Source organism: Aegilops tauschii, chromosome 5 (assembly GCF_002575655.3).
Source record: "Aegilops tauschii subsp. strangulata cultivar AL8/78 chromosome 5, Aet v6.0, whole genome shotgun sequence".
Lineage (NCBI taxonomy): Eukaryota > Viridiplantae > Streptophyta > Magnoliopsida > Poales > Poaceae > Aegilops > Aegilops tauschii.
The window spans coordinates 457750619-457822560 of record NC_053039.3 but is presented as its reverse complement, the minus strand read 5'-3'; the positions used below and the strand labels follow the sequence as shown (position 1 = coordinate 457822560).

At 46.4% G+C, this 71942-nt stretch overlaps 4 protein-coding genes across 4 annotated transcripts; 2 read left to right on the top strand and 2 right to left on the bottom strand.

The window, feature by feature from the left end:
- Positions 1-33434: 33434 nt before the first annotated feature.
- LOC109736062 (uncharacterized protein At2g39795, mitochondrial) lies at positions 33435-34777 on the top strand. The gene is made up of 3 exons (XM_020295284.4): positions 33435-33734; positions 33818-34167; positions 34262-34777. Exons 1-3 carry the CDS (start codon positions 33450-33452, stop codon positions 34419-34421), a joined length of 795 nt encoding a protein of 264 aa, XP_020150873.2. The 5' UTR covers positions 33435-33449; the 3' UTR covers positions 34422-34777.
- A 3410-nt stretch (positions 34778-38187) lies between these two features.
- On the bottom strand, positions 38188-41501 carry LOC109736090 (uncharacterized). The gene is made up of 2 exons (XM_020295314.4): positions 41339-41501; positions 38188-40737 (listed from the first exon to the last, which is right to left on the bottom strand). The coding sequence occupies exon 2, from the start codon at positions 40716-40718 to the stop codon at positions 38535-38537; it is 2184 nt and encodes a 727-aa protein (XP_020150903.1). The 5' UTR covers positions 40719-40737; positions 41339-41501; the 3' UTR covers positions 38188-38534.
- A 4111-nt stretch (positions 41502-45612) lies between these two features.
- LOC109736054 (uncharacterized) lies at positions 45613-49934 on the top strand. Its single transcript, XM_020295276.4, has 5 exons — positions 45613-45889; positions 47218-47430; positions 47745-47893; positions 47965-48033; positions 48155-49934. Exons 1-5 carry the CDS (start codon positions 45653-45655, stop codon positions 49401-49403), a joined length of 1917 nt encoding a protein of 638 aa, XP_020150865.1. The 5' UTR covers positions 45613-45652; the 3' UTR covers positions 49404-49934.
- Positions 49935-51278: 1344 nt separating this feature from the next.
- Positions 51279-52649, bottom strand: LOC109736080 (putative F-box protein At4g22660). The gene has a single exon (XM_020295303.1). The coding sequence runs from the start codon at positions 52647-52649 to the stop codon at positions 51279-51281; it is 1371 nt and encodes a 456-aa protein (XP_020150892.1).
- Between the last annotated feature and the right edge of the window lie 19293 nt (positions 52650-71942).

Here is a 71942-nt window from a genome sequence, read left to right as displayed (position 1 = left end):
ATTAAGCATAGCAAAGTCATAGCAACATCAATCTCAGAACATAGTGGATACTGGGGATCAAACCCTAACAAAACTAACTCGATTACATGATAAATCTCATCCAACCCATCACCGTCCAGCAAGCCTACGATGGAATTACTCACGCACGGAGGTGAGCATCATGAAATTGGTGATGGAGGATGGTTGATGATGACGATGGCGACGGATTCCCCTCTCCGGAGCCCCGAACGGACTCCAGATCAGCCCTCCCGAGCGAGTTTAGGGCTTGGCGGCAGCTCCGTATCATAAAACGCGATGAATCCTTCTCTCTGATTTTTTTCTCCCCGAACACGAATATATAGAGTTGGAGTTGAGGTCGGTGGAGCTCCAGGGGGCCACGAGGCAGGGGGGCGCGCCCTAGGGGGGCAGGCGCGCCTCCCACCCTCGTGGACAGGGTGTGGGCCCCCTGGCCTTGATTCTTTTGCCAGTATTTTAATTATTTCCAAAAATAATCTCCGTGAAGTTTCAGGTCATTCCGAGAACTTTTGTTTCTGCACAAAGATAACACCATGGCAATTCTGCTGAAAACAGCGTCAGTCCGGGTTAGTTCCATTCAAATCATGCAAGTTAGAGTCCAAAACAAGGGCAAAAGTGTTTGGAAAAGTAGATACAACGAAGGCGTATCAACTCCCCCAAGCTTAAACCTTTGCTTGTCCTCAAGCAATTCAGTTGATAAACTGAAAGTGATAAAGAAAACTTTTACAAACTATGTTTGCTCTTGTTGTTGTAAATATGTAAAGCCAGCATTCAAGTTTTCAGCAAAGATTATGAACTAACCATATTCACAATAACACTTAGGTCTCATGTTTACTCATGTCAATGGCATAATCAACTAGCGAGCAATAATAATAAATCTCGGATGACAACACTTTCTCAAAACAATCATAATATGATATAACAAGATGGTATCTCGCTAGCCCTTTCTGAGACCGCAAAACATAAATGCAGAGCACCTTTAAAGATCAAGGACTGACTAAACATTGTAATTCATGGTAAAAGAGATCCAGTCATAGTCATACACAATATAAACTAATAGTAATGGATGCAAATGACAGCGGTGCTCTCCAACTGGTGCTTTTTAATAAGAGGGTGATGCCTCAACATAAAAGTAAATAGATAGGCCCTTCGCACAGGGAAGCAGGGATTTGTACAGGTGCCAGAGCTCGATTTTGAAATAGAGATAAATAATATTTTGAGCGGCATACTTTCATTGTCAACATAACAACCGAGAGATGGCGATATCTTCCATGCTACACACATTATAGGCGGTTCCTAAACAGAATGGTAAAGTTTATACTCCCCCTTCACCAACAAACATCAGTCCATGGCTTGTCCGAAACAACGGGTGCCTCCAACTAACAACAATCCTGGGGGAGTTTTGTTTACAATTATTTTGAATTGATTTGCATAAAGCATATGGGACTGGGCATCCCGGTGACCAGCCATTTTCTCGTGAGTGAGGAGCGGAGTCCACTCCTCTTGAGAATAACCCGCCTAGCACGGAAGATACAGACAACCCTAGTTGATACATGAGCTATTCGAGCATACAAAACAGAATTTCATTTGAAGGTTTAGAGTTTGGCACATACAAATTTACTTGGAACGGCAGGTAGATACCGCATATAGGAAGGTATAGTGGACTCATATGGAATAACTTTGGGGTTTAAGGGGTTGGATGCACAAGCAGTATTCCTGCTTAGTACAAGTGAAGGCTAGAAAAAGACTGGGAAGCGACCAACTAGAGAGCGACAACAGTCATGAACATGCACTAAAATTAATGAACATTGAGTGCAAGCATGAGTAGGATATAATCCACCATGAACATAAATATCGTGAAGGCTATGTTGATTTGTTTCAACTACATGTATGAACATGTGCCAAGTCAAGTCACTTGAATCATTCAAAGGAGGATACCACCCTATCATACCACATCACAACCATTTTAATAGCATGTTGGCACGCAAGGTAAACCATTATAAACTCCTTACTAATTAAGCATGATATAAGCAACTATAATCTCTAACTGTCATTGCAAACATGTTTATTCATAATAGGCTGAATCAGGAACGATGAACTAATCATATTTACAAAAACAAGAGAGGTCGAGTTCATACCAGCTTCTCTCATCTCAATCAATCCATCATATATCGTCATAATTGCCTTTCACTTGCACGACCGAACAATGTGAATAATAATAATAGTGCACGTGCATTGGACTAAGCTGGAATCTGCAGGCATTCAATACAAAGGAGAAGATAAGGCAATATGGGCTCTTGGTTAAATCAACAATAATGCATATAAGAGCCACTTCAACATTTTCATTATGGTCTTCTCCTCTCGACCCCCAAAGAAAAGAAAAGAAATAAAACTATTTACATGGGAAAGCTCCCAACAAGCAAAAGAAGAACAAGAATTCTTTTTGGGTTTTCTTTTAATTATTACTACTATTGCAAGAAAGTAAACTAGCTAAAAGCTACTACTAATTTTTTTTAGTTTTTCTTAAGGTTTTTCAAACACAAAAGAAGAAAGCATAAAAAGGAAAATAAACTAGCATGGATATTACAGTGAAAGAGCATGAGCACCGACAACTAGCAATGAGTGTGTGAACATAAATGTAATGTCGGTGAGAAATACGTACCCCCCAAGATTAGGCTTTTGGCCTAAGTTGGTCTATGGCCACGGTTGGTCTGGCGGATATCCGAAGTTGTAACTGGGGTCGTACTGAGATGAAGCCTCAGGTTTCCACTGGTTGGCAACCTCCTCCGGATCCCACCAGTCAACAGACTGGCGTGGGGGAACAAATTGTGGTTCCGGATCTAGCTCTGTAGCTGATGTGGGGTTCCGGTAGGCGTGAATGGCCTCCAACGGAACAAGGTACTCGCCTGCAGACAAATCAAACAAGGAAGGAGCAGGCAAGGTAATAGTCTTAGGGTGATTTTTAGCAAATAACAGCCTATAGTTAAGCTCCTTTTCCTGTTCTTAACAATGAAATCATGTGCAACCATACTCTTGTAATCTAGAAGAACAGTAGGCAACAATTTTTCTTACTTCTCATAATGCCTAATAGGTATATTAAAGTATGCATCGAGGCACGAGGCGAAGATGCCTCCCAAGATGGGGCCCTTAGTACGGTTAAGATTTAACCGCTTTGCAACAATAGCGCCCATACTGAACGACTCATCATGAAACAAAGCATGGCACAAAATAACAATGTCAGGGGCACTTAGGTTGCCACAGCTTCCGCGACCAATTAAGCATCTGCTAGCGAATAATGCAAAGTAACGTAAAACAGGAAAATGTATGCTAGTGATTCTTGCATCGGAAACTTTCCTAGTTTCCCCTACAGCAATTGTATCAATAAACCCCTCCACATAGTCACGATGTGGTTCCTCTACGCTGCCCGGAAAAGGCAACTTGCAAACCTCACAAAATTCAGAGAGCGGCATCTCCTTATACTCATCATATAAATAGAAATCCACCGAAGGTGGAGACCTCCTAGAATGGAAATGAAAATTTTGCACAAAGATATTAGTGAGTAAGAGATACTGTTCGCGTTGGTCGCGGAGGAAGTCGGTAAGGCCTGCATTCTCAGCCAATTCATAAAAATCATCATAAATCTCGGCTGCCCTCAAGAAATCATCACAAGGCCATTCACACGGCCGAACTTCCGCGGTGCGAGGGAGATTATACTTGGGCCTCTCTTCTTCTTCACTTTGCTTATGCTTCGAGCTTCGGCTCGAAGAGCCCCTCAAAAATCTCTTCATTATTTTCTAAAAATTTCTGAAATTTTTAGTAAATTCAAATAAAAGTGAACCAAACTCAACAAAATTGATAGCAACTACTCCCACAAGTGCCTAGAGACTATATCATGCATTAGAACTACTTGGAACCATATAAATTTGACATGCAAGCTCAAGAACATGGTCACCTAGGCAGCACAAATTTGCAATGGATAAAGCACTAGAACAAAAAATAATTGGACCATTGGAGGAGTCACATACCAAGGAACAATCCCCCAAAGCAGTTTTGTGAGTGGGGCTTTGAGCAAGGAGATCGAAAATCACAGCAAAATGAGCTAGAACTCGTGCTTGAGCTGGTTGGTGATTTTTTGCGAGGAAGAAGGAATGTGTGGTGGCTGGAATAAGTGGAGGGGAGCCACCATGGGGCCACGAGGCAGGGGCGCGCCCTGTAGGGGTGGGCGCGCCCTGGACCCTCGTGGCCAGGTGCCAGCTCCCCCTGCTGTGTTCTCAGTGCCAGATATTCTCAAATATTCCAGAAAAAATCATATTTCAATTTCGGGGCATTTGGAGAACTTTTATTTTCGGGGTATTTTTTATTGCACGGATAATTCAGAAAACTGACAGAAAATACTAATTTTACTTTATTTCAACTAAATAACAAAAAGTAAAAGGAGGGTACAGAAGGTTGTGCTTTCGAACTTCATCCATCTCATGCTCATCAAAAGGAATCCACTAACAAGGTTGATCAGGTTTTGTTAACAAACTCATTTCGAGTAACATGAAACCAGAGAAATTTCGAATAACACTATGTTACCTCAACGGGGATATGGATGTCCCCAATAATAAGAATATCATATTTCTTCTTGACAGTAGGAAGAGAAAATTCAAAACCTCCAAAAATAATCGATGGAATTTTTCCAATAGAATTGATACTGTGGACTTGAGGTTGTTTCCTCGGAAAGTGTACTGTATGCTCATTACCATTAACATGAAAAATGACATTGCCTTTGTTGCAATCAATAACAGCCCCTGTAGTATTCAAAAAGGTTCTTCCAAGAATAATAGACATACTATCGTCCTCGGGAATATCAAGAATAACAAAGTCCGTTAAAATAGTAACATTTGCAACCACAATAGGCACATCCTCACAAATACCGACAGGTATAGCAGTTGATTTATCGGCCATTTGCTAAGATATTTCAGTAGGTGTGAACTTATTCAAATCAAGTCTACGATATAAAGAGAGAGGCATAACACTAACACCGGCTCCAAGATCACATAAAGCAGTTCTAACATAATTTCTTTTAATGGAGCATGGTATAGTGGGTACTCCTGGATCTCCTAACTTCTTTGGTATTCCACCCTTAAAAGTATAATTAGCAAGCATGGTGGAAATTTCAGCTTCCGGTATCTTTTTTTTATTAGTAACAATTTCTTCATATACTTAGCATAAGGATTCATTTTGAGCATATCAGTCAAACGCATACGCAAGAAGATAGGTCTAATCATTTAAGCAAAGCGCTCAAAATCCTCATCATCCTTTTTCTTGGATGGTTTGGGAGGAAAAGGCATGGGTTTCCGAACCCATGGCTCTCTTTCCTTACCGTGCTTCCTAGCAACAAAGTCTCTCTTATCATAACGTCTATTCTTTGATTGTGGGTTATGAAGATCAACAGCAAGTTCAGTTTCCACATCATTGTCATTGCTAGGTTGAGCATCAACATGAACATTATCATTAACATTATGACTAGGTTCATGTTCATCACCAGATTGTGTTTCAGCATCAGAAATAGAAATATCATTAGGATTCTCGGGTGTGTCTACAACAGGTTCACTAGAAGCATGCATAGTCCTATCATTTTTCTTTTTCTTCTTCTTAGAAGGACTAGGTGCATCAATATTATTTCACTGAGAATCCTACTCAATTCTCTTAGGGTGACCTTCAGGATACAAAGGTTCCTGAGTCACTTTACCCCCTCTAGTTGCAACTCTAACAGCAAAGTCATTATTCTTACTATTCAATTCATTGAGCAAATCATTCTGAGCTTTAAGTACTTGTTCTACTTGAGTGGTAACCATAGAAGCATGTTTACTAATGAGTTTAAGTTCACCTTTAACTCTAGACATATAATCACTCAAGTGTTCAATCATATAAGAATTACGTTTTAATTCTCTTCCAAAATAAGCATTGAAGTCTTCTTTCTTAACCATAAAATTATCAAACTCATCTAAGCATTGGCTAGCAAACTTAGTAGGCGGGATTTCAGCTTTATCATATCTACAGAGAGAATTTACCTTTACTACCTGTGTCGGGTTATCAAGACCATGTGTTTCTTCAACAGGCGGTAAATTAAGACCATGTATTTCTTCAACATGAGGTAAATTCTTAACATCTTCAGCTCTTATACCTTTTTCTTTCATAGATTTCTTTACCTATTGCATATCTTCGGGACTGAGAAATAGAACACCCCTTTTCTTTGGAGTTGGTTTAGGAATTGGTTCAGGAAGTGTCCAATTATTTTCATTTGTCAACATATTATTCAATAGAATTTCAGCTTCATCAGCTGTTCTTTCCCTGAAAATACAACCAGCACAACTATCCAGGTGGTCTGTGGAAGCATCGGTTAGTCCATTATAAAAGATATCAAGTATTTCAGTTTTCTTAAGAGGATGATCAGGCAAAGCATTAAGTAATTGGAGAAGCCTCCCCCAAGCTTGTGGGAGACTCTCTTCTTCAATTTGCACAAAATTATATATTTCCCTTAAAGCAGCTTGTTCCTTATGAGAAGGGAAATATTTAGCAGAGAAGTAATAAATCATATCCTGGGGACTACGCACACAACCAGGATCAAGAGAATTAAACCATATCTTAGCATCACCCTTTAATGAGAACGGAAATATCTTAAGGATATAATAATAGCGAGTTTTCTCATCATTAGTGAACAGGGTGGCTATATCATTTAATTTAGTAAGATGTGCCACAACAGTTTCAGATTTCATAGCCATAAAAGGATCAGATTCAACCAAAGTAATTATATCAGGATCAATAGAGAATTCATAATCCTTATCAGTAACAAAGATAGGTGAAGTAGCATAAGCAGGATCATATTTCATTCTAGCATTCAAAGTTTTTTGTTTCAGCTTAGCTAATAATTTCTTAAGATCACTTCTATCATTGCAAGCAAGAAAGTCTCTAGCAGTTTCTTCATCCATAACATAACCCTCAGGCACAACAGGTAATTCATATCTAGGGGGAGAGTTTTCATCATCACTTTCATCAATATTATCAGTTTCAATAATTTCATTCTCTCTAGCCCTAGCAAGTTGTTCATCAAGAAATTCACCAAGTGGCACAGTAGTATCAAGCATAGAAGTAGTTTCATCATAAGTATCATGCATAGCAGAAGTGGCATCATCAATAACATGCGACATATCAGAATTAATAGCAGAAGCAGGTTTAGGTGTCGCAAGTTTACTCAAAACAGAAGGTGAATCAAGCACAGAGCTAGATGGCAGTTCCTTACCTCCCCTCGTAGTTGAGGGATAATTTTTGTTTTCTCGTCTTTCAATTCTTCATAGTGACCAGCAGATATAAATCCCAAGTATCTCAAAGAATAGAGCTATGCTCCCCGGCAACGGCGCCAGAAAATAGTCTTGATAACCCACAAGTATAGGGGATCGCAACAGTTTTCGAGGGTAGAGTATTCAACCCAAATTTATTGATTCGACACAAGGGGAGCCAAAGAATATTCTCAAGTATTAGAAGTTGAGTTTTCAATTCAACCACACCTGGATAACTTAGTATCTGCAGCAAAGTATTTAGTAGCAAAGTAGTATGGAAGTAACAGTAACGGTAGCAAAAGTAATATTTTTGGGTTTTGTAGTGATTGTAACAGTAGCAACGGAAAAGTAAATAAGCGGAGAACAATATGTGAAAAGCTCGTAGGCATTGGATCGGTGATGGAGAATTATGCCGGATGCGGTTCATCATGTAACAGTCATAACATAGGGTGACACAGAACTAGCTCCAATTCATCAATGTAATGTAGGCATGTATTCAGAATATAGTCATACGTGCTTACGGAAAAGAACTTGCATGCCATCTTTTGTCCTACCCTCCCGTGGCAGCGGGGTCCTAGCGGAAACTAAGGGATATTAAGGCCTCCTTTTAATAGAGTACCGGACCAAAGCATTAACACATAGTGAATACATGAACTCCTCAAACTATGGTCATCACCGGGAGTGATCCCGATTATTGTCACTTCGGGGATGCCGGATCATAACACATAGTAGGTGACTATAGACTTGCAAGATAGGATCAAGAACTCACATATATTCATGAAAACATAATAGGTTCAGATCTGAAATCATGGCACTCGGGCCCTAGTGACAAGCATTAAGCATAGCAAAGTCATAGCAACATCAATCTCAGAACATAGTGGATACTAGGGATCAAACCCTAACAAAACTAACTCGATTACATGATAAATCTCATCCAACCCATCACCGTCCAGCAAGCCTACAATGGAATTACTCACGCACGGAGGTGAGCATCATGAAATTGGTGATGGAGGATGGTTGATGATGACGATGTCGACGGATTCCCCTCTCCGGAGCCCCGAACAGACTCCAGATCGGCCCTCCCGAGAGAGTTTAGGGCTTGGTGGTGGCTCCATATCGTAAAACGCGATGAATCCTTCTCTCTGATTTTTTTCTCCCCGAACACGAATATATAGAGTTGGAGTTGAGGTCGGTGGAGCTCCAGGGGGCCCACGAGGCAGGGGGCGCGCCTCCCACCCTTGTGGACAGGGTGTGGGCCCCCTGGCCTTGATTCTTTTGCCAATATTTTTTATTATTTCCAAAAATAATCTCCGTGAAGTTTCAGGTCATTCCGAGAACTTTTGTTTCTGCACAAAGATAACACCATGGCAATTCTGCTGAAAATAGCATCAGTCCGGGTTATTTCCATTCAAATCATGCAAGTTAGAGTCCAAAACAAGGGCAAAAGTGTTTGGAAAAGTAGATACGACGGAGACGTATCACCGGGGAACCCAGCAAGGCTGCCGCCGAGGAGGCCGGCAAGGCCGCTGCCGAGGAGGAGGTGGTTGACGACCAACCCTCCTCCTCCGCTGCCTCTGGCTCCGGCAGGTATCTGAAGGTGAGCGATGACCTGTTCTTCCACCTCCCAGGGACGGCGAGCACCGGGGCGCCCGTCGAGGGGGAGGTGTTTGACGACGAAGTGCTCGCCGCCGCCGGGCTTCAGGTTGTTGACGAGCTGAGCGCCGGTGGCGATGGTTCCCAGGAAGAGCGGCTCCTCCGAGCCATGAGCACCAACTTCCAGAAGCTCCAGGCGCTTCACCGTGCCCGCCTGGACAAGGCCAAGTCCAGGATGGCGGTGGTGGACAAGGCGGAAGCGGACCTCGAGGGGCGTGTCGCCGAGGCGCAGGCTTGGTTCCGCCAGGCCCACAAGGACCTGAAGGCCGCCCAGGACACGCTGGCTGAGCGCGACCTGGCGCTCGTCATGAAGCAGGCCGACATCAAGAAGGCCCAGGAACTGGCGAAGCAGGAGGCCGCTCAGGCTGAGGCCGCTCCGCACCAGCAGCAGGCTGCGCTAAACTCCTAGGAGGAGGACCTTGCCGCGCGCGAGGAGAGGCTCGCCGCAACACTCCGTGGCAAGGACGAGGAGGTGGAGAAGCTTGTCATGCAGCGGACCCAGGAGCTGGAGCAGAGGCACAAGGAGGCACTCAATGCCCAGGCTTTGGCTCCCGTCGGCAAGGTAAAAGAGCTAGAGGTGGAGCGGGACGGGCTGAAGGGTCAGGCCCTGAAGCTGGCCAGAGAGAAGGGCACGCTCAACGGTGCCCTGGTGGAGGCGCAAGGCGCAGTCCTCGGCAAGGCTGAGCAGCTCTCCAAGGCCAACGACTCCATCAAAGATCTGAAGCTGAAGCTGGAGGGTCTTGAGAGGACGCTCTCGGAGGGCAAGGCCCGGGAGGGGACCCTGGCCAAGGATCTGGAGGCCGCGAAGCAGCTGCGGAAGAACGAAGCCGCCAACCACAAGGATTTTGTGGAGGGCGAGAACCGCTGGATCGGCCGCCTCGAAGATGTCGCCGGCAGGATCACCACGCAGCTTGCCACCATGGGGATGCCAAATGTGAAGTACACCCCGGGGCGCAACGCAAGCCCCAACACCAAGCTAACCCTGTTCTTCGAGGGTGTTCTTGGGGCCCTGGAGCAGTTCCGCTCCACCAGGACGACTTTCCTGGCCAATGAGGCCCGGAGGCTTTGCCGGGGCGCCATGACCAAGGTTCTCACCAAGGTGGCGTACTGGAACCCCTCCCTCGACTTCGACGCCGCGCTGGAGAGCTTGCCGGAGGATGTGGACCTCACGCCGCTCAAGGAGCATATCGAGCCCGTCATCAGCCGCATCGATGGAGTCCAAAGGGTAGAGGGCCAGCGCCAGGACTAGGCACCCCATTCCTTTTCGTTGCTGCAGGTTCACAACCAAGACAATCTTTATCTTTAGTTAGAACTGCGGCACCAAGTGATGTAATATAACTCTGCAGTACTTTTAAATTGACGCATATTATTTTCCTGTTCAATCTCTCCCTGTATCTCCACCCTACGTTTCTTTGGGTAGGCTGGCCGGCGCGTAAACCCAAGCCGCGGTGCCTCGAGGACAGATCCTCGATAGCCTGCCGGGTGTGCTTGCTGCCAGGCAAACCACCTTACCGCTCTCAACGCGGCCGCTCGAACTGTCGAGCTTGACTCGAGTCAGAATCGAGAGCGTTGCCAATTGCGGAAGGCTACCCTGCCGTTCTCGACGCGGCCGCTTAAGCTATTGAGCAGACTCGAAACAGAGTAAGGGCGTTGCCAATAGCGGAATGGCCCCATTGCGTGCATGTTTTCCATACAAAGAACGAGATCTCCGAGGGGAATAACATTATATAAAAAGGAAATATTTAAAGTTCGGCATGACTTAGCTTTCCTGGAGCCGCACTGGCGCCCTTCGCGCTTGCAGGCGGCGCCGTTCTCTTGGCCATCTTCTTCTTTAGAAGCCATGGCCACGAGGAACTGCTAAGCTGGCTGCTAAACCAGATTATCACAACTGCGCCCCTACTTGGCGCAACAAAGATGTCGCGGAAACGACACCTATGGGATCACTGGAATCCCTTTTACGGTTGGCGGGCGCGGGGTTGTGAGAAGAGCAGGTTTAGGTGAAGGAAATATGCCCTAGAGGCAATAATAAAGTTATTATTTATTTCCTTATATCATGATAAATGTTTATTATTCATGCTAGAATTGTATTAACCGGAAACATAATACATGTGTGAATATATAGACAAACAGAGTGTCACTAGTATGCCTCTACTTGACTAGCTCGTTAATCAAAGATGGTTATGTTTCCTAGCCATAGACATAAGTTGTCATTTGATTAATGAGATCACCTCATTAGGAGAATGATGTGATTGACTTGACCCATTCCGTTAGCTTAGCACTCGATCGTTTAGTATGTTGCTATTGCTTTCTTCATGACTTATACATGTTCCTATGACTATGAGATTATGCAACTCCCGTTTACCGGAGGAACACTTTGTGTGCTACCAAACGTCACAACGTAAATGGGTGATTATAAAGGTGCTCTACAGGTGTCTCCAAAGGTACTTGTTGGGTTGGCGTATTTCGAGATTAGGATTTGTCACTCCAATTGTCGGAGAGGTATCTCTGGGCCCACTCGGTAATGCACATCACTATAAGCCTTGCAAGCATTGTGACTAATAAGTTAGTTGCGGGATGATGTGTTACGGAACGAGTAAAGAGACTTGCCGGTAACGAGATTGAACTAGGTATCGAGATACCGACGATCAAATCTCGGGCAAGTAACATACCGGTGACAAAGGGAACAACGTATGTTTTTATGCGGTCTGACCGATAAAGATCTTCATAGAATATGTGGGAGCCAATATGGGCATCCAGGTCCCGCTATTGGTTATTGACCGGAGACGTGTCTCGGTCATGTCTACATAGTTCTCGAACCCGTAGGGTCCGCACGCTTAAAGTTATGATGACAGTTTTATTATGAGTTTATGTATGTTGATGTACCGAAGGAGTTCGGAGTCCCGGATGAGATCGGGGACATGATGAGGAGTCTCGAAATGGTCAAGACGTAAAGATCGATATATTGGACGACTATATTCGGACTTCGGAAAGGTTCTGAGTGATTCGGGTATTTTTTGGAGTACCGGAGAGTTACGGGAATACGTATTGGGCCTTATTGGGCCATACGGGAAAGAAGGAAAAGGGCCTCAAGGGTGGCCGCACCCCTCCCCTTGGTCTGGTCCGAATTGGACTAGGGAAGGGGGGCGCCCCCTTCCTTCCTTCTCTTTTTCCCTTCCTCTTTTCCTATTCCATATGGGAGGTGGAATCCTACTAGGACTAGGGAGTCCTAGTAGGACTCCACACTTGGTGCGCCCCCTCCTAGGGCCGGCCTCCTCCTCCCTTGCTCCTTTATATACGGGGGCAGGGGGCACCCCATAGACACAACAATTGATCCTTGAGATCTCTTAGCCGTGTGCGGTGCCCCCCTCCACCATATTACACCTCGAGAATACCGTTGCGGAGCTTAGGCGAAGCCCTGCGTCGATGGAACATCATCATCGTCACCACGCCGTCGCGCTGACGAAACTCTCCCTCAACAGTCGGCTGGTCGAGGGACGTCATCGAGCTGAACGTGTGCTGAACTCGGAGGTGCCGTGCGTTCGGTACTTGATCGGTCGGATCGTGAAGACGTACGACTACATCAACCGCGTTGTGTTAACGCTTCCGCTTTCGGTCTACGAGGGTACGTGGACAACACTCTCCCCTCTCGTTGCTATGCATCACCATGATCTTGCGTGTGCGTAGGAATAGTTTTGAAATTACTACGTTCCCCAACAGTGGCATCCGAGCCTGATTTTATGCGTTGATGCTATGCACGAATAGAACACAAGTGAGTTGTGGGCGATATAAGTCATACTGCTTACCAGCATGTCATACTTTGGTTCAACGGTATTGTGAGATGAAGCGGCCCGGACCGACATTACGCGTACGCTTACGCGAGATTGGTTTCACCGTTGCGAGCACTCGTTGCTTAAAGGTGACTGGCGGGTGTCTGTCTCTCTCACTTTAGTTGAACCGAGTGTGGCTACGCCCGGTCCTTGCGAAGGTTAAAACAGCATCAACTTGACAAACTATCGTTGTGGTTTTGATGCGTAGGTAAGAACGGTTCTTGCTAAGCCCGTAGCAGCCACGTAAAACTTGCAACAACAAAGTAGAGGACGTCTAACTTGTTTTTGCAGGGCATGTTGTGATGTGATATGGTCAAGACATGATGTGATATAATTTGTTGTATGAGATGATCATGTTTTGTAACCGAGTTATCGGCAACTGGCAGGAGCCATATGGTTGTCGTTTTATTGTAAGCAATGCAATCGCCATGTAATGCTTTACTTTATCACTAAGCGGTAGCGATAGTCGTAGAAGCATAAGATTGACGAGACGACAACGATGCTACGATGGAGATCAAGGTGTCGCGCCGGTGACGATGGTGATCATGACGATGCTTCGGAGATGGAGATCACAAGCACGGTGCTTCGGAGATGGAGATCACAAGCACAAGATGATGATGGCCATATCATATCACTTATATTGATTGCATGTGATGTTAATCCTTTATGCATCTTATCTTGCTTTGTTTGACGGTAGCATGATAAGATGATCCTTCACTAAATTATCAAAGTATAAGTGTTCTCCCTGAGTATGCACCGTTGCGAAAGTTCTTCGTGCTGAGACACCACGTGATGATCGGGTGTGATAGGCTCTACGTTCAAATACAACGGGTGCAAAACAGTTGCACACGCGGAATACTCAGGTTAAACTTGACGAGCCTGGCATATAACAGATATGGCCTCGGAACACGGAGACCGAAAGGTCGAGCGTGAATCATATAGTAGATATGATCAACATAGTGATGTTCACCATTGAAACTACTCCATCTCACGTGATGATCGGACATGGTTTAGTTGATATGGATCACGTGATCACTTAGAGGATTAGAGGGATGTCTATCTAAGTGGGAGTTCTTAAGTAATTTGATTAATTGAACTTAAATTTATCATGAACTTAGTCCTGATAGTATTTTGCAAATTATGTTGTAGATCAATAGCTCGCGTTGTTACTTCCCTATGTTTATTTTGATATGTTCCTAGAGAAAAATTATGTTGAAAGATGTTAGTAGCAAAGATGCGGATTGGATCCGGGATCTGAGGATTATCCTCATTGCTGCACAGAAAAATTATGTCCTTGATGCACCGCTAGGTGACAGACCTATTGCAGGAGCAGATGCAGTCGTTATGAACGTTTGGCTAGCTCAATATGATGACTACTTGATAGTTTAGTGCACCATGCTTAACGGCTGAGAATCGGGACTTCAAAGATGTTTTGAACGTCATGGACCATATAAGATGTTCCAGGAGTTGAAGTTAATATTTCAAGCAAATACCCGAGTTGAGAGATATGAAGTCTCCAACAAGTTCTATAGCTAAAAGATGGAGGAGAATCGCTCAACTAGTGAGCATGTGCTCAGATTGTCTGGGTACTACAATCGCTTGAATCAAGTGGGAGTTAATCTTCCAGATAAAATAGTGATTGACAGAATTCTCTAGTCACCATCACCAAGTTAGTAGAACTTCGTGATGAACTATAGTATGCAAGGGATGACGAAAGTAATTCCCGAGCTCTTCGTGATGCTGAAATCGACGAAGGTAGAAATCAAGAAAAACATCAAGTGTTGATGGTTGACGAGACCACTAGTTTCAAGAAAAGGGCAAAGGGAAGAAGGGGAACTTCAAAAAGAACGGCAAGCAAGTTGCTACTCAAGTGAAGAAGCCCAAGTCTGTACCTAAGCCTGAGACTAAGTGCTTCTACTGCAAAGGGACTGGTCACTGGAGGCGAAACTGCCCCAAGTATTTGGTGGATAAGAAGGATGGCAAAGTGAACAAAGGTATATTGGATATACATATTATTGATGTGTACTTACTAGTGTTTATAGCAACCCCTCAGTATTTGATACTGGTTCAGTTGCTAAAGAGTAGTAACTCGAAAACGGGAGTTGCAGAATAAACAGAGACTAGTAAAAGGCGAGGTGACGATATGTGTTGGAAGTAGTTCCAAGATTGATATGATCATCATCGCACACTCCCTATACTTTCGGGATTAGTGTTGAAACTAAATAAGTGTTATTTGGTGTTTGCGTTGAGCATGAATATGATTTGATCATGTTTATTGCAATACGGTTATTCATTTAAGTTAGAGAACAATTGTTGTTCTGTTTACATGAATAAAAACCTTCTATGGTCATACACACCAACGAAAATGGTTTGTTGGATCTCGATCGTAGTGATACACATATTCATAATATTGAAGCCAAAAGATGCAAAGTTAATAATGATAGTGCAACTTATTTGTGGCACTGCCGTTTAGGTCATATTGGTGTAAAGCGCATGAAGAAACTCCATACTGATGGATTTTGGAATCACTTGATGCTTGCGAACCGTGCCTCATGGGCAAGATGACTAAAACGCTGTTCTCCGGTACTATGGAGAGAGCAACAGATTTGTTGGAAATCATACATACAGATGTATGTGGTCCGATGAATATTGAGGCTCATAGCAGGTATCATTATTTTCTGACCTTCACAGATGATTTGAGCAGATATGGGTATATCTACTTAATGAAACAGAAGTCTGAAACATTTGAAAAGTTCATATAATTTTCAGAGTGAAGCGGAAAATCATCGTAACAAGAAAATAAAGTTTCTACGATCTTATCGTGGAGAAGAGTATTTGAGTTACGAGTTTGGCCTTCAGTTAAAACAATGTGAAATAGTTTCACTACTCACGCCACCTGGAACACCACAGTGTAATGGTGTGTCCAAACATCGTAACCGTACTTTATTAGATATGGTGCGATATATGATGTCTCTTACCGATCTACCACTATCGTTTTGGGGTTATGCATTAGAGACAGCTACATTCACGTTAAATAGGGTACCATCTAAATCCGTTGAGACGACGTCTTATGAACTGTGGTTTGGCAAGAAACCAAAGTTGTCGTTTCTTAAAGTTTGGGGTTGCGATGCTTATGTGAAAAAGTTTCATCCTGATAAGCTCAAACCCAAATCGGAGAAATGTGTCTTCATAGGATACCCAAAGGAGACAGTTGGGTACACCTTCTATCACAGATCCGAAGGCAAGACATTCGTTGCTTAGTATGGATCCTTTCTAGAGAAGGAGTTTCTCTCGAAAGAAGTGAGTGGGAGGAAAGTAGAACTTGATGAGGTAACTGTACCTGCTCCCTTATTGGAAAGTAGTTCATCACAGAAATCTGTTCCTGTGACTCCTACACCAATTAGTGAGGAAGTTAATGATGATGATCATGTAAACTTCAGATCAAGTTACTACCAAACCTCGTAGGTAAACCAGAGTGAGATCCACACCAGAGTGGTATGGTAATCCTGTTCTGGAGGTCATGTTATTTGACCATGACGAACCTACGAACTATGAGGAAGCGATGGTGAGCCCAGATTCCGCAAAATGGCTTGAGGCCATGAAATCTGAGATGAGATCCATGTATGAGAACAAAGTATGGACTTTGATTGACTTGCCCAATGATCGGCGAGCCATTGAGATTAAATGGATCTTCAAGAGGAAGACGGACGCTGATAGTAGTGTTACTATCTACAAAGCTAGAATTGTCGCAAAAGGTTTTCGACAAGTTCAAGGTGTTGACTACGATGAGAGAGTTTCTCACTCGTATCTATGCTTAAAGTCTGTCTGAATCATGTTAGCAATTGCCGCATTTTATGAAATCTGGCAAATGGATAAACAAAACTACATTCCTTAACGGATTTATTAAAGAAGAGTTGTATATGATGCAACCAGAAGGTTTTGTCAATCCTAAAGGTGCTAACAAAATATGCAAGCTCCAGCGATCCATCTATGGACTGGTGCAAGCATCTCGGAGTTGGAATATACGCTTTGATGAGTTGATCAAAGAATATAGTTTTATACAGACTTGCGGTGAAGCCTGTATTTACAAGAAAGTGAGTCTGAGCACTACAGCATTTCTGATAAGTATATGTGAATGACATATTGTTGATCGGAAATAATGTAGAATTATTCTGCAAAGCATAAAGGAGTGTTTGAAAAGAGTTTTTCAAAGAAAGACCTCGGTGAAGCTGCTTACATATTGAGCATCAAGATCTATAGAGATATATCAAGACGCTTGATAAGTTTTTTCAATGAGTACATACCTTAACAAGATTTTGAAATAGTTCAAAATGGAACAGTCAAAGAAAGAGTTCTTGCCTGTGTTACAAGGTGTGAAATTGAGTAAGACTCAAAACCCGACCACGGCAGAAGATAGAAAAAGAATGAAAGTCATTCCCTATGCCTCGGCCATAGGTTCTATAAAGTATGCCATGCTGTGTACCAGATCTATTGTATACCCTACACTGATTTTGGCAAGGGAGTACAATAGTGATCTAGGAGTAGATCACTGGACAGCGGTCAAAATTATCCTTACTGGAATAAGGATATGTTTCTCGATTATGGAAGTGACAAAAGGCTAGTCGTAAAAGGTTACGTCAATGCAAGTTTTGACACTAATCTAGATAACTCTAAGTCTCGGTCTAGATACATATTGAAAGTGGGAGCAATTAGCTAGAGTAGCTCCATGCAGAGCATTGTAGACATAGAAATTTGCAAAATACTTACGGATCTGAATATGACAGACCCGTTGACTAAAATTATCTCACAAGCAAAACATGATCACACCTTAGTACTCTTTGGGTGTTAATCACATAGCGATGTGAACTAGATTACTGACTCTAGTGAACCCTTTGGGTGATGGTCACATGACGATGTGAACTATGGGTGTTAATCACATGGTGATGTGAACTATTCATGTTAAATCACATGGCGATGTGAACTAGATTATTGACTCTAGTGCAAGTGGGAGACTGAAGGAAATATGCCCTAGAGGCAATAATAAAGTTATTATTTATTTCCTTATATCATGATAAATGTTTATTATTCATGCTAGAATTGTATTAACCGGAAACATAATACATGTGTGAATATATAGACAAACAGAGTGTCACTAGTATGCCTCTACTTGACTAGCTCGTTAATCAAAGATGGTTATGTTTCCTAGCCATAGACATAAGTTGTCATTTGATTAACGAGATCACCTCATTAGGAGAATGACGTGATTGACTTGACCCATTCCGTTAGCTTAGCACTCGATCGTTTAGTATGTTGCTATTGCTTTCTTCATGACTTATACATGTTCCTATGACTATGAGATTATGCAACTCCCGTTTACCGGAGGAACACTTTGTGTGCTACCAAACGTCACAATGTAAATGGGTGATTATAAAGGTGCTCTACAGGTGTCTCCAAAGGTACTTGTTGGGTTGGCGTATTTCGAGATTAGGATTTGTCACTCCAATTGTCAGAGAGGTATCTCTGGGCCCACTCGGTAATGCACATCACTATAAGCCTTGCAAGCATTGTGACTAATAAGTTAGTTGCGGGATGATGTCTTACGGAACGAGTAAAGAGACTTGCCGGTAACGAGATTGAACTAGGTATCGAGATACTGACGATCAAATCTCGGGCAAGTAACATACCGGTGACAAAGGGAACAACGTATGTTGTTATGCGGTCTGACCGATAAAGATCTTCGTAGAATATGTGGGAGCCAATATGGGCATCCAGGTCCCGCTATTGGTTATTGACCGGAGACGTGTCTCGGTCATGTCTACATAGTTCTCGAACCCGTAGGGTCCGCACGCTTAAAGTTACGATGACAGTTTTATTATGAGTTTATGTATGTTGATGTACCGAAGGAGTTCGGAGTCCCGGATGAGATCGGGGACATGACGAGTGTTGGAAATATGCCCTAGAGGCAATAATAAATGGTTATTATTATATTTCTTTGTTCTTGGTAATTGTCTATTGTTCATGCTATAATTGTATTGTCCGGAAATCGTAATACATGTGTGAATACATAGACCACAACGTGTCCCTAGTAAGCCTCTAGTTGACTAGCTCGTTGATCAACAGATAGTCATGGTTTCCTGACTATGGACATTGGATGTCGTTGATAACGGGATCACATCATTAGGAGAATGATGTGATGGACAAGACCCAATCCTAAGCATAGCATAAAGATCGTGTAGTTTCGTTTGCTAGAGCTTTTCCAATGTCAAGTATCTTTTCCTTAGACCATGAGATCGTGCAACTCCCGGATACCGTAGGAGTGCTTTGGGTGTGCCAAACGTCACAACGTAACTGGGTGACCATAAAGGTGCACTACGGGTATCTCCGAAAGTGTCTGTTGGGTTGGCACGGATCGAGACTGGGATTTGTCACTCCGTGTGACGGACAGGTATCTCTGGGCCCACTCGGTAATGCATCATCATAATGAGCTCAATGTGACTAAGGCGTTAGTCACGGGATCATGCATTGCGGTACGAGTAAAGAGACTTGCCAGTAACGAGATTGAACAAGGTATTGGGATACCGACGATCGAATCTCGGGCAAGTAACATACCGATTGACAAAGGGAATTGTATACGGGATTGATTGAATCCTCGACATCGTGGTTCATCCGATGAGATCATCGTGGAACATGTGGGAGCCAACATGGGTATCCAGATCCCGCTGTTGGTTATTGACCGGAGAGGCGTCTCGGTCATGTCTGCATGTCTCCCGAACCCGTAGGGTCTACACACTTAAGGTTCGGTGACGCTAGGGTTGTAGAGATATGTGTATGCGGAAACCCGAAAGTTGTTCGGAGTCCCGGATGAGATCCTGGACGTCACGAGGAGTTCCGGAATGGTCCGGAGGTGAAGAATTATATATAGGAAGTCCAGTTCCGGCCACCGGGAAAGTTTTGGGGGTTATCGGTATTGTACCGGGACCACCGGAAGGGTCCCGGGGGTCCACCGGGTGGGGCCACCTGTCCCGAAGGGCCCCATGGTCTGAAGAGGGAAGGGAACCAGCCCTTAGTGGGCTGGGGCGCCCCCCTTGGGCCTCCCCCTGCGCCTAGGGTTGGAAACCCTAGGGGTGGGGGGCGCCCCCCTTTGGCTTGTGGGGGAAGCCACCCCCTTCCCCCCCCCCCTTGGCCGCCGCCCCCTTGGAGATCTGATCTCCCAAGGGCTGGCGCCCCCCCCCCCCAGGCGTCCTATAAATAGTGGGGGGAGGGAGGGCAGCAACACACCAGCCCCTGGCGCCTCCCTCTTCCCCTGCTGCACCTCTCCTTCTCGCAGAAGCTCGGCGAAGCCCTGCCGAGACCCGCTACATCCACCACCACGCCGTCGTGCTGCTGGATCTCCATCAACCTCTCCTTCCCCTTGCTGGATCAAGAAGGAGGAGACGTCGCTGCACCGTACGTGTGTTGAATGCGGAGGTGCCGTCCGTTCGGCACTCGGTCATCGGTGATTTGAATCACGGCGAGTACGACTCCGTCATCCACGTTCATTGGAACGCTTCCGCTCGCGATCTACAAGGGTATGTAGATGCACTCCTTTCCCCTCGTTGCTAGTATACTCCATAGATGCATCTTGGTGAGTGTAGGAAAATTTTAAAATTATGCTACGATTCCCAACAACGAGGAGTCTTGAAATGGTCGAGACGTAAAGATCGATATATTGGACGACTATATTCGGACTTCGGAAAGGTTCTGAGTGATTCGGGTATTTTTTGGAGTACCGGAGAGTTACGGGAATACGTATTGGGCCTTATTGGGCCATACGGGAAAGAAGGAAAAGGGCCTCAAGGGTGGCCGCACCCCTCCCCTTGGTCTGGTCCGAATTGGACTAGGGAAGGGGGGCGCCCCCTTCCTTCCTTCTCTTTTTCCCTTCCTCTTTTCCTATTCCATATGGGAGGTGGAATCCTACTAGGACTAGGGAGTCCTAGTAGGACTCCACACTTGGTGCGCCCCCTCCTAGGGCCGGCCTCCTCCTCCCTTGCTCCTTTATATACGGGGGCAGGGGGCACCCCATAGACACAACAATTGATCCTTGAGATCTCTTAGCCGTGTGCGGTTCCCCCCTCCACCATATTACACCTCGAGAATACCGTTGCGGAGCTTAGGCGAAGCCCTGCGTCGGTGGAACATCATCATCGTCACCACACCGTCGCGCTGACGAAACTCTCCCTCAACACTCGGCTGGATCGGAGTTCGGGGGACGTCATCGAGCTGAACGTGTGCTGAACTCGGAGGTGCCGTGCGTTCGGTACTTGATCGGTCGGATCGTGAAGACGTACGACTACATCAACCGCGTTGTGTTAACGCTTCCGCTTTCGGTCTATGAGGGTACGTGGACAACACTCTCCCCTCTCGTTGCTATGCATCACCATGATCTTGCGTGTGCGTAGGAATATTTTTGAAATTACTACGTTCCCCAACATTAGGAGCTAGCACAAAGATTGTTTACCCAGGTTCGGGCCGCGAGGATGCGTAATACCCTAGTCCTGCTTTGGTGTGTATTTCAGAGTGTTCTTGAGCCCTCGAACTAGCCACGGTGGCTGCGTAGTTCCAAAGAGCCGAATCCCCCCTCAGTATGCCTCGGGCCTCCTTTTATAATCGAAAGGGGCCGCCACAGTGGCATACAGGAGGTGGAAAGGTCTACAGTATCGTGAGCTTATCACCCGTATTACAGGACAAGACGCATTTAATGCATCGCTTAGGTGTCACCTTGCTTTATTGGGGACGGGAATGGGGCCCGTCCCGTCCGTCGCAGCCCCGCCTTGCTTCGACACGTGCCCGGGCCAGCGATGCGTGCGGTGCCATGTAGGCACGCAGGCAGCTGAGGTGGCGCGGTGGTAGGGTCTTCACGAAGATCTGCATGCCACCATGCAGGTGCTTGCTGAGTTGGCTTGGAAGCCGCATGTCGCCACGCAGGTGCTTGCCCAACTGGTTGGGCTGGCAGCTGCATGGGAACAGCGGTGGAGTCTTGGTAGGCGCGGGTCCGGCTGCGGCACCACCAATGTCCTCGGCAAGGGTCTTGCCGGGGCCCCGCCAAGGGTCTCGCCGCGGTGTCGTAGTCGTCCCCGGCAAGGATCTCGCCGGGGGCCTTGTTGCTTTCCTCGGCAAGGGCCTTGCCGAGGGTCGTCGTCTTCTAACCCTCATCTAATCTTGTGTATCTATGATCTTGACAAAGATCTGCATGCCACCACGGAGGTGCCGCCCGAGCCCTGGTTCCAATGTAGTTGTTGACGGCGTTTGGAACCCTTGGGCTCAAGGGTGGCTCGCTCTGCTGGCGTTGGGCAAGTTGCCCCGGCAAGGGTCTTGCCGGGGGGAGTCCACCTCGCCTCTCTGCTCTTTAGTGCTTCTGGTCTTGGCGTTTGATACGTCTCCAACGTATCTATAATTTTTTATTGTTCCATGCTATATTATATTCTGTTTTGGACATTAATGGGCTTTATTATACACTTTTATATTATTTTTGGGACTAACCTATTAGCCGGAGGCCCAGCCCAGAATTGCTTTTTTGCCTATTTCAGAGTTTCGCAAAAAAAGAATATCAAACGGAGTCCAAACGGAATGAAACCTTCGGGGACGTGATTTTCGGAACGAACGTGATCCAGAGGACTTGGACCCTACGTCAAGACATCAACCAGGAAGGCTCGAGGTAGGGGGGCGTGCCTACCCCCCCAGGCGCGCCCTCCACCCTCGTGGGCCCCATGTTGCTCCACCGACGTACTTCTTCCTCCTATATATACCTACGTACCCCCAAACTACCAGATACGGAGCCAAAAACCTAATTCCACCGCCGCAACCTTCTGTACCCGTGAGATCCCATCTTGGGGCCTTTTCCGGAGCTCCGCCGGAGGGGGCATCGATCACAGAGGGCTTCTACATCAACACCATAGCCTCTCCGATGATGTGTGAGTAGTTTACCTCAGACCTTCGGGTCCATAGTTATTAGTTAGATGGCTTCTTCTCTCTCTTTGGATCTCAATACAGAGTTCTCCACGATTCTCGTGGAGATCTATTCGATGTAATCTTCGTTTGCGGTGTGTTTGTTGAGACCGATGAATTGTGGGTTTATGATCAAGTTTATCTATGAACAATATTTGAATCTTCTCTGAATTCTTTTATGTATGATTGGTTATCTTTGCAAGTCTCTTCGAATTATCAGTTTGGTTTGGCCTACTAGATTGATCTTTCTTGCAATGGGAGAAGTGCTTAGCTTTGGGTTCAATCTTGCGGTGTCCTTTCCCAGTGACAGTAGGGGCAGCAAGGCACGTATTGTATTGTTGCCATCGAGGATAACAAGATGGGGTCTATATCATATTGCATGAGTTTATCCCTCTACATCATGTCATCTTACTTAAAGCGTTACTCTGTTCTTTTGAACTTAATACTCTAGATGCATGCTGGATAGCGGTCGATGTGTGGAGTAATAGTAGTAGATGCAGGCAGGAGTCGGTCTACTTGTCACGGACGTGATGCCTATATACATGATCATACCTAGATATTCTCATAACTATGCTCAATTCTGTCAATTGCTCAATAGTAATTTGTTCACCCACCGTAATACTTATGCTCTCGAGAGAAGCCACTAGTGAAACCTATGGCCCCCGGGTCTATCTTCCATCATATTAATCTTCCAACACTTAGCCATTTTTATTGCCTTTTTTATTTTACTTTGCATCTTTATCATAAAAATACCAAAAATATTATCTTATCATATCTATCAGATCTCACTCTCGTAAGTGACCGTGAAGGGATTGACAACCCCTTTATTGCGTTGGTTGCGAGGATTTATTTGTTTGTGTAGGTGCGAGGGACTCGTGCGTGGCCTCCTACTGGATTGATACCTTGGTTCTCAAGAACTGAGGGAAATACTTACGCTGCTTTACTGCATCACCTTTTCCTCTTCAAGGGAAAACCAACGCAGTGCTCAAAAGGTAGCAGCGTTGCCTTGTTCGTCTTGTGCTTCGGTTTCCCTCCGGCTTCTCTCCTCTGCCTTGTTAAGTGTGGCCGCGGGTGCGGCTCTGACTGCACGTGCACAAGTAAAGGGGTCAAAAGGAGAGCCCCTACTTTTGTACACCGACAAACATGTAAAAGATTTAACAGAAAAGATGCCATCATTAGTAAGCATCAACCTAGGTCTATCTTTTCCTCCAAACATTCTTACCTCCTAACATCTTTCTTCTAAGCTATTCCACAAATCTAAGGAATTCCCATCAAGAGTTCTTCTGAAAGAAAAATTACTCCATCCTTTTTCAATGACCTCAGCTACAGAAATGTCATGATCAAAGTTAATACAATATAGGTCAAGGTAAGCATCTTTCAATGGTTTGCTTCCCACCCACCAATTTTCCCAGAATCTAGTATTCCTACCATCATCCAGTTTGGGCCTTTCATTCTTGCGTGTTGCCTTGCCTGAGGAGCTAGGAAGAGCAGTTGTTGTTGTCAACTAGGCCGGAGGCTTGCAAGTTATTCCGAAGGCCTACATGATGACATTGTATTCGATGCCAAAAAAAAAAGTTTTGACAAGATGTATCCGATGACAATTTGGTCGTGTTTGGCTCTGCGTTTGTCCTGCCGGTTCTCCAGCTTGGTGTGTTACTTCTTCCCTCCAATGCACCCATAGCACCAGACAACTCACGCGGGTCACCTATCGGTCCGCGTTTAAGCCTCTGGCAGACCTGCCACCACAGATGCAACACCGGAAGTAGAAAGTCAAAAGCTGTAGAAACATACAAACAACAGGTCAACCACGATCGTCCAGGAAAAATAAACAAGCGATCGTCCACGAACGTGAATGTGTACGCACAAGCGGACAAAAAGCGGAGGCAACGACGGCGGAAGTGTAATGATCGATGCGTATGCGGGTTCGGCGGTTTGCGTTTGTTCTTTCCTGATCCGACGACTAACTGAGCTTTTATATATCGGCCCCCGTCATCTGAATACCACAGCGTTAATTAGTTCTTCGCTGGAGTTAGCAACCAAGCGCAAGCATAATTGGCCCCCATGGACATTCACGTTCGCTTCGTGATCACTGTTGCCAACCTCCTGTTCGGCCACTCCCTGTGGATCGAAGCCATTGTAAGGCCCCTGGCTGAGCATTCGCCGGTCGATGGCATCGTCGTTGTCTTCGCCGCGGTGGAGGTCGTCGCCCTGCTCACCGTCACCTTCTCTGTTGGCACGAGCGTCGTGCAGATCCGAATGTATTATATGCATAACCGAGGGACCCGTCTCCACGCTGCTCTGGTGTGGATCGTCGTTGCCGGAGCAACTGTCGCTGTGGTGATGGGGTGTCTCCTTGTCGCAAGACAAGGGAACTCACTCGATAATTACACAGGAGAGACTCCTACTTAGCCAAGATTGACGAATTGAGTTTTTTTTTTAAGACTGACGAATTGACCTCCTGTAAAGTCCTCGTGTGTCTCTCATTTCAAATGTACATTTGAAATGTGTGGCATTCAGATTCAGTGTGTGGAGCGAGAGTGGCCATATCATGTTTTGTTTTTTCATGCCCTCCTCTTCATTTGGGAAAGTAGTGGTTGTACCCATGGTGGGTGCACCCAGGCTGCACCCCCTTATTCACACTGTTGAGTTGCTATGAGATTCGTGTCGTGGACCAGTCTATTTTGGTCGGATCCTAGGGGACTGAAATCCAGTGACTTCACAAGTCACGTTGCAACTTTAGACTCTTCGTCTCAATCCAAAACAGATTCAACGGTCCATATCACACAAAGACAAAAGCCTTCAACAGTTAGCAGTTTTGGACGAGGGCGGGCTAAAGAAAACACTTCGTGGGAATCTGCATCGCTCTCCCGCGCCGCGCCGGCGTGTCGTACAGGAGAAGAGCAGGGGCGGCCGCCGCCGGAGGAGAGGAGTAGGGACACGCTGCCACTACGAGATCGTTCCGCCAAGGAGAAGTTCATCGCTGCCTCCATTGAAGGAGAGAAATCGCCTCAGCGTCACGCCCACGAGGTAATTTTACATGTCCCTGCTGGCCAGTTCAATACATGTATGTAGCTCATGAGGTTTGATATGGCTGATTGGCCGGGCGTACAGGTTCAGTACATGTACAGGTCCATATACTAGTACCGATCAGGTTCAGTGCATAAGCAAACAGATTACCGATCAGACTCATGTACAAATTCAGTACATGTAGTCATATGTAAGTAAAACTGATTACTGTTAGTCATATTTTAACTAACTTTACTAAACTGAAACTGATTTATTTTAGTGATATGTAAGTAAAACTACATCTCCAGCATGCTAACTGAACTCTAGCATACTAATATTGTCACTAACTGAAGTTTTTTCAGGTGTGAGTAACTGAAATCAGCATGAGTGCTCTACTCTGAAAATTGAGAATTCTGTTGTGCCTCACAATTTTCAGTGTTGTGGGATGACAGAAATTGGTAAGGGGATCCAAGCGCACTGTATGGTTTTTTGCTGCTAGACTGTTCTGTTGTTTGTTGCTAGGCTGCAAAACTGCTAAGTCCTGGAGTTTTTGCCTTTGTCTCATGTAGACCGTTGGATGTGTTTTGGATGGAGATTAGATGGCTAAAGTTGCAGTGAAGCCAGGCGATTAGCATAGATCAGTAATTAGCACTGGTGTGGCAGACTAGCTATGCTATAGGTTTCAGGAATTCAGGCAGTAGGTTGATAGGTGCTAGTACGTTGCATGCACTGTTGTTGTCAGGCTCAGCTGCACAGCCTCCCACGTTTTTGTCATGCAGCGTCTGGCGCCGCCTAGGAGAAGCGTGTCTCTCTCAGCTAAAAAGTTCTAGTGGCACACATAGGCTACTGTGAGCGGTGAGCGACGAGCAGTAGGGGACAAGGCTCCCAACCATATGCAGAAACTTTTTAAGGCCTCCGATTGTTTATGTAAGGAGCTATGTGGACTCCCTATACCTCTCCTTTGAACAGCACTTTTGTGAAACATAGTACGCTCACAGAAGATCTCATTGTGTAGTAAAAAGTGAAAAGGCCTTTTGACTATCGCTCCTATTGCTTCAGATACACACGCAGTCTAGCGATCGAGCCACCCCTTCATATTCATGCGCTTGTCCTCTCTCACTGCTCAACAGTTTCAAAAGATGTGACGTGGCAAATAAACAAGGTTAGGAATTTTTTTTGTTGTACTCCCTCCATCTTACAATAGTAAGAATATTTTTCAAGCTATGTTAGCTTAAAAACTAATTTATATTATAGAATGGAGGAAGTAATTTACAACTATCTATTGGTACTATATGAATAAAATTAGGCTGGCATTTTGCAAACGTAGCACCAGAAAAAAAAATCAATTATTGTTTGTTTAAATGTTGACTTGCAATCTAAATTCATATAAAATCTAACTTCTGACAAGGCAAAGCAGAGAGCCGTCGCCACGAGGCTTGAGACCTAGTCTCACATTTTTTCCGGGAAATGCTATACACTCTCTACATTCCAATAAACAAGACGAGTACACTTTTCTAAATTCTATTTTGACAATAATTATATCAATAATATATATTTTATGACTTAAAAATTATATCATTGAAAATTTCTTTCGAATATAAATTCAAGGGTATAACTTTTATCACATATAACATGTATTTGGTCGTTCTATTTTTTTGTCAAAAGGGAGCAAGTATACCTCTTTTAACCGCACGAGATTAGATCACTGTTGTAAATCCCAAAGTTTATAATATCTGTCGATATAAAATCTTGTGTCATGTTATGGTGATTTGATCTTCTTTTGTTTTCTCATTGCTTGTCGTATCTCTGATATTAAATAAAAAAAACGGTCACCGCAGATTGACGATATGCCCCCGCAGGTGTTCCAGGTATGACATGCATCCGCGGATGTTTCCAGGTACAACATGCCCCCGCAGGTGTTCCTGGTACAATATGATGAGAATGCACCAGTAGATATTTCGTATACAAATTTGGTTGTGCCATGCGCGGAACAACCCTCACAGTAGCGTGGTGCCCCGTCCAAGGTGCAGCATGCCCCTGCAGGTATTCCAGGTATAACATGCGCCCGCAGGTGTTCCAGGTACAACATGATGGGAATGCACTAGTAGATGTTCCGGGAACAAATTTGGTTGTGTCGTGCCCGGAACAGCCCTCACAGTAGTGTGGACAATCATCCCAGGTACAACATGCCCTTGCAGGTGTTCTAGGTACAACAAACGCCCGCAGGTGTTCCAGGTACACCATGATGAGAATGCACCCGTAGATGTTCCGGGTACAAGTGTGTTTGTGTCGTGCCCAGAACAACCCTCACAGTAGCGTGCACCCCGTCCCAGGTACAACATGCCCCTGCAGGTGTTATAGGTACAACGTGCCGCCACAGGTGTTCCAGATACAACATCTACTATATAGTCACGAGGCTTGAGACTAGTGGAGAGGTACAGATCAGTTTCGACCTACCTCACCACAACTATATAGTTCCACATTTTTCTCCGGGAAATGCTATACACTCCCTCCATTCCAATAAACAAGGCGCACACACTTTTCTAAATTCTATTTTGACCATAAATTATATCAATAATATATTTTTTTGTGACTTACAAATTATATCTTTGAAAAGTTCTTTCGAATATGAATTCAACGGTATAACTTTTATCACATATAACATTTATTTGGTTGGTCTACTTTTTTATCGAAAGGGAGTGAGTATACCTCTTTTAAGTCACCGCACGGGATTCAATCAATGTTGTAAATCCCAAAGTTTATAATATCTCCCGATATAAAATCTTGTGTCATGTTGTGGTGATTTGATCTTCATTTTTTTATATTGATTGTCGTATCTCCGATATTAAATACGAAAAACAGTCACCATAGATTCACAATATGCCCCCGTAGGTGTTCCAGGTACAATATGCCTCCGCAGATGTTTTGTACAACATGCCCCCGTAGGTGTTTCTGGTACAATCTGATAAGAATGACCAGTAGATATTTCGGATACAAATTTAGTTGTGCCATGCGCAGAAGAAACCCTCACAGTAGCATGGCGCCCCGTCCCAGGTACAACATACCCCTGCATGTGTTACATGAGAATACACCAGTAGATGTTCCGGGTACAAATTTGGTTGTGTCGTGCCCGGAACAGCCCTCACAGTAGCGTGGACACTCGTCCTAGGTACAGCATGCCCCCACAGGTGTTCCAGGTACAACTAGCGCCCGCAGGTGTTCCAGGTACACCATGAGTAGAATGCACCCGTAGATGTTCCGGGTACAAGTTTGATTGTGCCGTGCCCGGAACAGCCCTCTCAGTAGCGTGGCAGCCCGTCCCATGTACAACATGCCCTTGTAGATGCTCCAGGTACAACATGCCCCCACAGGTGTTTGAGATACAACATGATGAGACACTGATGTCCAGCGTCTTTGAGGACACGTGACCGTTCTACGTTTTCATGTCTTCGTGTAAATAAATGCGTCTAGAGAGCAAACTGTGGCAGAAGTAATATAATGTGAGAAATTAGCCATTGATCCAAACTGGGTTCACTAGTAGAAAATAGGGCTTTCGTTTGGGCCTGGCCAGCCCATTAGTCCCGGTTCTGCACGAATTGGGACCCATGGGGTGCATTAGTCCCGGTTCGTGAGCTCAGGGGGTCGGCCGGGGCCTCGTTGGCATTGGTCCCGGTTCGTTTCGACCCATTTGTCCTGGTTCTAGGCACGAACCGGGACCAATGAGCCTCGCTCCTGGCCCACAGCCATTGGTCCCGGTTCATGGCTCGAACCGGGGCAGAAGGGGGAGCTTTAGTCCCGGTTCTAGCCACGAACCGGGACAAATGAGTTGCCTATATATACCCCATCGCCGCAGCAGAGCACTCCATAGTGCTCTGTTTTTTGCCGGCCGGCGAGGGGGAGGGCATTGGGTGCTCTAGCTCACCTCCTATGCACATAAGGTGTTCGATGAAATGCCCGAGCCACACTAGTTAAGCTTTCTCCTCTCGAAGCTCGACCTCCGAGCTCCATTTTTTCCGAGATTTGTCTAGGTTTATATTAGCGGTCCGTCACGCCCCATCCCCGTCTTCACCGCTGTCGATGGCCCGCGCCGATCTCGTCGCCGGCACCACGGTGGTGAGCCTCTTGTTCTTATCTTCTTTCTGAAAGAAAAAATTCATACTTTACATAGATACTTGTCTAATTTTCTTACTTTTGACACACATAATTATATATAATGCACGCACATGAACCGGCAATGGATGTACGGTGATAGACACACCTCCGATAAAGAATGGGACGGCAGTGGTCCGCCGGCAAGCTCGTTCTGATCCTAGACGCAGTACATTGGAATCCTGAAGCACCACCACGAACGCTACCGCGCGTGCACCTGCGGTGCGGTAAGGCACCACCCTGTTGTGCCAGCAGCCAACTCCGGCGTGTCAGCTTAGTTATCCTCATCAAGCCACAACCTTGATGTCTAGCTTCCCAACTGGTAGACGGTTCCCTTTCCCCCGGATCAATGAAGAAGGGAGAAGTCAGTTGATTCCTCCGAAGAACCGGAAGCGAAGCGCTATGCCGGGGCGAGGGGACGGGAAAAGAAACTGATCCGAAGAAAGATATTGGATAGATCATTGCGTGTGCGTAGAATTTTTTTATTTTCCATGCAACGTTCCCAACACTTAGTAACATCAAGAATTTGTCATAGTTATTGGCTTTGGCCCACAGTTCAGAATCATCTAACACTTTTCTGTGCTCCAGTTTTGGGCCATCATATTTCCCCGAGAATCAAGCGAAAGGAAGAGGAAAGTAAAATGTTGATACATGCTCTGTTGCAAGTGTTTACGTCGCGCGGGTTGGTTCAATCTATCTAATTTGGGTACACAACAGCTTATTTGTAAGAAAACTCAAGAACACACTTTTGTAATTTGTTGTGTAATATGTTGATAGATCTGTGGTTGGGGAGCAGACTTGGATTACAAGGTTTCTCCTTTCAGCCCACTTGCTTGTTTGTTAATGTCCATCTTTTAGCTATCATGCAGAAACTTTAATCTATTTTGCATAATACATTTCTTCAGAGAAACCGTTGGTTGTGTGCAAAATATATTTCTTCAAAAAATGTGTTATTGTGCAGAAACTACAATGAAGTTGTCGGGGAGAAGATCCAGTGAACTCAGCTACACCGAGTTGGGTCAAAGTGATTGGTACGTTTTCCTGATCTGCATCCTATCTTAATATATTTCTGTTAATAAGCACATTTTGATACTTTGGAGGCATGTCATATAACTATCAATAATAAGGTATTATTGCTTTTGTACATATTCAGGTCCTTCAAACGGTCTATTGTGCGTCAAAAGTCACATTCATCCCTGGGAAATTCCACCGCAGCCTTGGTCGTTTAATTCTTATAGTTCATCTCATTCAAAATCAATTAGTTTTATAAAAAAAAGTTAATCTATTTTAAGATTCATAGAATTGTGCATTGTAAAGCATAAAGTAAACACAAATAATGGCAATTCATTTAGGAAAAAAATTGGGCAATTATGGTACGGAAGATTCTAAAACAAAGGAGAAGTGCTTGTGTTTTGAGGTTTGTGCATTATGCTTAAGTTCAACCATGGAGTCTTCTACATTGTACATGTGTCAGAATCTGGTGGAATGTAGATGATATCCAACGGCCAGTAGTGCTCGGATTTGCCATCTCTGCACCGTCGGATTGGCTTTATCTAACGACCATCTTTCAAAATTATTCGCACACTATATAGGGGTATAGATTTGTATTGTTTCTAAACTGAAAAAATGATGCCCTCTTGTTCACCGATTATCTATGAACTGAAATGATGCCCTCATGTACTACATTGGTCTTTCATATGCTGGTTGTGCACACATGGCATTAGCTTGTCCTTTTCTACTTTATTTGTTCAGCTCACTAGAAATGGAAATATCGCCTGAAACTTTTATGCACATGGTACCTTCGATCTTCAGTTCCTTAATATATCTGGTTAAGCTTACCTGCAAAGGTTATCATAAACCGTAACTATCTAACATGCATTGCACTCTGACCTGATGTAGTAATTCGTAACAGCAGTGCCACGGTTTAGTTCAGCATGGGGACCAACTAGCTCTACAATGTCCACTCCTACTGGTCTCTGACCTGTCAAACAAGAAGACATGGTGCAGCTAGCTGCTGAAAAGGAGATGACTATAGTCCTCTTGACAACGAAGACGAGACGCGGCAGACCAAGCCTTTGCGTTCTCCAGTCGCATGCACAAGGAGTTCCGCAAGATGGCCAATGTTGTTAAGAACCAGGTCACTAGCAACCAACTACTACATGGCTGACGACCAAACCCGTAATTGCAAGACTTCAGTTTACTGCAACCTGGTAAATGATGAGTATAATGAATGATGCGCTCAGCAAACTGGTTGTGCGAGTAGGTTCGACATTTGTACCCCATGACTATGTTTCCAGAATTGATTGGGACATTCCCCCTTTTCTTTAGAGATGAAGGGAACATTGGCACCACATCTATGCCATGCATGCGAGCATGATTACTCACTATACTCATGTTCGTTTTTGCTTATGTTTTTCAACCATGTATATCATTTATGTGTGTGAACATATGGTGTCCTTTTAAAAATACATATTGTTGTGCATCGATTTCTTCATGGTCATGCCTTCATATATTTTTTCAAAAAATTCATAATATCAATGTAAAATTTATATTCACATGACTTTTCGTGGGCAAGGATTCGAAAAGGATTTGGTCCATAAAATCGTTTTAAAAAAAATTCCCTCAAATATTGTCAGTTTACTCATGATTGCCAAATATGTTCACTAAATATTGCCTCTCTTATTTTAGCACACTATATATTCTTATTCATTGTTCTCTAGAACGAATGATGATTTTTTACACGATAATACGTGTGTTGCACGTGCACATTTACTAGTTTAACGAAAAAAGATATGCACTAGAAATGATATATTCCACGTGTTGCTACAGAATTGCCTGCAATTATTTCGGCCAGACTTAGTTAAATGAACATTAGTATTTCGATTAAAAACATGAGAATTTGAAACTGTAATTTATTTAAATTGTTGACTTTTCATTTTATTTTAGTTGTAGGATATCATATATCCTACATATAACTAAATAGTGAACCTCACAAATCTATTTATCTCAATATGCATGCATGCCACCTCGACATGCAAGCATGCATGAGAAAACACAACGAGCACGCCAACATGCATAGTCAAAGACCCACCTCAATAAGATTAATTCAGCAAATCATATACTTCGTTCGTTTTTATTTACTCGGCATATTAGGTTAGCCTAAAGTCAAACTTTATATACTTTTAACAAGTTTGTAGAAAAATGTATTAACATATACACCATCAAATCAATACCATTGGATTCATCGTTGCATATATTTTCACATCATATAAATTTGTTACTGTAAATGTTTATATTATTTTCTACAAACTTGGTGAAACTTTATAAAGTTTGACTTCAGTCAAAGCTAATATGTGGAGTAAATAAAAACAGAGGGAGTATTGCGTAGTCCTCATATGATTAGAATGAATATTTTTTTTTCTAGAGCCGTGTGGGGGGTAAAACCACAGCTGGGCTGGAATAACAATCTGGGGGCCTGCTGACGTGCCAAATGCGTCAGGGTCTGGCCCATTTCCTTGCGCCGATCGCTTCCATTCCCCCCGGTGCGCTCCTGCCGTCCAGGCAAAGCGTCGAGCACATGGCGCGCGCCCTCCTCCGCCGCCGCGGCGCGCTCTCCTCTCTCCTCTCCGCGGCCGCCCCCACGGCGCCCAGGCTCGTCCCGTCACTCTCCTCCGCCGCCGCCCTCGCGCAGCTGCGCTCCCCGCTCGACGAACGCCTGCTCCGCCTCCTGCGCTCCGAGATCTCCTACGTCGCCGACCGCCGCCCTCCCCACCAGGTACCGCCCCTCTCCCCCCCACTCCTCGCCCCCTTATACCGCACGTGATCTCCCCGTCCGATTCGCCCGCCGTCCCCTCGCAGCCGCCGACGAGCTTCAGGTCGTTCGCCGTGGAGGACCGCCCGGGGGAGCAGTGGGTGCGCCTCCGCGCCGCCCGCCGAGGCCCCGGGGCCGGGGAGGAGGCCATCAAGATCGACGCCACCTTGTTCGACGGCGTCGCGGAGCTGCCCCCCGACGCTTCCCTCTTCAACCGGGTCGAGGCGCTCGAGCAAGGGCCGCGCCTCCACCTCAGCCTCATCGTCGAGGTGGCCCGCGCCGACCGCGTCCTGGGGTTCATCTGCTCCGCCTGGCCCGACAACCTTACCGTCCGCCACGTGCTCACCCTCAGGGGCGCCGGCGCCGCCACTGACGACCGCGGTGCCCGCGACTTCACGTACGGTCTAGTTTTGTTCAGTCCATTTTGGCTGTGTGCTATGGTTTTCTGTGCTTTCTGAATATTGTTCTCTGTGGCTGACCTCGAGGCGCAGGAAGCTGGAGCCTGCAGAGAGGGAGGCGGTGAAGAAGTTCCTGCAGGAGAGGGAGGTGGATGCCGAGCTCGCCGAGTTCTTGCACGACTACGTTGCGAATAAGGAGAAGATGGAGATGCTCCGGTGGCTGAAGACAGTCGAATCATTCGTCGAGAAGTAAGCTAAGGAGCTGAAGGCTTGTTAGCAGGTGATTTTTTTCATCCTCATACATATGTTCAGAGTTATGGAGATGAATGGGGCGACACAATGTTGCGAGTTCGAGAACAAATTGAGCTTCAGATAGAACTCATAAGATAAGCTAGTATTTAATGCACTTTCTTGTAGTATGGAAGCAAGCTCGCAGGTAGAATTATATGTGAGAGTAGTAGTAAGGAATGAGCCATAAACGTTTCGTGAGGTAAAAGAAGCAACAATCCATCTTGTAGTTGGTTATTTTCAAAAATGATTTGGTCTTGTGGCTACCTGTGACAAGGTCTGCAAATCGTCTAAATATAGAGATCGATGAAGTTCATGTTTGCCAGTTTCCACTTTCTGAAGTGTGAAAGGAGTGTTCTCAGTGCATGAGCTTTATTTATCTTTGTCAAATGCTAATATTTTACACACTGAACATTTTGCCCCTTTTTCCCATTTCACGGAGGACCCTAAAAGGGAGTTAAATGGGGGAAGCTGATATAACTTAAAAAACACTACTACAGTTCCAGTCGGTATGTGTTTACATGAACGAGAGAGAGAGAGCAAACATACGCAATTTTGATTACCTGCAGGATTTAAAATCTTATCTATGAACTTGTTTTTTTTAGCTACAATACAGCAGGAGAGGCTTCTATTGCTTACTTAATTTAATAAAAATAATGTACACTGTACAGTGAGTTAGCAGAAAGGCTACATAGACTGGAGGGGAAGGGGGTTAGTGCAGAAAACAAACAACAAAGAAAAAGAAATTACAAGAAGATAGTGGAGATGAAGGTCTGAGGATGCCAATCTTAAGCATAGCAATCCAGGCCTGGACAGAGGGCTCCACACTATCATCAAAATGATAATTGTTCCTTAGTTTCCAAATGTTCCAAGCAGCAAGGATAATATTACCTCCATCCCAAATTAGTTGTCTTAGATTTGTCTAGATACAGATGTGTCTAACACTTCTAGATACATTTGTATCTAGATAAATCTAAGACAACTAATTCGGAACGGAGGGATTAACTTATTTGAACAGTGGGTGTGGCCAGGCTCTAGCCGAAGAATCAAACATGTCTTGAAGTGACAATGAGGTATCACTGGATATGGAACACATTCCAGCAAACAGTACTGAACTGACAGGTAAAGAACAAATGTTTGCTAGTTTCAAGCTCACCAGAAGGGCAGAGTAAACAAGTGATCATCGCCAATATTGAAATGTCTTTGACAGAGCATATCTCTTGTATTAACTCTGTCCATGAGCATTAGCCAAGCAAAAACCTTGTGTTTCATGATACATTTTTGACTTCCAAATCATGGTGATATTACCTGGGTGGATTAATCTCTCTGAAATACTCCCTCCGTTCACTATTGTAAGATGTTTTGGGTATTTCAATATGGGCTACATACAGACTGAAATAAGTGAACAAACACGTAGTACTTATAGACTTTATGAGCTTTATAGTTGACATCTCCCAACCACAGAACCCAATCATCAAAAGACATAGGGTTTAGTCCCACTTGGTTAATCTTTATCTGCAAGGAATCTAGTTCTGCTCTGGCTTCAATAGAGAGAGGGAGAGCAAAATTTGCATCTCGATCCCATGATATTTAAACCACAACAACATGACCCAAGGGACATCAGCCTTAAGTATGAATTTACGAATAAACTCGAGAAGAAGGGCTTGATTTTGCACTTTGATGTTTAAATCCCCAGCTCCCCTTTCTGCTTCGGTAGACATACTAGCTCCCAGGCAGCTAACGAATGAGAGCGAGCATCACGATCAACCACCTTTCTCCACAAACAATGCCTTCTAGCACGATCAAACAACTCAATCACCTTGATGGGAAGCTTTGACAACACACATGGCAAATGAAAGGAGAGACGACAGAGCAGAGTCGATAAGCTGAACTTTTCCTCCATAAGAGAGCCAAATGGTCGTGCCCATGGGACGACGCTCAGTGCTATCAACCAGTGTTCTCACAGTTGGTCGCGTTGTGGCCAAGGGGAGGCAAAGATAGGTGAACGGCATGGTTCCAACTTCCAACTTGACAGCCCAACACATTAGCCAGATCAGAGGCCGCATCAGCCGCAACATTGATAGGAATCAGCGAGTTACTGCAGTTTATTTTCAGACCTGTAGCAGAGGCGTGTGTATCAAGCAGGGCTTTGACAGCCTGAAGATTGGCCCGGTCCGCAGGCAAGATTTGGATTGTGTCGTCGGGCTTATTGGATGACCGGATAATCTTCAGAGGCAGGTTGGCTGATTGGGAGGCGCAAGTACCCCTCATGCCAAGCTTTGTTGACTAGAGATTGAAGCAAGTTTGCTGCCAAGACAAATAATAACGGAGACAATGGATCACCTCGGTGCACACCCCTGCGGCATTTGAATTCATTGCCAGGCACACCATTCAACACAAACGAAAACGAGCCTGAGCTCAACAACATATTTATCCACATGATCCATTTGTCATTGAATTCTTTGTGCTTTAGCGTGTTTCAGATAGAGGAGTGCTCCATCGTATCGAACACTTTCTCAAAGTCGAGTGCAGAATATAACAATCTCATGTCCAGAAGCTTTGCACTGATGTAAGTACTGAAAGGCCCAACGCAAACAATCCTGGATCGTGAGATTCTTGATTAAGCCGTGCTGGTTGCGATGAACTAGTTTGAGAATCCAAGACTGCAGTCTCCCCCGCAAGAGTCTTGGTCAAAACTTTGAGCACATGGTTCAGCAACGAAATAGGGCGAAAATCATTGACCTTCTCCGGCGAAAATCATTGAGCGTCCGACAATCCAAGGAAATCTTTCCCTCCCAAAAGTCAGAGCATAACTGATAAAAAATTGGTTTTTTTAGAACAAACTGATAAAAGTCTGGTGCTATGATATTCCAGCAAACCTTCGAAAATTGTCCATTAAACTCATCGGGCCCAAGTGCTCTGATCAGCTGGAATAATCTTAACGACCCTGTCAATTTCAGCTTGTGAAATAGGGGTTGAGTGGATTTCCAAACCAGGCACCCTTTGAATTATCTCAGCCATATCGAAATCACAAATCAACTCTGTCAAAACCCCCCTTCTGTTTTTGAAACAAGAGTAAAACGCCACAGCTTTATCTGCATAATCTTCCACTATTCCTCCATCATCAAGAGTAAGTGAGGGGATCGTGTTGCGTCTGTATCTCTGTCGCCCTCGCATGGAAGTGCTTTGTAGTTTCTTCTCCCAGCCCGACATAACGATATGTGCGACGTTTTTTCCAGTACGCATTTTGGTACCCCAACAACTGAATGATGTGTGCTTTTAGTAGGACTCTGAAATTAAATTCAGGTATAGCAAGTGGCCGCAACTCCTCTAACCCATCCAGTGGCAAAAGTGCCCGGTTGGAATTCTCCAAAAGCAGACTAATTTTGGAGAATGATTTACTCCATTTCTTCAATGCATAACGTAAACATTTGAGCTTTACACCGATCGTAGTGGCACTAGAAGAAGAACGAGTTGGAGCATTCCAAGAATTTTGCACCAATTCTAAAAAAACCCGGGTGCGATGGCCAAATACTCTCAAACCTCAACAGTTTACTCATGGGAATAGAAGTTTCAGTGGTTAGGACACAGAGCAGGTGAGACATAAGACAGGGGTTTGACCACAGTATGGGGGAAAACTGAGATCCATTTTGTCGAAAAGAAAAACCAATCAAGCTGCTCAAACAATCGAGCATCCCGATTCATCCATTTTGTTACGAAGCGCAAGTTAGTTATTTTCAGAGTTATCTCACATTCCAACAGAAAATACTCCATAAGATTGACTCCACGACAGAAGTTCAGAATTTAAATAGAATTCGAATACACATTTAACACAATAATAAACTAAAAGGGCACTGAAGAAGATCTTGCGTGACGATTTACTGAGAAGAAGTACCATAACATCCGCTTGAAGCCTGGAGAAGCTTTGGCGCCGAGAGCTCCTCAGGAGGAATACCACATGCAGTAGAGCCCAGCTGTTGAATCACTTGGATAGGAGCGTGGGGGGATCTATGAACTTGTAGCACTTGCATCTCTTAATAAAATTACTAATAGGAGTAGCACAACTCACATATTGGTTCTATTGGTGGTGTCTTTGTGCACTTGATGTTTGGTGTGCTTCAACGTCAAAAAAGGGCGCGTATGCAGGGTGAACACCGGGTGGTACACCAGGCGGTCGGGGTCCGACGTCCGCCTCCGGCTGCTGCATCCATCTGGCAGGGATCTTCCGCTTGCGCGGAGGGTTGCTGAGCCCTAAACCCCCCGTCAAGCCCTCGGCAGACGGTGCGTACCTGTCGTACACCGTGGCATGCCCTATGATAAGCCAGACGGCATTCATGAACTCTGCTCCGGTGCTTAGCTTCTTGGCGTGAGACTCCTCGCCGCAGTGGTGGCTCGCGTAGCACAGCATCTCCACCCACACGCCGGCGATGACCTCCAGCATGTCAGCAGCGGACAGGTGCCACCTGTTCCCGTGTAGCATCCCGGCGAGCCAGGATCCGTCGGCATAGACCGGCCTGTCGCCGACGTCGTCAGCAGCTTCCTCGCCGATGCCGTAAATGTACTCGCGCCTCGAATCAGCCGGGAGCTGCCTGTCGGCTATCTTGCTGATGATCCCCGGTCTGGACAGCTTCATGGTGCTTTCCTTGGTGGCCTTCAAATTGACCCACCACACCATATCATAGTACTTCAAGTTCTCCTTGTACCGGCCAGTGCGAACAACTCCGGGCAACAGGTAGGGATGCACCACCATGAGGAATAGCATGTGGTTGGAGAGCACCCTTATGCTGTCCCGGACCTCCTTGTCGGGGTCAGGGTCAGGGCCAGGGCACATGGAGAGGTAGAGATCGGTGGCGATGTGCCACACCATGATGCTACGGTCCAGCTCGGTGTCGTCGGCGATCCGCGTGAGATCCTCGTACATCTCTTTCTCCTTGAGGATCCACCTGCCCCGTGCATTCCTCAGATCATCTATTTTCCTCTTCCTGATCTCTGTCAGCACCAGAGTCTTGATGGCGTCGGAGACGGGGGCGGTGCTCGAGTAGTGCATCTTCTGCCATCGGTCCTTAAGTCCAATCATCTTGGCGATCTTGCCTCTCAGGTGGCCGTCCTTGTTGGCATCGGTGCAGAGGTCCAGCAGGTTGTACTGCCCAAGCGAGTCCAGGGAGGCACTCCTCCTTGCTCCAACCTTGAGCATCCGGCGGAGGCGCATCACCGTGCCGCAGAGCCAGTGCCATCCCCGGGCATGGTAGGACGCGCACGCCCAGGAAGACCCCGCCGCCCTGAGAGAAGACGCGAGCTCCAATGCCATGGCACCGGCGAGCAGGACGTAGGTGACGGCGACGTCAGCCCTGCTGTAGGCCTCCTTGCTGCTGAGCTGAAACAGCACGAACGCGGCGACCACGGAGAGCGGCGCGACGATCCGGATGCACAAGCCGTGCCAGGTGTGGAGCACCGCCGCCTTGGTGTAGAGTATGTCGTACAGGAGGGAGAGCTCCATGGCGGCCAGCTGGAACACGTAGTTGCCGCCGTTGAGCTGGATGCCTTGCCGCATGACTTCGTACTCGGACTTCTGCATCACTGGACCATCAGCCAGGAGGCCCTTGCAGAAATTGAGCATGTGGTGTGCACCCAGCAGGACCTCCTCCGTGTCCAGCCTCTTTGCCCCCTCCCTCCCATGGTAAGGACCACCGGTGGCCGATGACTTGCCATTGTCATCGAGGGAGCTTTTGATGCTGTCGATGCCGCCGCGCTTGAGCGCCCACGTCCTCTCCCCGTACTTGAGGCAGCCGGTGGCGAACATCAACGCGGCGGCGGCGAGCAGCGTCCCGGCCGGGTTCCTGCCGGGCGCGACGAAGAGGTACATGACATAGATGGCGCCGAGCACCTGGCCCGCGAGCGTGAGCAGGTGGCGCAGCCAGAGCTGGTTGTCCTGGTAGGCGTAGGCGGTGATGGTGTCCGGCCCGCCGAGGTGGAGCAGCAGGAAGGGAGCCCAGAATGGCACCATCCGCATCTGGTGGTGGTCGCCTGGACCTGGAGGGGTCCTGCTCCTGCTCATGGTGATGGACATGTGGCCAAGGGCGTAGATTGCGGTGTAGTCGGCCATCAGGTACGCCAGCCAGAGGAGGATTCTGAGCACACCCGAGGCTTCGCGGCTGCGCCGGATCCCTGCACAGCAGAGGAGGATGGCTTGCAGGGCGAAGCTGAGGATCACCAGAGTCTGGATGTTCCTTTCTTCCCAAAAGGATGCTAGCCCTCCACCCATTGCTCCGCTCCCACTGAAACTGTTGGATACACATGTAAATCAAATGCAAGTTAAATATTGAGTGTGTACTGAACCTCCTTGTATAACTGCAAAAATGGCTAAACTGCTTCTTACAAACTCTGGGCCACTGGAAATGTGTAAATAATGCAAATGCATGCCATACGGAGAAAAGAACCCCGTGGTTTGAAAAGTTGCAGCAAATGTCGACAAACCAACATGAATGTGACAAAATGATTTCTGTTTTTGTTCAAGAAATCAAAACTTTCTATAGTAAAGAGGATTACGATTTGTCTTGAAGCGTCGGAATATGTTGTTTTTGTTTCAAAATGTAAGAGTCAATTTTGCAAAGCTACTAGAGACAGACAGTTTAACAAAAGAAGAATCATAAAACATGGCAACTCCTTAGAACTTACTCTAGAAGTAGAAATTTACAGCGACAGTAAGCTACGTACTGTACTACATTAGGAGAGAGCTTCGTAGATAAACTCGTAGTAGTAGTAAGCTAGTAGTGGAAGATAGATCTCCGGTGGGTCACTGGGCCACAGGGCCACAATGGAAGAGAGCTAGTAGTAGCGTAGGAAGAGAAGAATGGAGGGGGGGCTGGTAAGTTGGGCCCTCACCTCGAGGTCGGGGCAACGGCGGCCGGCGGGTGGATTGGCGGCGGCGAGGTGCGGATCCGGCAGGTCCTTCCTCAAGGCAGCGAGCTGTAGTGGCCAGCCGGGGTGGGTGGGGAGGAAGACGAAGACTTGGTTTTTCTTGAAAGAAAGACCAAGACTTGTTGCTAGTCATGGCAGCAGCAGACAGTGTGTCGGAACGAGCAGCTATATAGCTTTTTTTTTTCTTTTTTCTTTTTTTTTTTTGAGGCAAGAGCAGGTATACAGCTGGCTTCTCCTATTTGAGCGGTCTTTTTTTTGAGCGGCTCTCCTATTTGGCGCGCGCGCTAGCGACCTTTTTTTTTCAGATAACGTGTTAGCGACCTAGCCCGTACCCACTCGAGCGCCCGATTCTCTATTTGACCGGCCCATTTTGGGTTTCTTCCCCACTCGACGTGTGCCCATACCGTTTTTTATTGTTTTTCTTATATGACTTTTCTTTTTTACATTTACTTATTTAAAAAAAATTGTTTCCTGTTTTTCCCTTTTTTAGTTATTTATTTTATCTTTTTATTTCAAATTTATTCGAACATCTTTAAAATTTTGGACATTTTTTTCAAAATTAAGAAAATTCATTAACATTTTTCACAAATTCGTGCACATTCCTTCAATTTATGAAATTTTAAAAAAAATTGCAAACTTTGTTTTCAAACTCGTGAACATTTTTAAAATCTGTGAATAATTTTTCACAAATTCACAAACATTTTTATGAAATGCATGATCTTTTCCAATCTGCTGACATTTTTGGAACTGATGGAGTTTTTTGAATTTGGTTACAGTTTTTGAAATTCATGAACATTTTTTGATTTTCTGTGAATATTTTTCTAATTCACGAAATATTGTTCAAATTCATGAACATTTTTTAACATGCAATGTTTTTCAAAATCATGAACGTTATTTGATTTTTTGTGAACATTTTTCTAATTTGCGAAATTTTCTTAAAATTCATGAAAAAATAATACGCAACTTTTTTTCAAAATCATGAACAATTTTTTGATTTTCAGAACAATTTTTTTCAAAATCAAAGAAATGTCCGCGCACGCCTGCACACCCGATTGTTGCTCCCACTCGCAGCCTCGCCGTCATCGTCGAAGCACGACGCACCGCCCGTTAGCAGCTTCTCATTGTCGCTGGTTGCAACATGTCGGCTGGTCGCCGGAGAACCTCCTGGCTCACCCGCCTTGGAACACCAACGCTATAGTCGAGTGGTCGCACGAGAATGCCTCACCAGTCCCAGCAAAATGCCTCGACGGTCACAGGAGAACGCATCATAGGCCACATTAATGTCCCTCGCCATCGGTCTAGCAACCCCGAGCACCGCCGACTTGGGTGCGGCTTTTCTGCAGCCTAGTTCCAGTACCGTCAACTGCAATTTCCCGCTTCTCGCCCGACCAGTCATAGCACCGTTGCAACATCCCAAGGTGACGATTCCAGCACGAGTGGTCGCCGGTTCTAGCTTGCCGCAATCGACGTTGCAGCATCTAGTGAGTGCAGTTCCAGCTTTGTCGTCCTCCTGTTCCAGCTTTGTCGTCGGCCGATTCCAACAATTTTTCACTGCAGTTGTAGCAAAGATGTCGGCCGGTTCCAGGACAGGGTCACCGCGTCTCCAACATCGGGGTCATTCGTCTCCAGCTGCGACGATTGCCGATTGTAGCATGATGGCTTGCCGGTTCCAGCACGGTGCCTGCTCGGCCTGGACTCCTGGAGCTTGGCCATAGGGCATCCCCTTTAGCCACACCATGGGCGTTAATGGGTCCCCCATCGTAGCCCTGTGGGGTTGCCGCAGCAGAACCAGATGTGGTAACAACAAAATGGTGTTGGGAAGAATTGCTCGCGCCCGAGTGGATAACGTTCAACATTGTTGGTGGGCGGGGCCTGGATAGGGGGGGGGGGGGGGGGGTGTGGCTCTCACACGTGAGCGGGCGACATGGTGCAATAAGGAGCAACGGATCAATGTGGATTGCATGACGGGCGCGCTACTGGCGAAGGTTGAGGCCGATCGACCGAACATGGTTGTTCTATAATAATAACAGTAACAAATTTCAACTTGGTAAACAAACATCAACTAAACCTTAGTTAATTATACCAACTTTTATACTTAATTAAGAATTCACATGCATCCCACATCAAATAAATAATAATAGACATATCAATTCATATGGGTCTCTAACACTTAAATTAAAATATTTAACTGAAATTCTAGATGAAAGGCTGATTGGAATCGCCAGGAGATAATATATGATTATCTTATCTACAATCATCATATATATGATTATCTTATCTACAATCATATACCCCTAAAAAAAATCTAGAATCATACAAGCAGGGTGGAAGGAAATATACTACGTTTGATACTCTAATAATAATCCTATAACCAGAAGCACCACGAGAAGAAGAATGCAAGAGTTCATGCTATTGCACATATATAAGCACCTCATCCGAGACAAGTGTTGTTCATAACTAGAAACAGTCACCAAATATAGATAAACTAGTAAACAAAAGTATGCACGTGTAACGTGTTCATACCTTATAATGGATGGACTGAGAACAACTATACACAACTATACGTCGAAAGATTTCTCTATCTTATTACTGAGGCATACCTTATCAATACATAATTGAGCTCTAATATATAGAGCTTGGTAGACCATCAGGTCTCTTGCTCTCGCACTTTTTATTCCTTTCTTGCACAACGCTAAAGTAGCAAAAGAGTAAAGAAGCATTGAATTTGGAGGATGCGTTTCTTGCAATCAGAGCAAAGAGTGCAAACTAAAGATGGATATGCTTTTCTCAATTCATTGCTTTAGTTTTGAGCGATCTTAGTTGAATGAAGTTGAAGGTCCTGGACTATCTAACTGTTCAATTGTTCATCATTGCCATATTTTTTTACTCTTTTTTATCCTGTAACTACACTAAGCCACATCAATTTTTAAGATAATAGCCAGGTAACACATGCACCACAGATCATTGACAAGGTTGACGTTAGACTGAAGGCAGCTAACTGCTGAAGTTAAAGGAGCATCTGGACACCATAAACTATAGCTGATGTTCGACAAGTCCTAGGTAAGGACATGCTTAGTGGTTGTTTGGATGACGGGAATTAGACAGATATTTTGAAAATCGAGTTTTTAGAGGATATTTTAGGGGTGGGGTGGGGTTGGGGGTTGGGGGGGGGGGGGGGGACAGTTTTGCTTCTTTTTTAGAGGTGGCGGTGGCTCCCTGCAAATGAAATAAGGCCTGAAGAGCGTGTGGACGTGTGTCTCCGGCAGATCTCATGCGTTGTTGGTCTTCAATGGATCTCCATAGATCCAGTCTTTCATTTTGTGTGTCTACAGATTGGATTCTTACGATGTATGCTTCTCTTCATCAATGGTGGTTACTGTTCTGATGTGGTAGTCCTGGTAGGGCCTTAGCACTACAAGTTTCCGTCTATCTATTGAAACAAGTTTTGCTCGACTCCGGTGAAGGAGGACGATGATGGCGGCGCGCCTTCGCCTTGCTCGAGTGCTTATAGTCGTCACTTGGTGATCTACGGACCTGAATGAATTTCTTGTTATTTACTAGTGTTTCTTGTACTGCTATGACAATTGATGAATATATCTAATGTATTTATTGCAAAAAGGACATTATTTGGAAATGATGTAATCAATAAATACATGATGGTTTGCCCCGCCACTAATGAAAAACCAGAACCCAGTTATCGTTTTTATCAAAAAACACTAAAAAGAAATGTAGATATCTCACACAATCGATATCCATTCACTCATATTATACCCCGCAAGTGCTGCTCCCTTTCATCCAAACATATAGAACCTATTTTGAGGTTGCCTTTTGACCATGGATTAGAGCAATAATACATTATTTATAGGTTACAAAAAGTATGACGCTTAGGAAAGGTGTTTCTAATGATATAATCCTACACCGTAATAGCATGTATTATTAATCATAGCAATGGTCAAATACATTCTAAAAAAACATACTTGTCCATATTTTAACATATATTTTGACACAATGTCCATATTTTAGATGAAGGGAGTACCCTTTTTTTTTTAGGGTTTTTTTTTTGAGACACTTTTTAGGGGTAAATGGAGGGAGTGCCCAACCCTCGAAATCTCAGGGCCGGACCAGCCTGACACCACCATCGGGCCGAGAGAGCAGGCTGGAAACACCAAACCCCCCAGCCCACCAACAAACAGAGCAACGGCACGATACCGACCAGCGGGACCAACGCACGACGGGCCTACTAGGCAACCACCGAACGCCACCGCTCGAGGCACAGCAATGCCGAGCGCGGGGAGGCGGCTGCCGCCGTGGACGTCGCCGAGGGGCGCGGCGGAGAGGTGGAGCCCCGGCACCCCCGCCGGCTTCGCCGGCCCCAGGAGCCACATCACCCCGCCCCTGAGCGCCGGCTGCTGCTCCTACCGCGTCACCCCGCCGGCGAGCGGCGGCGGGTGCTCCCGGCCGCCGAGGGCGCCGCCGGCGCTGGATTCCCCGTACGTGAGGGCGAAGCAGGCGCAGGTAACACGATCGACCACCGCCGCCGCCGTCAGGCGCAATCCCTTCCTGTTCAGGTTCCGAAATCCAGCGCCATGATGCTATCTCGTCGTTCGGGCCATTCTACGTCGGGGTGGGAGGGATTCGGGGTGGCTAATTAGATGCAACTGATAGATATGGTAGATCAACTTGCTGTGCTGCACTTCGCGTTCCTGATTGTTCGTAGAAACTCGTGGGCTACACTTCTTCTCGGGATGATTGTGGAGCTGAAATTTAGGAGATATTCAAGTTTCTGAGGGGAACTTGATTTGCTCCTAACATTGTTCCGTCAGGGTGAAAATCAGTGCTAGCTTCCTTGACTTGCGCAGTTGCAGTAGAGCTCAAATGCCACCAGGCTGCCTCCGTTGTTAAGACTACAACGTTCTCTTGTGAAAATCCATTGGCGTCCATTTTCCCGGGAGCATATCAATGAATAATTAAATGTGCATCGTGGAACTGGTCTCTGTGAGTCGGTGCATTGAATTTTATCTTCAGTGAACATAGCATTGTTCTGTTAGTTGAATTGTAATGGTTTTCTGCAACTTGCTGAATCTCGGAACATGCTTGCTAAATTGGCCTGATCCAAGAGTAGTATTACCGGGACAGTGGATGCAGTTGGCCTTGAAGCTTAGTATCTTTTCCAAAGAAAAATCACTGCATTGGTTGTTTAACAGCATCTTCCATTGTATCAGGATATTTGTTACTCCCCCCGTCCCATAATATAAGAGCATTTTTGACACTACACTAGTTTAAAAAATGTTCTTATATTATGGGACGGAGGGAGTAATAGTTAACTGCACAAGAATAGAGAAGGATGAATGTCACTCACTGGCATAACTAATAATTTTGGTAAAGATGACATTAGCTTAAAGTGACACGGAAGTGGTGCCCTCCTACCTTTTTAAGCCGATTTTAAGTTTTTTTAGCAGATATGAGTAGGTGACTAGGTGTCCTATTACCAGAATTATGTCCTATCAAAAGCTTATATGAAAACAGTTTTGGCAAGATTTGATGCTGTACAGCGTCCGTATGTTTGTCTCATTAGTAGCTGCCACAGACGCTCATTCTCCCTGAAGTTTTGCTTTTCTGAATATGTTATATGCTGACATACCCCCTCGGTTCCCAAATAAGTGTCGTGGTTTTAGTTCAAACTTCTGTAAATTACCAGTGTTTCCACAGTGTTAGTTTTTTTGTAGCACCTGCAGGCTTTTGAATCAAGATGCATTTACAATCTTGATAATAGAAGCTTTCGTAAGATAAGCTTGTGTTTCTTTTTGTTTCCTCACCTTGCTTCTATTATCCATTTATTACAGTTAATTGAAAAAGATCCAAACAAGGCAGTTTCATTGTTCTGGGCAGCTATTAATAGTGGTGAACGAACTGAGAGTGCACTGAAGGATATGGCTACTGTACTGAAACAAGCAAATAGGGCTGAAGAAGCCATTGAAGCGATAAGATCCTTCCGTGACCGTTGTCCCAATGAAGCCCAGGAGTCTCTTGACAATATTCTTCTTGACTTGTACAAGGTACCTCAGTCCTGTAAATTTACGTATGTAAGCTAAAAATTTCTTCCGAAGCCCATTTTTGAGGTTTGATTATACTAGTAAATCCTGAAACGTTTAATACTTCATCCGTCCGGAATTACTTGACGCTCAAACGGATGTATCTAGACGTATTTTAGTGCTAGGTACATCAGTTTGAGCGTCAAGTAATTCTGGACGGAGGGAATATATTGCAAGAAGCCATGCAAAAAAAGTCATCAGATAATAATATACCTACACCGCATTGTAGATAAATATCTAGCCAAGTATTGATACAAATCATTTTTATGTTCAACCAGAAATGCGGTAGGACAAAAGAGCAGATTGAAATGCTGACAGTGAAGCTGAGAATGATTGATGAGGATCTAGCTTCTGGCCGGTGGAAAACTAAGCTTTCTAAAACTCATGGAAGAGTATTCTATCTCTCTCTCAGGGATGAAAAGGCAAGGTATTGAAAATCATTCATACATCTTCATTTGTCCTGCAAACACCATTCTAAGGCTCCGCTTTGTCATGAAGGTTGCTGGGTAACCTCGCCTGGGCCTATATGCAGTCTGAAAACTATGAGGAAGCTGAAATGCTATACAGGTATATCTATGTTGGGATGTACTTATTAAGATGATATGTAATAACCCTATGCATCATTTCCAGTAAAGCTCATTCAACTATATTCAGCTGCTACTGACTTGACATTTTTCACTTGACCCAGGCAAGCTCTTGCTATAGAAACTGATTATAACAAAGAGTGCAATCTAGCCATCTGCATGATGAAGATGGGAAAGGTAGCTGAAGCTAAATACCTTCTCCAAGCTATACCTTACAACTGCAATGATGAAAACCACGTGAGATCTTTTGCCCGGGCTACTGAAGTGCTTAGGGAACTCGAGTCACAGGCACTCCCTTCTCCCATAACTCAGATGAAGTCTAAAGATTCACGGATTTTGCTTGCTACTGATGTGGGGAACCTTGAATATCTACATCCACTAATATTCTCTGCTTCAACTCAATTGAATTATGAAGAACCGCAAGCTTCAGTTTCGGCGGATACAGAGAATCATCAAGATTGCAACTCACACGCGCTTCCATCTCCGATAACTCAGATGAAGCGTAAAGAACCACAGCTTATGGTTGCTACTGATGGAGAGAAGAATGGACAAAGTCTGGAGGAGTACCATGATCTTTCTAGACTGTTCAATGATGCTGCCACACCACAGTCTCTACTTGAGAAACTACGAAAGCGGCTGGTCAAAAAGGACAGACCCAATATCAGCGGGCAGAATCAAGCTCAGACTCCTAGCCCGGCTGAATGCTTGCAAAACTCTGTTGGCGCCATAATAGATGCTAGTGAGAATCCTATGCAAGAGGGGAAGGGCTTGGTTGGTGGTGGTAGAAAAACGTGGGCCGACATGGTGGAGGAGGATGAACAGAAGCAGCTGGCCGATGGCAAGAACACCACCGCCCCGCAAGGTAAAAGCAGCAAGCATGCGAGTGAGCAGAGGGACAAAACACCATCCTCATCATCTCAAGGAAGCAGCAGCCTCAAAACCCCAGCCGCGGGTATTCGGCCACAGAGCTCATCAGTGGGTTCATGGAGACGCAATGACTCGGCCGGAATCTCAACAGACGAGAATGCGAACCGGAGTTTCGTCAGGACAGCTCCAGCATGGAAGCAGCGGAAGGTTCAAGATCGCGGCGACCGAGTCTGCCAAAGGCTTAACACGACCCATCTCAGTGAGAAAGCTCGAGGCGCCGATCAGACACCAAGCTCAGTGAGAAGCAGTGCAGCTCAGCGTTCGCTTTTCCATGGGCAGGTACCATTTGGTGTTGATGGACGCTCTCAGGGTGCCAGTCACAGCCGTTGGCCTGAGAACCCGTCGAGCACAGGACCGTGGAGGCCACCGTACCGCCGGCGGGCCTTCCAGGAAATCACAAACGAGATGAAGCAAAATGTTGCATAGCAGGATCTTTATTCTTCACCCACTGTTGATGGAAGTTGTCACTAGTGATTATTTGGTGTTTCCCATGAGAGATGAGAAGAGGCATTAATTAGCATTGGAGTGTCAACGGCGCTCAAAGAGAATTAACTACAACAGTCAGGCAGAGCCAAGGAACTCGCTGAAAAACTGTCGATGACAGTCCGTCCATATTCCTAGCAAGTCCATGAATCAAACTCTTCTGAGATCCAAGTAGATGTTTTTTTAGCTGTATATTTTTCATTCGGGACCTCACAAGGCACAAGTAACCTGTAAAAGAGGGTTACTGCATGGTTCATTTGCTGCACATGTGGTTTCTTTCTGCTGCATGGCTAGACATTTCCTGCAAGATCTGAGCTGTTTGCAATGGTGGCAAATGCATGCAGTTCACTGACTGAGTTAGAATCGACGTTTGCTGGTACAGCACACGCTGGTATTATTATAAAAAAATATTAGATGCATAGTTGTATGATTTTATATATACATAATCCAATGGACGCATTCACAAGTTTCTAAGGCCGAGGTCAACAGTAACATAGATTGTGGTACTATTATTTTTCCTTCAACTAAAATAGTTTGCATGAATGTTGTAGAACATTGTTGGTTACATACGTACTCATTTCATTATTGTTTATCTTGGGAATCTTTTCATGATTTTAGGGATTTACAACAATTTCTATGTTAGCAGCCCCAGCTTTCCAAACATTGATAGTAAGAAAATTAGCGACGTTTGCCTCTTCCCCGCGTGCTGGTAGTTCGTATTTAGAGTGTTTCAACCTATTAGTGTTTCTTATTTTGTGAGTATGTTAACAAACTTGTTAACTAGAAAAGTTTGTATGCATGTTGAGCGAGCGACCAAATGTCGCGCTGGTTTTCTGCTGGCCAATTCGCCCTGGTTTTTGACGCCCCCCCCCCCCCTCTCAATCCATGGATCACGGGCTATCAAACTAGCCCTTAAGGTGTTGGTTTCTCCTGAATACTTCATACTGCATACCCATACTTCTTTTTTTTTACTAAATACTCATACAGTCATACTTCAATCCAATGCACGAAATGATTTTTCTGTAAGTATTCATAATTCAATGCAGCTTAGGCAATCAGGTATCATTGTTTTCGTCCGCTCCATTACTCAATGGATAGAGATAATATAGACCTAACTTACATACAGAACTAAAATCACCATGTGTATGAAACTGTCCAAACTGATTAAAAGTGAAGAGTTTTGCTATTATATGAACCAAATTGGAAAGTTTTAGGGTATAGAAGAAGCATGCCAATTGACAACATACTTGATATGCCTAAGCAAGTGGGGGGGGGGGGGGGAGGGGGGGCGAAGCATGGGGTTGAAAAGGACATGGATGTCACCGAGGCAAATGCGGCTGGCGGACGCATATTCTGCGAGCCACTCCAGCTAGCCACCACGCGCCTTCGATGATGACAGCCCCGGCCAACCCTAAGCCCTGACCATAAAGGCCCACCTGTAGCCGAATCCACACACCATGCCTGACCCGATCAAAATCGAGGCGAGAGCGAAATTGATCGCGTTGATCGCTTCTGGGCGATTTTGCCCCGGGGAGCTTAGTGATATAGGAGATGTATCCGGTTTTGTAAGTTTAAGATACAAAATCTTAGTTGAGAGAAGAAAAATAGACTTTCCTCCAAGGAAAAAAAGATTAACATTTGGAATATTGGGACGGCCGGGTTAACGAGAATTGTATGATGATCTTTTAACAATTTGAAATGAACTTGTCACCTTTTACATACGTCAAGTAAACTGAGCACCTTTTCAGAGAGACATGGATGTCACCAAGGTAACCGGATTTCATTGCCCCTCTGCTATTATGTTCAATGAAATGCTTGCTAAAACCTTGGTGTGATCCAAATCGGGGCGGGTAAATCTAGCCAAGAATACATGTATGGCCATGCATCCTGAAGTTTCTGCATACTCCCCTTGTTGACGTCCCAAATACCCGTGTCTGTTGGTAATGTTGGCTTGAAGTCAAAACAGTCGTGTGTAAGGTAAGCACAGTTTGGTTTGAACACCGGAAAGTCCTTGGTCGAAAAATACATAGCAGTGTTGTACCCAAGGAATAGCGCGTGGTCTCCAATGTCCCGTAGCTCCACCAGTTTCTGTCTGCCAATGTCCACCTTGAAAATCAGGAGCTTGATTGTTGTGACCTCACTGGTCTTTTGCTCATCATCATCATTTGCATCTGGCTCATTGAGATTGTGGGCGTCCCCATATTCGTTGGCAAAATCTACGGCATCTGCGTCGACCATGAATTTTACTGAAAAATGTGGGTGGCTCCAGATTCTCCATACTTGCTGGAGCTCACCAGATGGCGTGAATGCGAGATACTTGGTAGGGTCGCACCAACCTGACACGCCACGCATGATCATGGTCACCGTCGGCGAAGGCCCGGCGAGATCTATAGTAGAAACAGAACTATCAAGGCCTAGGGCGTAGAACAAGCCGTCCTTGTCATTGTAGAGAACGTCCTGAAACTCTTCTTCACACAAGAATGTCCAGCGCTTGTCACCCGGCCTAGCGAACGAGAGCCTCCACTGGTCTGGCGTGTGCACGATTAAGACGGTGCATGCGGCCACCTCGGCGGCGGCGGAAATGGCGACCCGGTGATACCCCGAGTGCCATGCCCAGCTAACTGTCGGCCGGAAGACTCGGTTCTCCAGTCGAGCTTTCAGAGCGTTCTTGCGGTCGCGATCATAGTGGCTCTCCCCGTGGTAGATCGTCTCGAACGGCGGGAGCGCGGCCCGGGAGCCCGTGGTAGGGTTGACGAGGTACGGGTCACCGGCCTCGTCGGCGGCGAACACCCAACCCTGACAGGAGAAGGCGAATCTCCGGCTCTTGTCTGGGGGCTGTGGGAAGGGGATGCGGAACGTTGCGTTGGTGGAGGGGCAGTACAGGGCGGCGGCGTCGGGCCCGTACTCGTCGCAGGCGTAGAGCAGGCAAGGGGCCTGCTTCGGCGGGAGGCGGTGGAGGCCTCGGAAGGCCTTGTAGGCGGAGTGCCAGGACGTGCACACGGCGCCGGACCGGATGATGCTGGGGACGTCCAGCGCCGCCATGACGGTCAGCAAGAGGTCCTCTGGCAGGCCAGGCCAATCGGCAGCGCCATGGGGAGCAATTGATCTCCGCCGCGCCCGCGCGTAGTTCCAGCTGGTCGTCGCCCTGGTTAGCGCGTCAACGACGGAGATGGACAGGACTGCTCCCATGGAGATGGACAAGACAAGACTGCTCCCAACGACGAAGATGGACAAGACTGCTGCTTTGCGTCTCGCCTCGCGTGGATCGATATCGGTGCTTGTGTACGTGGTACGTAGCTCCATGTGATGTCCTATATATATAAGAACCAGCTGACACCTAGCTAGCTAGTCCGAGTCGGACGCTAGTACCCTGCCGGCGGTATTGCTGTTGAAATTACACACCGTTTGTATCCGATCTAGACTAGTTTCCTTCTTTCGAATTAGCACAAAGTTTATTTTCGTTACGTGCCATTTTTGAAGGAAAAAAAAAACAAGACAACAATATCGCTGCTGCAATCGCTATTGTTGTCCTTTATTCATTTTAAAAATCTTTTTTCTTTTGCGAGAGTCTTAAAGCTCTTCCTATATTGCTACTGTTGTCCTTTATTCAGCTAGTGTTTCATAATAAAAACAACGTACCCTTTTCTCGATAAATGGTGTTTCTTAAACTCAAAATGAAGCATCAAGAGAATACAAATACAATGAACATACACTCGGCCTTTGCGGGACTAGGATGCACACAAAAATTAACGCATACACAAAGAATCACACTGGGAAATAGCAAAGCCTTATAAGATCAAAACTATGCCAAAGCAAATGAAAAAACAAAAGGAACAGGAAAAGGAGTACCATTGATCCTCGCCGAACTGCTACTGACTCAACGAAGATGATGCAAGCGTGCATGATCCGAACATGGCCACACGACTGAAACCGTGCACACACCAGATAAGCAGCCAGTCGCCAAGAGTTGTATGTGGAGCCAAAAACATTCATTGATATATGAGTGGTGCAGATTGTGGAACGAGAGAAGATGGTGCCGCAAAAATCTCACATCGGACACGCTCCATCGCTCCACGGCTTCCGAAACAAGTGTAGGATAGTGGTAAATATGTGCATGGCCAACAGTCGCCAGACAATACATCAACATTGTGCTCAAGACAAAAAGAGTAATGCTACACCTACGAGGTGCTTTCTATAGAGAAAAATTAGGGGATAAGATGTTTTCTCTCTCTCACAATAATTGCAAGTAGGAGCAGCAAGCACATGCGTATTTATATCCATTAAAATCATCATGTGCAATGAATTAGTGCCATTGGTCTTACACTTAAAAGCAAAGAAAGTATAATAAAAATCAAATAATGACAATATTTGCACACAATTTATATAAAACTGCATTCTTATAATATGCAAGAATAAGCATATAATGGTGAATGATTCACAACAATAAAGTTTTCTAAGAAGGAATGATTTAGTGGAATCTGTATTATCATTAAAAACAAATAATATATAAAATTTAAATCAAATATTGCAAAAATTTGCACACAATTTACACAGGAATTGTGCTTTTCTAAATATGCAAAAGAACATATAATAGTGAATCTTCAATAAAAAGAAAATTTCTAAGAAGGAATGAATTTGAGGCATTGGCATTACCCTTAAAACAAAATGAAATAAAAACTAAATCAAAATCAAAGTAATGGAGTTTTATATGGAAGAATAAATTAGTGGCATTGGTATTACCATCAAAGAAGACAAACTGAAATAAAAAATGAAGTTTTATAAAGTTGAATGAATTAATGGCTTTGGTATTACCCTTTAAGAAGAAAGAAATTGAAATAAAAACTAAAACAAAATCAGAGTAAGGAGATTTTCCAAGCAAGAATGAATTGCTGGCACTGGTATTACACTTTAATAAGAAAGGAAAGTTAAAAAAACTCTAAACAAACAATGAATAAATTTTCACAAAAATTGCGCTATTTTATACTTCCTCCTTCCCAAAATATAAGGCACGCTTTGACTTTTCTGGTCTTCATCAGACAACTTTGACTATGATTTTTTACTTATTATATGTGCACCAAATTAGTATAAATATACACGAAATAAAATGTTTTGCAAGACAAATACGTTGTTACCAGTTATAGATATTCAGTCAATGCATTTTATATGTATTAACGGTCAAAGTTGTGCATCAAAGACCGTGCAAAGTCAAGCGCGCCGAGGGAGTAATATGCAAGAATAAGCATACGATAGTGAAATTTCAATAAAGAGAAGTTTCCTAAGAAAGAGTGATTTAGTGGCATAGGTACTACCCTTAAAGCAGAGACAAAATGAAATAAAAAACTAAAATTTAATCAAAATAATAAAGTTTCTAAGAAATAATGCATTAGTAGCATTGGTATTACCCTTTGAGAAGAAAGAAAACGAAAATAATAAAATAAACCATGACAAAATTTGCTCACAATTTTCACAAAAAATATGCTTTTTATTATATGCAAGAATAAGCATATAATAGTGAAATTATCACAAAATAATATTATTTTCGTAAGAAGGAATGAAATAGTGGCATTGGTTTTACCAATAAAGAAGAAATAAAATGAAATAACAACTAAAAACAAAATAATGAAGTATTATAAGAAAGAAAGAATAATTGTTTTGGTATTACCCTTTAAGAAGAAAGAAAATGAAATAAAAACTAAACAAATCAAAATAATGAAATATTATAAGATAAAATGAATTAGTGGCTTTGGTATTACCCTTTCTGAAGAAATAAAATGAAATAAAAACTAAACTAAAATCAAAATAATGAGTATTTCAAAGAAAGAATGAGTTGTTGCCATTAGTATTGGCCTTTTAGAAGAAAGAAAGTAAAAAAATGTAAAACAAACAGTGACAAAATTTGCAGACATTGTGCACAAATTGCGCTTTTTAAAAATATGTAAGAATAAGCATATGATAGTGGAATTTACGCAAAATAAATAATAACTAAATCAAAATCAAAATAATAAAGTGTTATAAGGAACCGATGGATTAGTGTCACTCATATTACTTTTTAAGAAAAAAGATAATGATTTAAAAACACTTGCACACAATTTTGCACTAAAATTTCACTTTTATAGTATGCAAACAACAATTATAAATAGTGTAATTTTCACACACATTACATAGTATTGTGCGTATATATTTACACTCACCCAACATCCCAAATATAGCTAAACATGAAAAATAAAAACCAACTAATAAATAAAAACCAAAACAGAAGGAGAACGTATAAAAACATAAGTAAAAACACAAAGGGAGAGACTGACGCCTGGGCGGCATAGGTAATGGGCTTCAACCCAATAGCAAATTGACTGAGCCAAATATGTGGTTAGTAAAGAAAACAACCCAAAACAACTCATGAAACAGCCCAGGGGAAAATGCGCGAATCTCGCAGCAAAAATCAACGGCTGAAAAACTGACCGACCCAAAATCAATTTTCAAGCGACTTACATATAGCTACAGTGATGTAATTTTGTAAACCAATGCCATACCAATCTTTGATAAGTTTAGGGTTTTGGGAAATTTGTTGGGGAACGCAGTAATTTCAAAAAAAATTCTACGCATACACAAGATCTATCTAGGTGATGCATAGCAACGAGAGGGGAGAGTGTTGTCCACGTACCCTCGTAGACCGTAAGCGGAAGCGTTATGACAACGCGGTTGATGTAGTCGTACGTCTTCATGATCCGACCGATCCTAGCACCGAAGGTACGACACCTCCGCGATCTGCACACGTTTAGCTCGGTGACGTCCCGCGAACTCTAGATCCAGCTGAGGTCGAGGGAGAGTTTCGTCAGCACGACGGCGTGATGACGGTGAGGATGAAGTTACCGGCGCAGGGCTTTGCCTAAGCACTACGACGATATGACCGAGGTGGAATATGGTGGAGGGGGGCACCGCACACGGCTAAACAATCAACTTGTGTCTATGGGGTGCCCCCTCCCCCGTATATAAACGAGTGGAGGAGGGGGAGGGCCGGCCCTCTCATGGCACGCCCCAAGGGGAGTCCTACTCCCACTGGGAGTAGGATTCCCCCCTTCCCTAGTTGCAGTAGGAGAGGAAGGAAGGAGGAGAGAGGGAGAAGGAAAGGGGGGCCTCCCCCCCACCCAATTCGTATTGGGCTTGGGGGGCGCGCCCTCCACCTGGTCGCCTCCTCCTCTCTCCCACTAAGGCCCAATAAGGACCATACACTCCCCGGGGGGTTCCTGGTAACCCCCCGGTACTCCGGTAAATGCCCGAACTCACCCGAAACCATTCCGATGTCCAAACATAGTCATCCAATATATCGATCTTTATGTCTCGACCATTTCGAGACTCCTCTTTATGTCCGTGATCATATCCAGGACTCTGAACTATCTTCGGTACATCAAAACACATAAACTCATAATACCGATCATCACCGAACGTTAAGCGTGCGGACCCTACAGGTTCAAGAACTATGTAGACATGACCGAGACATATCTCCGGTCAATAACGAATAGCGGAACATGGATGCTCATATTGGTTCCTACATATTCTACGAAGATCTTTATCGGTCAAACCGCATAACAACATACGTTGTTCCCTTTGTCATCGGTATGTTACTTGCCCGATACTCGATCGTCGGTATCTCAATACCTAGTTCAATCTCGTTACCGGCAAGTCTCTTTACTCGTTCCATAATGCATCATCCCGTAACTAACTCATTAGTCACATTGCTTGCAAGGCTTATAGTGATGTGCATTACCGAGATGGCCCAGAGATACCTCTCCGACAATCGGAGTGACAAATCCTAATCTCGATCTATGCCAACTCAACAAACACCATCGAAGATACCTGTAGAGCATCTTTATAGTCACCCAGTTACGTTGTGACGTTTGATAGCACACTAAGTGTTCCTCCAGTATTCGGGAGTTGCATAATCTCATAGTCATAGGAACATGTATAAGTTATGGAGAAAGCAATAGGAATAAACTAAACGATCAAAGTGCTAAGCTAACGGATGGGTCAAGTCAATCACATCATTCTCTAATGATGTGATCCCGTCCATCAAATGACAACTCATGTCTATGGCTAGGAAACTTAACCATCTTTGATTAACGAGCTAGTCAAGTAAAGGCATACTAGTGACACTCTGTTTGTCTATGTATTCACACATGTACTAAGTTTCCGGTTAATACAATTCTAGCATGAATAATAAACATTTATCATGATATAAGGAAATATAAATAACAACTTTATTATTGCCTCTAGGGCATATTTCCTTCAGTCTCCCACTTGCACTAGAGTCAATAATCTAGATTACATTGTAATGATTCTAACACCCATGGAGTCTTGGTGATGATCATGTTTTGCTTGTGAGAGACATTCAGATCAGTATGTATCTTGCAAATCTCTATGTCTCCCTCCTTGACTTGGTCGCGGATGGAATTGAAGCGTCTCTTGATGTGCTTGGTTCTCTTGTGAAATCTGGATTCCTTTGCTAAGGCAATTGCACCAGTATTGTCACAAAAGATTTTCATTGGACCCGATGCACTAGGTATGACACCTAGATCGGATATGAAATCCTTCATCCAGACTCCTTCATTTGCTGCCCCCGAAGCAGCTATGTACTCCGCTTCACATGTAGATTCCGCCACGACGCTCTGCTTGGAACTGCACCAACTGACAGCTCCACCATTTAATAAAAATACGTATCCGGTTTGTGACTTAGAGTCATCCGGATCAGTGTCAAAGCTTGCATCAACGTAACCGTTTACGACGAGCTCTTTGTCACCTCCATAAACGAGAAACATATCCTTTTCAGGTATTTCAGGATGTTCTTGACCGATGTCCAGTGATCCACTCCTGGATTACTTTGGTACCTGTTGGTGTCAAAACCGGCGGATCTCGGGTAGGGGGTCCCGGACTATGCGTCTGAGGATCGATGCTAACAGGAGACTGGGGACACGATGTTTACCCAGGTTCGGGCCCTCTCGATGGAGGTAATACCCTACTTCCTGCTTGATTGATCTTCATGAATATGAATATTGCAAGGGTTGATCTACCACGAGATCGTAATGGCTAAACCCTAGAAGTCTAGCCTGTATGATTATGATTGACTCTACGGACTAAACCCTCCGGTTTATATAGACACCGGAGGGGCCTAGGGTTGTACAGAGTCGGTTTGCAGAGGAAGGAATCTTCATATCCGAACGTCAAGCTTGCCATCCAGGCAAAGGAGAGTCCCATCTGGACACGGGAGGAAGTCTTCTTATCTTGTATCTTCATGGCCCATCAGTCCGGCCCACGTCACATAGGCCGGACGCCCGAGGACCCCTTAATCCAGGACTCCCTCAGTAGCCCCTGAACCAGGCTTCAATGACGATGTGTCCGGCGCGTTGATTGTCTTCGGCATTTCAAGGCGGGTTCCTCCTCTGAATATTTCAAAGTAGTCCTCGAACACAGAAAACGTGTCCGGCTCTGCAAAACAAGCTCCATATATAGCCGCAAAGAGTATAATATTAACAAGTCCCATCTACTGACATCTTTTGTAGTGAGACGCCGCGTCTCTGCACGGTCATTATTTCGAACCGTTTTTTAGCCTCTCGGCCCACGTTTCGAGACGCGGTTTCTATTGGTACGTCTTGTCAAGGCAGAGATCGTGCCCCCTCATTGCGGGATTCTCATCAATATGGGCGCGGGTAACCCAACCGTGTTGCTGGCGATCCCTTGGGAATAGGCGAGCTTTAAGGCTCATGAAGAGGCCTTCGATATTCATCGCCTTTATAAAGGGGTACATACCCGTCTTCCTCCCCCACGCTTTCCTCTTCCTCAAGCCCCAGCGCCCAGGACTCGATTTCTCTCATTGCCACCAGGCCTCCAAGCCATGTCCGGATCCAGCTCCCAAGGCAGGTGGGTGGCTTCCTCAGTTACCGAGGAGGATATCGTGAAGCTTCGGGAGGCGAGGTACCTGACTACGGAGATCCCCCACCGGCTCCCTGCTAAGGGGCAGGTTATCCCTACACCAAAATCCGGCGAGAGGGTTGTGTTCATCCCTCACTTCCTCCGCGGGCTATGGTTCGCTCTCCATCCCTTCGTTCGCGGCCTTATGTTCTATTACGGGCTAGATTTTCACGATCTAGCTCCGGACTCCTTTCTTCACATCTCAGCGTTCATCATCGTGTGTGAAGCCTTTCTCCGAATCCCCCCCACACTTCGGCCTATGGCTCAAGACTTTCAATGTGACGCCGAAGATAATCAACGGGGAGCAGGCGGAGTGTGGTGGCGCCAGGGTGAGCAAACTTGCCAATACTATCTGGCCAAAAGGCACCTTCACGGAAACCTCCAACTTATGGCAACAGGAGTGGTTCTATGTTACCGAACCCCGCGGTACCAAATGGGTAGCCGCGCCAGCGTTCCGATCTGGCCCTCCACTGCGGCTCGCATCGTGGATCAATAAGTGGCTAGAATGGGGATCAACAGACGAAGTGCAGACACTGCAAAGCCGTATCCCGAGCATCCTTGAAAAGGACTGAGGGAGTCCTGGACTAAGGGGTCCTCGGGCGTCCGGCCTGTTATCCATGGGCCAGACTGATGGGCTGTGAAGACATGAAGGCCGAAGACTGTACCCGTGTCCGGATTGGACTCTCCTTGGCGTGGAAGGCAAGCTTGGCGACCGATTATGAAGATTCCTTCTTATGTAACCGACCCTATGTAAACCCTAGATCCCCCCGGTGCCTATATAAACCGGAGGGGGTAGTTCGGAAAGGATATATTCATTACCATAGTCATATAGGCTAGACTTTTAGGGTTTAGCCATTACGATCTCGTGGTAGATCAACTCTTGTAATACTCATATTCATCAAGCAATCAAGCAGGAAGTAGGGTATTTCCTCCATAGAGAGGGCCCGAACCTGGGTAAACATCGTGTCCCCCGTCTCCTCTTACCATCGATCCTAGACGCACAGTTCGGGACCCCCTACCCGAGATCCACCGGTTTTGACACCGACATTGGTGCTTTCATTGAGAGTTCCACTGTGCCGTCGACAAAAGGTTCGATGGCCCCTTCAATCGTCCATAGTGGCGCTGTCCAAGGAGAAACCTTCCTCCCGGGACAGATTTTCATATTCGGCGGCTTTGTACTGCGGGCCAACTCGCTTGGCCATCTGGAGCAGATCGTTAGCTACGCCCCTGGCCATCAGGTCAGATTTGGAAGCTTGAACTATGTCGCGGACATCCGTGGAGACTTGGTCTTCAACGGATTTGAGACCGCGGCGATCGCTCCCCTTTGCCCCGATGAATATGAGTTAAATCTGTCATCGGATCACGTCCAGGAGATGGTTCCTATTGCTGCAATGGCCTTAGAATAGAAGCAGATTATGCCATCCGAGGCCACAGAGTCCGTGGCATTGGAGCCGCACACGGACTCGATACCCCGCAATACTTGCGTCCATGGAACTCCGGACTCGTCTCCAGCTATAAGTTCCGGACCCGGTACGCCTGCGGACACCGAGCTGGATCGGTTATCGATTTCCGAATTTAGCGCCGCAGACATCTTCCAGCACTCACCTTTGGGCGATGTGCTGAACTCTTTAAAGAATTTGTCCTTGGAGAAGGACTCACAGCCGAACTATTTCCGGTTCGATCTAGGGGCTGATGACGGAGAATTTTGCTTCCCACCCACCACCCACTTCATAGCTACCGTCGAGGACTTAACCGACGAGCTCGATTATGGCTCCGAAGACATCGACGGTATGGACGACGATGCCGACAAGGAGCAAGGCCAAGACTCGCCATTCACTGGGCGTTGGACGGCCACCTCTTCGTACGACGTGTACATGGTTGACACACCTAAAGGATCTAACGGCGATGACAAAGAAGAGCCAGATGCGAATAAACCCTCTGAGACGCAGTCCAGGCGCCGGCACCCTAAACACCGCTCTAAGTCACGTCGCTCAAAAGACAGCAACACTGGCGCCGGAGAAAATAGTACTCCTGACGACGCCAAAACAATGAAGACCCTGTTGGAGCAACATCCGAACAAGAGGAACAAGACAACGAGCAAGTTAACCCTGATAAACAAGCCAGGCCAAGTGACCTGGAGGACGATAGTTACCGTCCACCCTCCGAGGATGATGAGAGCCTCAGCAATGAGGACTTCATCGTGCCTGAGGCACCCCTCGAGCAGGAGCGCTTTAAGCACCAGCTCATAGCTACTGCAAGGAGCCTAAAGAAAAAGCAGCAGCAGCTCCAAGCCGATCAAGACCTACTCATCGATAGATGGACCGATGTCCTGGCAGCCGAAGAATACGGCCTCAAGCGCCCAACGAAGAGTTACCCAAAGCGTAGATTGCTACCTCAGTTCGACGAGGAGGCACCAGATCCCTCGCGTAATGCGGAACGACCACCACGAGGTCGGGACAGTGCGGCGGACCGACCACCCCGCGGTCGGGATAAAGCGACAACTCAGGCCGAACAACAGCCCGCCCCACCACCTCGTAAACACAGGGACAGACCAGCTCAGGACCATACATACGACCTCCGGCAGGACCTGGACAGCAGAGCAGAACACACCGGATCAATTTACAGATCGCGAGGACGCTTCCCTACTCGGGATGACAGCTACCTAATCGGACGCGACAAACTTAATCATACCCGGGCCGATAACCGCAGACGGACTTCATCGGAGGTGCGCTGTGACGCGACCCACTATAGAGGCGCCGCACACCCTCTCTGCTTCACAGATGAGGTGCTGGATCACGAATTCCCCGAGGGGTTCAAGCCCGTCAATCTGGAATCATACGACGGAACAACCGATCCCGCAGTACGGATCGAAAATTTTATTCTCCACATCCACATGGCCCGAGGGGATGACCTCCACGCTATCAAGTACCTCCCATTAAAGCTCAAAGGACCAGCTCGACACTGGCTAAATAGCCTGCCTGAAAATTCCATCGGCAGTTGGGAGGACTTGGAAGAAGCTTTTCTTGACAACTTCCAAGGTACTTATGTCCGGCCACCTGACGCTGACGACTTAAGTCACATAGTCCAACAACCTGGAGAGTCCGCCAGAAAATTCTGGACTAGGTTCCTAACCAAAAAGAACCAGATCGTTGACTGTCCGGATGCCGAAGCCCTAGCGGCCTTCAAACATAGCATCCGTGACGAATGGCTAGCGCGCCACCTCGGCCAAGAAAAGCCGAAGTCTATGGCAGCCCTTACGGCACTCATGACCCATTTTTGCGCGGGTGAGGACAGCTGGCTGGCTCGAAGCAAAAATACAGCCAGCGAGGTAGGCCCCATCGAGGCCAAGAACAGCACCGGCAAGCTCCGGCGCAATAGACACAAACACCGAAGCAATGGCGAAAACACCGATGACACCACAGTTAACGCCGGATTCAGTGGCTCCAAGTCCGGCCAACGGAAGAAGCCCTACAAAAGAAACAATGAAGGACCTTCCAGCCTGGACTGCATACTCAACCGTCTGTGCCAGATACACGGTATCCCAGACAAACAAGCCAATCACACCAACAGAGACTGTTGGGTTTTCAAACAGGCTGGCAAGTTAAATGCCGAAAACAAAGAAAAGGGATCACAAAGTGAGGACGAGGACGAAGAGCCACGGCAACCGAACACTGGGGAGCAGAAGAAATTCCCCCCTCAAGTCAAAACGGTGAACATGATATACACTACACACATCCCCAAAAGGGAGCGCAAGCGAGCACTTAGGGACGTCTACATGGTAGAGCCAGTCGCCCCAAAATTCAATCCATGGTCGTCATTCCCGATCACCTTCGATCATTGAGATCACCCAACTAGTATCAGCCGCACTAGTCCTCGACCCAATTATCGATGGGTTTCACCTAACACGAGTCCTGATGGATGGTGGTAGCAGCCTCAACCTGCTTTGTCAGGACATAGTGCGGAAGATGGGCATTAACCCCTCACGAATCAAACCAACAAAGACTACCTTTAAAGGGGTCATACCAGGCGTAGAGGCCCGCTGTACGGGCTCAATCACGCTGGAGGTGGTCTTCGGTTCTCCAGACAACTTCCGAAGCGAAGAGTTAATCTTCGATATCATCCCCTTCCGCAGCGGCTACCACGCACTGCTCGGACGAACCGCGTTTGCTAGATTCAACGCAGTGCCACACTATGCTTATCTCAAGCTCAAGATGCCCGGTCCACGCGGCGTCATAACAGTCAATGCCAATACTGAACGCTCCCTCCGAATAGAGGAGCACACCGCCGCCCTAGCAGCAGAGGTACAAAGCGGCCTTCTCGAGCAGCACCATAGTACGGATGCTGAGCCCCTGGACATCATTAAGAGGTTCCGGACTACACTGCAACAGGACAGCGCGGCTCGTCAAGAGCTCGATTAGCAATTCGGCCTCCGTCCCAGTCCCGATGAAGTAGTGGCATTCGTACCACCTGTACATAATTACGCACTCAAAATTCCATGGACATCGACGGAGGCACAAGCCAACCCGGGATTTACAGTTCGGCTCGACTGATCCCGGACACACATATAACTTTACTATTTCCATTTTTCGCAGGTTTCTCTTATGCGGGCCTCTTTTGACGGCACGATTTATGGTCCTGTCAAAGGAAAAATACACCGGATCGAAATGGAGCACATGCGTACAGGGGCAGCCCTAGAGGCCAATCCAACGATTACTCTATCTGTTTTCAGGACCCTCACGCAGCTCGCCTTTAGTTGTGGCATGTCAAATAGCCGGTTGCTTATGGCATTACATTGTACCGATGCACTTTGACGCATTATTCCAACTATAATGGAAACAGTTCATGGTCCAAGTTCAAGGGCCCTAGATACCATCTCTGTTCTCCTTCTGTTTTCCTTTCAATTACTTATTTCCTAGCAACCGTACACTCTGGTACGCTTCATATTTGCCAGGGGCTCCTCATCGCCCCATAACATGGCAACAAAGTCCGAACACTTCTTATAGAGAAGTTCGGCACCCCGAATTTAGCATTATATGCATTGGCTCCGAATCATGTCTTTGGTCAATAGTTGGGTTGCCCGGCTCCTGTGCTTGCTACCCTACGTTCCGCTAAATCGGCTAGGGTAGTAAAGGGAGAACTACTGCGATTGCGCCCTGGCCTTGACCAGATGAGCGCCTCAGTAGAGAAAGCCAAAAACTGACTGTCATGATACGGCGAGAGCCGGTCAGCTGTTCGAGGGTTACAAATCGTTGGAGATTTTTCCCGCATTATGCGAAAGATCGGCACTTCCCGATCAAATGCTGACAGCACTCTAGTTTGAACCAAGGGCTGCGCCCATGCTTTATTATAAAACTCCTATGGCTAAGTGAGGGCGTTTAAGCCGCATAGTCTTATTGCCTTGTTCGTTGCGCTAAACAACTCCTTCAAAGACCATATAATTGGATCAAGATGGTTTAGATTCCATCCTGAACACCTCCATACTACCTACGTGAGGGCAGAAGCCGACGACTGGCCAACCCTCAGATTACATACAACACGGCCGTACAGGAGGAAACAATTAAAAGCATAACAAAATTACATTACAAAACAGGCTTTGTTTGCATAATACAAGGCAAAGGCAACATGAATACATTTATTCAAATACAATGTCCTGCGAACATTGTGCTGCCGCAAGGCGAGAACCCTCCAGGACATCCGCAAAATACCTCGATGGCGTCCATCTTCGTCCACCGCATCTTGCAACGGGCGAAGGCCATGCGCGCACCTTCAATGCAGGCCGAGCGCTTGACGACGTCCAGCCGAGGACAGGCGTTCACCATCCGCCTCACGAGTCCGAAGTAGCTGCCTGGCATAGCTTCGGCTGGCCATAGCCGGATTATCAAATCCTTAATGGCTAGTTCAGCCACCATATGCAGCTCCACCAGCTGTTTCAGCTGATCGGTGAAGGACACGGGATGCTCTGGCGCCGCATACTGCGACCAGAATAGCTTCTCCGTAGAACCCCCTCCTTCGGCTCGATAGAACTCCGCGGCATTTGATACACTGCATGGCAAATCCGCAAAAGCCCCTGGGGAACTCTGAACCCGGGTTAGTAAAAGGTACTGCTTCTCCGCATACTTGCTTTGCATCTTAAATGCCTTACCCGCCGTGACCTTCTTGGCCTCCTGGATCTCCTGGAGGGCGGCTTGAGCCTCATTCCGTGCGGTCTCCGCGCTTTGACGAGCCTTGGCGAGTTCGGCCCCTTGAGCCGACGCATCATGCTCTAAGGCCTCGCATTTTTTCACCGCATCCTGGAGCTCCTGCTGGACTTCTTTGACCCGGGCCTTGAGCTTCTTACGGGCGGCTTGCTGCTGGACAACTTTCTCCTCGGCCTCGCCCAGGGCCTTCCTCAAGGCCTCGACCTCGGTCGTGGCTCCTGCACATATTACGACACCGCGGTCAATATACAGCGCTTATTCTTTCCGAACACATAGCAAGTCGTCATTCACCTTGCTTCTCCTAGAGCCGAATTTTAACCTCGCCGAGCTCGTTCTCGGTCCGCTGCAGCCTCTGCTTCAGTTCAGAGACTTCGGCAGCATGCGAGGTTGCGGCCAACAGTGACGCCTGCTCATTGATACATATTAAGTTAGTCTCCTATAACAAAGGATTGATCCTCTGTCTGGTTCTTCTCACCGAACACCGGACAGTGTCTCAGGGGCTACTGTCTACACAGGCTTTTCTCTTTCTTACCTCGAAACCTGTCAACAGGTTGCTGCAGGCTTCATCCAGTCCACTCTTGGCGGACTGAACCTTCTCGATCACCGCACCCATAAGGACACGGTGCTCGTCCATAATGGAGGCGCCTCGTAGCGCCTCCATCAGGTTATCCGGCGCCCCTGGATGGACAGGGGCCACTGGTGGAAGCGGTGCACCCCCCTCCTTCAAAGGGGGCTGCTCGCCTGACTCCGGAGCCGTATGAGTCTCCGGAATCGTATTCGGCTGAGGGCCGAACTGGATGCGGCCCTCTTCGCCAGTCTCCATGGGGATCGGCTCCCACATGTGTCCAACAGCGGAGGTCTCGCCTTGTGGCGCCTCCAGGACAGCGTCCTGGGCTCCTCCCCGGTTCGGAGCGGTCCTCCGGGACAACACTTTGGTGTCGTCCCTGGCCCCGGGGGAATAAGCAGGCGGTGGCGACATGCTCGCCATCTCCGACGGAGCCAACGAACCTCTAGATGAGGATCGCTGGATCAGGTCGCGGGCCGGACTGCAATAGTACAGTTACTATGTCAAGATAATGAAGAGAAAGGGCCGGATGTGCGCATGAGCGAGCCATGTCACTTACGATGCGGCCTGGGGCTTAGTGCGGGGGCGTCATTCCGGATTGCTGTCAACGTCCCACGCGGTGTTGACCACTGGGACGCCTTTCCCCTTCTTGGGCGTTTCCGCCTCCAGATGCGCCGAGGCCGCCCTCTTCTTCTTCCTCTCCTCAGGGGGAGGGTTGTTTTCCTCCTCCTCCTCCTCTTCCTCGTCATTGTCCTCAGGAACAGAGGAATGAGCTTCGTCGTCTTCGGACGTAACGTCCGAAGTGCCCTTGCGACGGGGGCCACTCTTGGCCCCCTTGGCCTTCTTTTCCGGCGCCTTATAGGGCGCTGGCACCAGCATCTTCGCCAGACACATGATGACCGGTTCTTCGGGCAGCGGAGCCGGACACTGGATCCGCTTCGCCCTCTCCATCCAGTCCTGAAAAAGCAACAATAAAAGCTCAGGCGTCATCCTTGAAACAAACAAGTGGAGAATGCATTAAAAATGACATGCCTCGCTAGCGAGGTGTTTAGCGCCGTGCCCGCGTTCTGAATCTGCGGCCGGCGGTTTCTCATTGCCCTTAAAGATCAACCTCCATGCGCCTTCGTGTGTAGTCTCGAAGAGCCTCACCAGGGTCTGGTGCTTCTTCGGATTGAACTCCCACAGAGGGCGGCTTCGGCGCTGGCACGGAAGGATCCGGCGAACTAGCATCACCTGGATCACATCAACGAGCTTGACGTTCTTGGTTACCATGCTTTGAACGCGCGTCTGCAGCGCTATCAGCTCGTCAGGTGAACACCAGTCCGGACTCTTCTCGACCCAGGAGGTGAGTCGCATAGGAGCGCCGGAGCGGAATTCGGCAGCTGCGGCCCAGGTGGTGCCGCGAGGTTCCGTGATGTAGAACCACTGCTTCTGCCACTCCTTTACCGTGTCCACAAAAGTACCTTTGGGACAGGAGACGTTGGACAGCTTGCTCACCATGGCTCCTCCGCACTCCGCGTGCTGGCCATCCACCACCTTCGGCTTCACGTTGAAGACTTTAAGCCACAGCCCGAAGTGGTGGATTCGGAGGAAGGCCTCACACACGACGATAAATGCCGAGACGTTGAGGAAGGAATTCGGGGACAGATCATGGAAATCTATCCCGTAATAATACATCAGCCCGTGGACGAAAGGGTGGAGTGGAAACCCTAGCCCGCGGAAGAAATGGGGGATGAACACTACCCTCTCGGTTGGCTTCGGCGTGGGGACGACTTGTCCCTCGGTCGGCAGGCGGTGAGTGATCTCCGTCGCCAAATAGCCGGCCGCCCAAAGCTCAGTAATGTCCTCCTCCTTGACGGAGGAGACCATCCACTTGCCCTGACCTCCGGATCCGGACATGGTCACTTGAGTGGAAAGGAGATGAGAACTTGGGCGCTGGAGCTCGAGATTGGAAAGGCGGAGACAGAGAGAGGGCGTGAGAGAGGAAGAGGGAATCCTTATCCCCTTATAAAGGCAGCGAATATTAAATGCCTCCTCGCTCGCCTTAAGATTCGCCTATTCCCAAGGGCTGTATAAACGGCACGGTTGGGTCACCCATGCCCGCATTGATGAGAATCCCGCGATAAGGGGACACGATCTCTGCTTTGACAAGACGTGCCAATGGCAACCGCGTCTCGGGACGTGGGGTGTCGAACATGAAAGCGGTTTGGAATTGTGGCCAGTTAGATGTAATGTCGTGCTACAAAAGTTGTCAGTGGATAGAACTTGTGTAAAAATATATTCTCTCTGCGGTTGTATATGGTGTGTGTGACAGGTCTGGATTCTATCATCGCATCTGAAGACCATCTTGGAGTTCAGAAGGGGGAACCCGCCTTGCAATGCCGAAGACAATCTGCACGCCGGACTCCTCGTCATTGAAGCCAGGTTCAGGGGCTACTGAGGGAGTCCTGGACTAAGGGGTCCTCGGGCGTCCGGCCTGTTATCCATGGGCCGGACTGATGGGCTGTGAAGACATGAAGGCCGAAGACTGTACCCGTGTCCAGATTGGACTCTCCTTGGCGTGGAAGGCAAGCTTGGCGACAGATTATGAAGATTCCTTCTTATGTAACCGACCCTATGTAAACCCTAGACCCCCCCGGTGCCTATATAAACCGGAGGGGGTAGTCCAGAAAGGATATATTCATTACCATAGTCATATAGGCTAGACTTTTAGGGTTTAGTCATTACGATCTCGTGGTAGATCAACTCTTGTAATACTCATATTCATCAAGATAAATCAAGCAGGAAGTAGGGTATTACCTCCATAGAGAGGGCCCGAACCTGGGTAAACATCATGTCCCCCGTCTCCTGTTACCATCGATCCTAGACGCACAGTTCGGGACCCCCTACCCGAGATCCGCCGGTTTTGACACCGACAAGGACACCGGCCTCATCAACGTGATTCAGGTGATGCTAGTCTGCCGGATCCTCCCGTGCCAGCGACGGCCTCTCCGTATGTGGGAGTTCAATCCGGAAGGACCGCGGACTCTTCAGCAATTTTTCGGCACAACGCATGAAGGGATGTGGAAACTATTCTTCAAGTCGCAAAAGCAGTGGCCGGACACATCCGAAGATGTCGGTCTCGACTGCAACCATCCAGATACCTCGGTAAGCACCCAACTTCCGAACGCAACTCGGCAGATTCCCCCATAGTTATGTACTGAGGGTTTTATCTTTGACCAGGGCTGGATAAAGAAGACGGAGCGAATTAGGTGTTCGGCTCCCCTTCCTGAAAAGTCAGCTGATCTTGTGTTGATGAGGATGCTAGCCCCGGCGCCGTATCAAGTGCTGGCACAGGAGGACAAGAAGAAGAGCAAAGAGGCCGGAGGTGACCTCCACCCCAAAGGCATACTGGACGCCATGTCCGGGGAGACTGAAGCTCCCTCCTCTGAAGATGAAGACGAAGGGGAAGAAGAAGGTGATAACCCTTCTCCCCACGGGAAGAAAAGGACTGCCTCCGAAGACTTGGAGGTGGAGGCACCCAAGAGAGGGAAAATATCCCTGTCAGATGGTTCGGGTTCGGAAGCCGATGTCGCCGCAAAGCGCCTTCACAAGCCCCTTGAGGGACCGTAAGTGAACAAGGATGTTCTAGACATATTCCGTTCTTTCGAGTTGCAAGGGTAACATTTAAACTATATGTTTGCAGTCCGGCCCGCTGCCTTCCTCCACAATCCTCCTCATCGGGGGACTTGTCTCCGGGGATGATGGAAAGCGAGACGCCTCCACCAGCTTCCTCGCCCCTTAGGGTGGACGACTTCGAGGTGTCGTCCCGGAGAGTCTCCCCTAACCATCAAACGGTGCGGGGGACAATGAAGACAGTATCCGACGATAATACTTTGACCATCAAGGGCCCAGGGGGCACAGCCCCCGAGGGGACTGAAAATAAGGGTCCTGAACAATCCAGCGTACAGCCGAAGACGACTCTAGGGTCGAGTAGGTGTATCCCTTTGAAGGGGGTTCGTACTCCCGCAGCAGCCTCCAGGAATCCGGAGGTGCCGGACACTCTGATGGACACATTACAAAGTGCGTCTATCTCAGAGGAACATCATACCTTAATGGGTACGGTAATTGAGAGGATTCTGTCCGCGAGAAGCGGATTGAATGAAGCCTTCATGAGTCTGCTGAGAGGTTTTGAGGTATGTAATACCTGCACCATTCTTTGAATGCAAAATGCGCATGTGTATAGATAGTAGCCCCTGAGACTCTGGTCGGCTTCCATAGGGAGGCGATCAGAGGATCAAAAGATATGCTCAGGTAGTAACATAGTTATCTTGAAAACAGACTGTTATGCCAATATCGACCGCCCAAGATGCATAAGTTGCAAATCCGAAGCATAAACTTGAGTCAGCTAATGAGGATATTACTCTTATTAACCGGCGGCTTGACGAGGCGCAAGGTATGTGTTGGGATAGCCCGCTTATGCATGTATAATAATATGAGAGCGAAGCTGAGATTTATACACCGTGACATGCATAACTGCAGATGGTGCTGCCGCGGTTGAGACCCTTCGGGCTGAGCATGTCCGGTCCAAGGAGCAGGCCAGAGTGAGCAATGCGGCTGCTAAGAAAGCAGCTGCTGATTTAAAGGCCGAACAGGCCACTCGGCGCCAGTGTGAGTAGAGAATGTCTGCCATAGAGCAAGAGCTAAAGGATGTCACTGGCAAGTGCAAATTACTCGAGGAGGACAACAAAGTCAAGGTAGCCGAACTCGACAAAGGCCTTACAAGAGGCGAGGGAAGCACGGTCAAAGTCTAGAGCGGCTCGAGAGGAGATCCGTCAAGCTGGAGAGATAGCGGCTGGTAAGCGATTTCTTTTACAGATGAAGTTTGGCGACCCGAAGTATGCTCAGCTTAATCAAATGTGGAGTTCTCCAGATGCGTTCTTGGATCTGCCGAAGAGTGTCAACGACGCGGCGCAATTCTTCCAAGCACAGGAAGGACGCACCACAGAGAGGCTTTTCTGGTCGCAATTCAAAGTGTCACGGCGTCCGGCGTTGCTGAACGAACATATGGACCAGTGGGCCGACCTCCACAAGATGTCCGGAACTGCCATGAAGGACGTCGTGGTCCGGCTATGGCCATCCGAACCCGTTTCGAACAGTTATTTCGGTTTGGTGTAGCGGCTTGTCGATGCAGAGCCGCATATGACGCCGTCAAGCGGTCGGTGTGCATAGAAGGTGCCCGGATGGCCTTCGCCCGCGGCAAGATGTACTTGGAAAAGATGAAGGACACCGATGTTGCAACCCAGGGTCCGCCCAGAGGCAAGGACCGTCGCACGCCGGAGCATTATTTGGAGGACGTCCTAGAGGGCGCCCGCTTGATAGAGGGTCAATGCTCGAAGGATATTATGTTCGAATAGAAGTACCGAAATTGTAAGAATAATATTATAATGCATTAAGGCTGTGTTAAATTTATACCTTTGCCTAAAATTTACTTCCTCCTGTGCAGCTGTTTTCTTATAATCTGAAAGTTTGCCAGTCGTCGGCTTCAGCCCCCTCGCATATAATACGGGGGTGTTCGGAATAGCACCTGATCACTCTTGACCCATCGTCTTGGTCCGGAACGGAGGTGTCGGTGCGGCGAACTAGGCAATCGGACTATAGGGCTTTAACACCTTCACTTAGCCATAGGAGTTTTATGGTGGGTCTACGATGTAGCCCCTCGTATGTACGCAGTTATCCGAATACGGTTGCGTTACATAGTTGACCAGAAAAACGGTC

Excerpts from the sequence above, each read along its gene's own strand:
- LOC109736062 (XM_020295284.4), top strand. The coding sequence starts at position 33,450 with ATGCGTCAGGGTCTGGCCCATTTCCTTGCGCCGATCGCTTCCATTCCC. Across the intron at positions 33,735-33,817 it reads ACCGCCGCCCTCCCCACCAG|CCGCCGACGAGCTTCAGGTC; the intron begins GTACCGCCCCTC and ends GTCCCCTCGCAG. Across the intron at positions 34,168-34,261 it reads CGCGGTGCCCGCGACTTCAC|GAAGCTGGAGCCTGCAGAGA; the intron begins GTACGGTCTAGT and ends CTCGAGGCGCAG.
- LOC109736090 (XM_020295314.4), bottom strand. The coding sequence starts at position 40,718 with ATGGGTGGAGGGCTAGCATCCTTTTGGGAAGAAAGGAACATCCAGACT.
- LOC109736054 (XM_020295276.4), top strand. The coding sequence starts at position 45,653 with ATGCCGAGCGCGGGGAGGCGGCTGCCGCCGTGGACGTCGCCGAGGGGC. Across the intron at positions 45,890-47,217 it reads TGAGGGCGAAGCAGGCGCAG|TTAATTGAAAAAGATCCAAA; the intron begins GTAACACGATCG and ends CATTTATTACAG. Across the intron at positions 47,431-47,744 it reads TTCTTCTTGACTTGTACAAG|AAATGCGGTAGGACAAAAGA; the intron begins GTACCTCAGTCC and ends ATGTTCAACCAG.
- LOC109736080 (XM_020295303.1), bottom strand. The coding sequence starts at position 52,649 with ATGGGAGCAGTCCTGTCCATCTCCGTCGTTGACGCGCTAACCAGGGCG.